The 72,089-nt window shown below is 39.4% G+C and overlaps 2 protein-coding genes across 2 annotated transcripts; both read left to right on the top strand.

The window, feature by feature from the left end:
* Positions 1-32,283: 32,283 nt before the first annotated feature.
* On the top strand, positions 32,284-58,188 carry LOC141601238 (uncharacterized). The gene is made up of 6 exons (XM_074421501.1): positions 32,284-32,674; positions 32,921-33,144; positions 33,518-34,018; positions 57,402-57,660; positions 57,773-57,861; positions 58,108-58,188. Exons 1-6 carry the CDS (start codon positions 32,284-32,286, stop codon positions 58,186-58,188), a joined length of 1,545 nt encoding a protein of 514 aa, XP_074277602.1.
* A 181-nt stretch (positions 58,189-58,369) lies between these two features.
* Positions 58,370-58,990, top strand: LOC141601237 (uncharacterized). The gene has a single exon (XM_074421500.1). It carries the CDS (start codon positions 58,370-58,372, stop codon positions 58,988-58,990), a length of 621 nt encoding a protein of 206 aa, XP_074277601.1.
* The last annotated feature ends 13,099 nt before the right edge of the window (positions 58,991-72,089 follow it).

The following is a 72,089-nucleotide window of genomic DNA, read 5'->3' as shown; positions in this document are numbered from 1 at the left end:
CTTGTTTACAACTTTCTCAAGAATTTGCTTGATCTCTCTATTTGAAACTTCAACATGACCGCTTGTTTGATGATGGTATCCTAAGCCGGTTCTATGTTGAACACCATATTTGGTCAAAAGTGATGCGATCTTCTTCTCGTGAAAATGCGTTCCTCCATCACTTATGATCGCTCTAGGGACTCCGAACCTTGGGAAGATTATTTTCTTGAAGAGCTTGGTGACCGTCTTTGCATCATCGTTTGGGGCGGCAATTGCCTCCACCGACTTTGAGACGTAGTCTACGGCCACAAGGATATATTTGTTCCCATTGGATGTCACAAACGGCCCTTGGTAGTCGATCCCCCAAACGTCGAAGATCTCTACCTCTAGTATGCCCCTTTGTGGCATTTCATTCCTCCAAGAGATATTCCCCGTCCTTTGACAAGCATCACAATGGATGATGAACTCCCTTGAATCTTGGAACATCGTAGGCCAATAGAAGCCCGATTGAAGAATTTTTGCAATTGTCCTCCTTGCTCAATGGTGTCCACCGTAGGGTGATGAGTGGCATCCTTCCAAGATTCCTTGAACTTCCCATTGAGGGATGCACCTCCGGTAGAGCCCATCACTACACTCCTTGTAAAGATTTGGGTCATCCCAAAAGTACCTTTTTACTTCGAATAAGAACCTCTTCCTTTGGTTGTAGTTCAAATTTGGAGGGAGTACTCTTCCAACAATATAGTTGGCATAATCGGCAAACCATGGGGTGATGTGCCTTTCAAGTTGTGTTTGAATGGCCATCAAGATATCATCGGGAAATGAGTCATTGATCGGCGTTTCTCCTTGTTCATCGTGAAACCGGATCCTTGACAAGTGATCCACTACTACATTTTTGGCTCCTTTCTTGTCTCTTATTTCCAAGTCGAATTCTTGAATAAGCAAAATCCATCTCAACAACCTTGGTTTTGCCTCTTCTTTATTAAGAGATGTCGGAGAGCACGGTGATCCGAAAAGACAATCACCTTGGATCCAAGTAAGTAGGAACGGAATTTGTCCAAAGCATAGACAATGGCAAGAAGCTCTTTCTCGGTGGTATCATTGTTCACTTGGGAGGGATCAATAGTCTTGCTTATATAGTAGATAGCATGTAGAGCTCTCCCTACCCGTTGGCCAAGAACCGCTCCAACGGCGTAGTTACTAACATCACACATAATCTTGAATGGTAATTCCCAATTTGGAGGTTGAATGATTGGTGCCGAGATTAGTGCTTCCTTGATTCTATTAAAGGCTTCAACACACTCATCAGTGAAATGGAATTGGGCATCTTTAAGTAAGAGTTGAGTGAGGGGTTTCGCTATTTTTGAGAAATCTTTTATGAAACGGCGATAGAAACCCGCGTGACCGAGAAAACTTCTCACCCCGCTAACATTCACGGGAGGCGGGAGTTTCTCTATCACCTCAACCTTAGCTTTATCGATTTCGATGCCCTTTTCCGAGATTAAATGACCCAAAACAATTCCCTCATTGACCATGAAGTGACATTTTTCCCAATTTAAAACAAGACTAACATCTTCACACTTTTGCAATACAAGAGAGAGATTATGCAAACATGAGTCAAAGTCTTTTCCATAAACGCTAAAATCATCCATAAAAACTTCCATTATGGTCTCTAGGTAGTCGGAGAAGACACTCATCATGCATCTTTTGAAAGTGGCGGGGGCATTACACAAGCCAAAAGGCATCCTCCTATATGCAAAAGTGCCATAAGGGCATGTGAAGGTGGTCTTGTGTTGGTCATCCGGGTGTATAGGGATTTGAAAGAATCCCGAATACTCGTCAAGGTAGCAAAAGAACTTGTTAGAGGCTAACCTCTCAAGCATTTGATCATAACCTCTACTTTGACAATTCCTTGCATGTGGGGGTTTAATCTCCTTTGAGATTGAATTCTAGGTCTATGGTCCTCCTCTAGATAAATTCTATACATACAAAAGTTGGGACTTATCCCCTTAAGGTCATCTAGACTATAACCTATAGCCTTTTCACTTTGTTTCAACACATCAAGCAATTTTCCCAATTGGTTTTCATCAAGTTTGTCATTAACAATCACGGGTTTGGTCTTAGATTCATCAAGGAAAGCATATTTCAAATTTTGGGGAAGGGGTTTTAAAGTTGGAATTTGTACTCACTTTCCTCCTTTGAAGGTTCATTGAGAAATTGCTACATTTCCATTAGACACTCCATTCTCAAAGCATGTTCAACTTGTTCTTCATGCTCATCAATCTCGTCATACTCGAATTCCATGACAAATTCTTCTTGCTCTTCGGCTTGTAAGATGTCTTCTAGGATTGATTGCTCATGTTCTATAGGTTGATATACTTCCACGACGATGTTATGTACTAATTCAGATTGCTCATGAGTAAGTTCTTTGTTAGCTAGAGCGGCCTCAAAAAGATCTACCTTTAACTCCCAATGCATATTTTTGGCCTCACTTGCTTCCAAGGCTTCCAATGCTTGCACGGGGTCTTTGAAGAAAGGTATACTTAAGTGGTCCTCAACAAAACAATCTATAATATCCATCTTGCAAAATATCGAACAATTTGAAAACAATTAGAACAAACCTTGAGGATTTTTACTTCCCCAAGGCAAAGAAAGACACAACTAATAACAATCTAAGAAAATCAAATAAAGTTAACACTGTCTCCGGCAACGGCGCCATTTTTGGTCGGGTTTTTACTCGCTCGGAGCTTTACTTTTCGGTTACTTGTCGTTAGGAGCACCTAGACCAAAACAATATTTATAACTTCACAAACAACTCTACTATTAGTAAAGAGGCAAGTAAAGGTCGGATCCCAAGGGACGGGTATCGATGTAGGATTTTCTATTGCAAGTAGCGGTGTCTAGGGGTGTCACGAATTGGGGTTGAGATAAGGAGATCACTAAACTAACTAACAATAAAAGTAAACAAGCAAGATGATTAAAAAGGGATGTAAACAATTGATAAAAAGCACTAGGGTGTCATGGGGTCATAGGGGATTCATGAGAATTGATCATAAAAACATATTATCAAATTATAAGCAAGCAATTATTGTTGTGATGGATCGAGTTGGTTAATATCTTACAATCCTAAGAAGGTTTGGGTCCCGGAGCCGAATCGATTAGATTGTACAACACCTACAAGTCGACTTAATCCTCCCTACTCAACTATATGCATGGTCTAATGAGACTCGAGTTGGTTTATGTCTTACAAGTCTCATTGAAAAGGTAGGTGATGGGTAAAAAATGCAAGGATTCATAAGCTCTCATTTCATCAAACATAACATGTGCATAAGTTGAGATCACAACAAGCAAGAAAATAAACTATGAAAACATATTAAATTAAGCATGAATCATTCCCCATGTTGGTTTCCCCTAATTATCCATTAACCCTAGTTAAGGAAACTACTAACTCATTATCAAATTTGACATGTTAACAAAGTTGTCAATCACATTAACAAAGCAAAACATGATGAATAAATGAAGATGATTAACAATAATTAAAAAGGGATTAAGAGGATTATACCTACTAATGATTCCAAAATAAAGCAAAGAATAATAGAAGTACTTGATGATTGATTGGAAGGTTGTCAATCTCCCAATAATAACCCAAATAATCTTTAATAACCCAAAATAAAAGATGAACAAAAGAGAGATTAAGAAAATGATATTTGTATTAATATTTGATTAGAAGTTGATTACAAGATTAAGAAGAGATTAGAATGATATAAACTACACTAAAGATTGATAAGAAGAACATGATTATCTATTTAGACTAATGGGGTATTTATAGTAGGGATTAGGTACACAAATTAGGGTTTACTAAGGGCTTAAATGACGATTAAGTCCTTGAGGAATCGCTCCTCTCAGAAAAGATGCGAGTCTCCTTTTTGCTGGTCTTTCATAAATATGCGCATCTTTCATGGAGGGAAGAAAAGGACGTATGGGACTGTAAGGGAATCCGAGCGTCCAAGGTGTCGGGACGGGCGGATTTCCTGGTGGCTGGACGGGCGGATTGGTTGCTGGACGAGCGGATTGTGGAGTGTTTGGATGGGCGTCCCTTCTGCAAAGATGCTCGGATTCCTCACGTCTTGGACGGGCGTCTTCTTTGTTGGACGGGCGGATTATGTCACAACTTCCTTTTCTTCTTTTCTTCTTCCAATAATCCTCCGGGATTTAGTCGGGGATGCAAGGATTTCTTCATCATTGCCCATCTACTATAATATGTACAAAGGCCTTCTAGTCTTGTCTTCTCTTTGATGCTTGGTCATTAGATTCGGTCAATTTAGGTCCATTTTACCATGAAAATGCAAGGTTTGCACTCCTCTCCTACCAAGGGAACAAAACCTCAAAGAATATGCAAAACAAAGAACTAAAGATAGTAAATGACCCAAATATGCACTAAAAAGCATAGGAACGAGGCAAATTCGGGGACTAAATATGCTCAAATAATCGTCACATCAGTGTCATACTAGTGTCTTTCGACCCATGACCCAAAGCCTAGTCAAGGGTTTGCATGTGAGTCACGTATCCAACCCCGTGATGTGATATGGACTTGGTTAACTTGTCTAGGTGACCTTGATTGACTTTGTGGTATGGCAACCCAAAAATACTTTCTATCAATAAGTTTGAAGTGCTTAATTCAAAGATTTTGCTATGTGGAAACGTTTTATTGCCAAGGAAACCTCAAATGTTTAGAAATGTTGAAATGTTGAGAATATTAGTCATTTTGATGGAGGCGTACCACTTCGATGTGCTTTGGTGAGGGATCCATTGAATTGGGTCCCAATACAGTTGTGAATTTAACCGCCCAAAGACAGAGTGACTATCACCCCGAAAAGCTACTGTCTAGAGGTTAATCGGTTGCCTAATAAGCGATTTCTAAAATCAAAGGACATTAGCACGGAAGGGACAAACCCCATCTCTAATTTTGAAATGTGAAAGTCAAGTGAGGTCAAATTTTGAATGCTAGTCATATCCACCCTTTTTTTTACAATGATTTGAGCATTTTATTCCCAAAAGACCTTTTTGTCAAGCCACTTTGTCAAGCTTGGGATGATCCATGACCTTTACTTTTGTGGAGAACACGAGACTTGTCATGTTATATGCTACTAGCATCATGGGGATCATCATTCCACGTCATCTGATCGCTCTTGACGAAAGTATTTGGAAATTGAGGACGAAATTAGTCTAGTTTAACACCATTTGGAGGTGATTTAGTGCCATCCTCTTAGCCTTAGTGATTTGTTGAACTAGTATTTGTGATGGAGTATATGCTCTTAAATTTGTTCCCTTTTAGTTGACTCCGCCACTTGATGAAGAAGTGGCTATTACTTTTGTAGGTGCATCTTGTTATTTGTTATGTGCTTCATGTCAAGATGTGTCCAATTTTCCGCAAGCCCCCACTTGCCTTACATCGGAATGCATACCTCATTGTATTTCATTGTGAGTTGAAGGGACGGATAACGCCCGTTAATTGCCTCTCATAGGATATTATTAGTTTAGCTAGTCCTTTATATTATGGGTCACGGTTTAGTTTAAATGAGCTTACCCGAGGATGAGTAAGGTTTAAGTGTGGGGAGATTTGATATCGTCCTAATTTAGGACGATCTAGCCCCGTCCTATTACGTTATTCCTACTCGATTTTGTGTGCTTAAACATCTAACTAGCTCATTTATTTACTAATTCATAATAATTAGTCGTATTAGCTATATTTGATAATTAGTCGTATTTATATATATTATTATTATTATTTTATTAATATTATGCGCTGGTGAGACGGGAAAGCAAGATGGGAAAGTAAGGAGGAATTGCGAGACGGGATCTTTAGACGGAATATCGGAGGGTGAAAATAAGCCAAGTATGGGAAACAAGCAAGAAACAAGCTACATCGAGCATGTTTGTGACGGTCTTTGCTGAGCTTTTTCGACCACATCCGGCCACCGTAACAACCATCACTGACCACCCTTGACTTCCTCTATCACAACCCAACCACCCATGGCCACCACAACCACCCATAACAGCCACCACGAATCCTTCTTCTACCCCCGTCCGTAAACAATACAAACAACACCCACCTTACACGCCCATCTTCCAACCACCATCACAGCCACCTACAACCACTGTGGCCACCACCCATCACCACTACAGCCAACCACCATCACCACCCAACACTTCCCAACCGCCGAAAGCGACAACAATAACAACCACGACCCACAACTCCCTCCTTAAACCAACTCGCATAAACACCCCCCCTGTTTGTCTATGTCGGCAAACCGGCAGCCTCCTCCCCCACCGGCACAGACATCATCAGCCAACAACTTTTATACAACTGCTCGCTACCGGTCATGGCACCGACAGCCGGCACGCCGACACGCAACACAACATCTTCATCTCGCATGTCACTTTTGCTACTCTATGCCGGTTGCCCTTCTGCCGGTGTAACGGCTCCCACACACACCTCCTTTAATTGTTCCCTTGCTCCAGACGTGTTTGCTACCGGTGACCTCGATGGCGGCCGGTGGGCCGGCACAAGCCCCTTGATGCGTTTTGTCTTTGTTCTAACTGTGGTGCCTTTTCTTTTTGTTGGTGTGTCGATTAGTTGGGTGATTAGGTTTAATATTATTATCATTATTATTATTATTATTATTATTATTATTATTATTATTATTATTATTATTATTATTATTATTATTATTATTATTATTATTATTATTATTATTATTATTATTATTATTATTATTATTATTATTATTATTATTATTATTATTATTATTATTATTATTATTATTATTATTATTATTATTATTATTATTATTATTATTATTATTATTATTATTATTATTATTATTATTATTATTATTATTATTATTATTATTATTATTATTAGACTTATTATTATTATTAGACTTATTATTATTATTAGACTTGTAATTAGAGGGTGCTATATAAGGTTCCTCTCTCATTTTTATTTAATTATCCCTTTAGATACTCCATTAGATTAGATAATTAGTCTCTTTATTATTCCCTCAAATATGTAAGAACCAAAATTAATTTATCTAATCTATCAATTTCTTCTTTAATCAAGTTTTAATCTTTATTTATTAATCTTCAATTCCTCTTTAGTTTATGCAAGTTCTACAATTATCAATAATTTACATTTTAGATTAGTGGGTTGTAATTTGAAGGAGGAAGAGATTCTTTCCTTATTATTTTCAACCAAGTTTTCTCCTTTTATTAAGATTGGTATAATCGTTCTCTTAATTCCTCTTACTCTCAATTATTTACATGTTTATAGGTTGCTTAATTACTTGCTTTTACATCATGTTTGTTCTTGTTAATTACTTGTTAATTTGTTCATCCTTTGCTTCTATTTCCAATAATATGTTTGAGTAGTGTATGTCTAGGGTTAAGGGGAAGCTCTTGTGGGATTAATGGGTTGGATTTGAGTCATATTTATATTCTAACTGTTATGGATAACTTGTCTATAATCTCATGCATGCCAAGTGTTTCTAGAAATGCATAAGTGAGAATTTGAGTCTTCTACTCACCATATTGGCTATCCTTTGAAGCGAGAGCTTGGGATTGGCTAATTGATTACTTGTTTTTATGAGGAACCGATCTAACAAAGGGCGAGAGCTCGCTAGATCCGACCCAAGGGATTTCTTAGACCGAGAGGTCAAGACTCTCCCTAGACAACCACCTATATTCTTAGCTTCTTTTGATAGTGTTTATTGTTGGGTGTTTGCCTCTTGTCTTGAATATCGAGCACGTCTAGGGGAGTGGTTTAAACGAGAGTTTGGCCTCTTCCTTGCTTGGTTTGACTCGTCTAAGACGAGAGTCTAGGCTACTTAGACCGCATTAGATAGGTGGGCTAGGACTAGTTAGGGCGAGAGTTCAACTAGGCTTGACCCAAGGACCGTCTCGTATCGAGAGATAGAGACACACCTATATTTCATCCTCCTTTCTATCTTATATATCGACTTAAACTAGACCCCTCCTACTTGGGTGACCCCGACATCCTAGTCTTCTTTCATATTATGCTTACCTTACTTGTTTATTCGCTTAATCATTTAGTTTATGCTTTTAATCAATTCAATTAGATGTTTAGTTCAAATCTCTCTTATTGACTGACTAAACTAAAATGAAGACATAGACTTATAAACCATTTCTAACACACCATCTCTGTGGATCGACCTCCTTACCCTACTACATTCATTAGTTTGGTATTGAGTTTATAAATATTGTTTGCATATCGAGGAGTACGACGAACTCGGTATCAAAATGGCGTCATTGCCGGGGATGGTGCATAGTTAGATATAAGTCTTAGTCTAAGTTTCGAGACTAGTCACTTTATTGTTTTTTCATTAAAACAAAAACAAAACAAAAAAATTGAATATTTGAAAAAAACAAAAAAAAACATGTTATTTGTTCATTACTTGCATCTTTAGTTGGTTGTTATTAGTCACTTGCATTTAGAGTCTTGCATTTAGAATTTTGCATTCAATAATGTCCCAAAAAATGACCATGGGTGACTAGAATAGACCATATCCTATGCTTTCTTATTCTCCCATTAACATTGGAGTTTTTAAAGGCCATGATTTTGATATTGATCCGGAGTTTTTTATGTCACTTGGTCGGGATGCCTTTCATGGACTTGAGAGTGAGGATGTTCTTGGACATCTTTGGATTTTTGAGTATTTGTGTGGTTTTGTGAGAAAGGAGGGAGTGCCCAATGAAATCATAAAGCTTCTTCTTTTTCCATTTTGCCTTAAGGATGGAGCTAGAAAATGGTTGTACTCGCACCCTCCCAACACCTTCTCTTCTTGGAATGATTTAGTTAAAGCCTTTTTCTACAAATACTTCCCACCTTCTAAAACCTTCAAATTTTGACATGACATTCTTACCTTTTAACAAGGTGAGTTTGAGGGTTTTAGTGAGTCATTGGAGAGGTTTAAAGGGCTTTTGAGTGCTAGTCCCCATCATAGAATCCCCTCTTGGCTAACCACTTCGACTTTCTTTCAAAACTTGCTTCGACATAATATAGATTTGATCATAATGGCTTCCAGAGTAAAATTTGATGATTTGAATGCTAAAGAAGCTTATGATTTGATTGAGATAATGGTTAGAGCCGACGAGGAGTGGGGATTTGATAGAGTGGTACCTAAGAGAGACCCACAAGCTAGAGTCAACTCAGATATTTATTCATTGCCTGATGACTTGACTAAGAAAGTAGACTCTTTGCTTCTTCATAATGAGAATAACATTCAATCTCAACATGCTTCCCTTCTCCCAATGAATATGTGTGGTATGTATGACTTTTCAACATCGTGTGACTCATGTGGTGGAGTAGGACATACTTCTCAAGTTTGCCCTTCATATGTTTATTCCCCACCTCCCATTTATGTGAACATGATGGATGATGATGATATGCTTAATGTTCAATCATACCATGCTTCCCTTTACTCAAATGATTCTATGCATGTTTCTTCATCTAATTATGTATCAGGTGGTGGTTTTGGAGATAGTCTTGACACTTGGTCTTCTTATGCTCCCCAAACCCACTTGAATGATTGTTTGATGAGTGGTGTTGATAACTTGCATGTCTTCGATCCCTTTTGTATACCACCTTACAATTTTGCCTCCCTCCTTTTACCAAGTCAAGTTGCACCTTCTAAAAACCACCCTACACCACATCATGTGAATTCCACACTATCTAGTAATGAGTGTGAAATGGAGGTTATGTTGTTCGCGTGTGATTATGGATTGATTGAACCACATTGCTTGCTTGGAGAGGAAGTTGTGGAGCCATTATATTTAAATGAATTGGAGTGTGTTTCATTTGAGGTTGATCATGCGTTCTTGGGAAGAGAGTACTTTGAGAGAGTTATTCTTGAGTTGGAAAGGGAAAATGATGGTAAGTATTGTGAGGAGGATGAAAGGGTATAAATCCCTTTGGGAAATGAAAAGCTTGAGAGCTGTTGTGAGGAATTTGAGATTGTTGATGAGCCTTATGATGAAAAGTGTATAGGCTTGACTTTTAACAATCTTGATTGGGATGAGTATCTTGTGTTTGAGGAGATTGGAACACCAAACCTACTTCGTGATGATGTTGATGTTGGAAACTTGATAGAATGGGAGGGTGTCTCTTTGAAGATGGAGTTTGTTAGGAGTAAAGATGGACTTGGCTTTGACATTGATGAGGAGGCTAATGAAGAAGATCAAGTGAGGGATTATGAGGTGCATCCACTCGAGGAGCCTCTTCTTGAGAAATTTGAAATATGTTTTTGTGTGGAGGTTGAGTCCTTTATATTATCCACCAATCATTTAGACCTCATTTCTCTTACCCCTTTACTTGAGTTTATGACTATTGAGTATGATTATGATGATCTCCTCAAAGAGGTTGATTTATCCCGTGATGATTGCTTATTGGAGACATTTGAAAATGGGGACGAAATCAACATGATGCATGTCGTTGTGTGCACCAAAAATAATATTTATAATACCTATTAAAACTAACAGAAGTTAGTGGCAACAGGGTCGAACCACAGAGAGGCAGGGGAGATTCTATTGTTTAATATTCTAGTCTTAGGGTAACAATGAGGGGGATTTTTATTTGGAACTAATTCTAAGGCAAATAGATTAAAACTAAATGCAAATAAAAGATGAAAAAGCGGTAAAGATAATGACGTAAACCAATAATAAAAAGGAGCTAGGATGATCGTCTCACTACAGCTTCGATGGCACATAGGTCTAGGTAGGTCTCGAAATACAGTCGTGGGTGATGGGTATGACAAGTCATCTCGGTCCAAGTCAACTAATAGCCCCTCTCGGTCTATGCTATTAGTCCCTAGGTGTCACTAATACTAACTTTCGTTAGTAATCCTAATGCCTAAATCACTTACCTTTCAGTCTAGCAATTTAGCCGTCTTAATTCGTTAATCTAAGTCCTTCCCTATCTTTCGATCTACGGGTTGGTCAAAACTAAGCATCCAACAAGTCTCCACTAGGTCTCATTGATAGATATTGCACTTAACGAATCAAACGAAGCAAATCAGACACGAAGGTAGTCGACCGACCAGCTACCCCAGTCGACCGACCACCCGACTCAGTCGACCGACCAGGTAAGCCAGTCGGTCGACCAAGCCCTAATCCGGGGGTCACCTATTCGTATGCCATCTACGCTAAGTTCGCCTACATCCTAGCAAGGGGTGATTTAGCTAGACATAATAACGATAATAACAACAATGAAATTCGTAAAAACTATAAAGAAAGACATGATCGAATAATTGTAGAAATAATAACGCATAAAATAATCTAGGGTTCAAGGGATCTAAACTAGAAATTTCTAAACTAATAAAACATCAAATAAATTGAAGAATAAGAACAAGGATTACCGAAATTGGAACAAGTGAAGAATAGATCCGTAATAAGAACTTTATTGATAACAAAAGTATGAATTGAATGTGAATGAAAACTAAAGTAACGTAATATGAAAACCTAGATGCCTGATACAGGAGGGTTATGTTACGTTATATAGAAGATGTAACGTAACCTAATTTCCTAAACTTAAACACAATGGGCTTTTACTAATCTTTTAATTTTCGTCAGATTCAAGAGGCAGTCGACCGATAATCGGTAGCAGTCGACCGACCAACAATCGGGCTCTTGCATGCTACTGTTCGCGTTCTGAGAGTTCTGCTACAACACTGTTGGTCGACCGACCACTGGGCACGGTCGGTCGACTGATGTAGCTGATAGTTCGCTTCCAAATTCGTCTTTCAAGCTCCGAAATGCGTGCCAAGTTTTTTTCCTCGAGCATTCTCCTTATGTCCAATCCGATGCTAAGCACTTAGGGACGGATTTGGTCCATTTTCCGCCATATTCTTCATATTCCTACAAAATCACAAGAAAAGGAAGAAATACACGAAACAAGGGAAATAGTAGCATAAACTACTCAATTGAGCTCTGAAATGCGTGTGAAATGAGGTGCAAAACATCATATATAAGACACGCACTAAACTTCCCTAAACCAAACCCTTGCTTGTCCCCAAGCAAGAACTAGACTCGATCTAAGAACCTAATGGAACGATTCCAATCTCAGAGCGAAATGCAAACCGTAACGCCTAAACCAATTTAATGCTACAAATCAACAATCAATTAGTAATGTGAATCATGCAAACAAGTTATGTAGTCGTTAAAAACTGCTGAACCGTCAACTATAGAGACTTAGTATTATGGACTCTCACGGGTCGCTCATATCACACATAAGCACAGGTGAATATATGTAAAAGATAGAAAGAAGTAAATTCTGTAGTGACACTCACCTAACTACGACCTATAAGAACATGCCTGCAGTCTAATATGAAAGTAATCTCTACAACCATACATACGCATTCCAACCAAACAAATGAGCATGACACATGCCGAGGTAAATATGGATATGTGAGGCTATGGGTAAGAAGGGGCTAAGATAAATTTGGATATGAGGAGTTAAAGCCAAGCTAGTAACTACAATCCAAACTACAAGCGAATCCCAACTTCAAACTCAATATAAATGATACAATATGGTGCCAAATTGAAGCACAAAACTCACAACCTCCATAAAATTCAACTCCCCAAAGAATATAAATGATAACATGGGAGTGAAAATCACCAAATCTTAATAATTGAAACACGTGATTTTTTCGAATTTGCAGTAACCTGGTCGACCGACCATAGGGGATGGTCGGTCGACTGAATGTCGGGTCTGATACAATTTTTTTTCGAATTCTGTTTTTTCTTTTTTTTTTCTTTTTCTTTTCTTCTTCTTTTTCTTCTCATCATTTCACCAATCACTCAATTGAGCATATAACCAAATAGCATTAAGCACATTCCCAAGAACACCATTACTAGCTCGGATAAGGCAGGCTAATTTTAGTATGTAGTTCATGGGACAAAAATGCTAATTTGGCTGATGAGGGGCTTATGGGTAAATTAAGAAAAGGGGTCAACAAACCACAAACCAAATGCGTACGGGTATTAAGCAGATTAAGTTCATATTTATGCAAATTAATGTAACATGTCTCATAAGGAGTAACTACTCACAATCCTATATAAACCGGTCACAGATGACACCAGTTATAGGCTCTAATAACTCAGAAAATGATGTAGTTTGCCAAAAATCAAAGTCAAGTCTCAAGTTCAGCAAATATTTAACGAAAACTCGTAGACTATGCATATATGAATCTACTAATAACATGTCAATTAAGCACGACTTAGGCATAAACAAATGCAAACGCAATGTCATCATTGAAATACTACCGTTCCGACTCGACCTACATGCAAAAGTAAACGTGCAATTTTTTGAATTTTTTGAAATTTTTCAATTTTTTTGGTATTTTGGTATATATGGAAAAATTAAAAAACAATGCAAACAGAATAATTAAACGTGAATGCAAAAACAAATGAATGCTGTGCAATGCAAAACCCTTCCCCAAACCAAATCACACAATGTCCCCATTGTGCAAAATCATGTATAGGAAGCGAAAAAGGAAATGGGAATTTGCATTTAAAGAACTACAACTAAAAAAAACATAAGAGAAAAAGATGTCGGGAACTCACAAGATTTAAGCGCAAACAGAAACCTCCCCAAACCAGCTCGAGCTAGGAGATCTTGGTAGCCAGCAGTGCTACCATAAGATACCTGAAAGACAGAAAAGCAAACATCGTTCGGAAATTAAAGAATTTGGGCGGGAAAAATGTGCATGGAATTTAAAGTAGAAGAAAACGAAATGGAAAGAATAGAGAGAAAAACTCCCTAGAATGCCCATTCACGCTTCACGAGACGACCAGGCATGATCGCCAAAACAGGTAACAGCAGCATTAGCGGTCGATCGACCGCTGGTACTGGTCGATCGACTGCTTCACCTGACGCAGACTTTGTTTTCTTCGAAATAATTCAATAGATTGAGTTATCATGGTCTACAAACCTGCAAATGCACAATATATACGCGCCCAAAATTCGCGCAAACCCAATAAAAACAGCCTATAGTCTTAAAATCCTAAACAAACCAAACAAAGCGAAGTCTCGCGCAAACCAAAAACAGTAAAAAGTCATAAATGCGATAAATTGTCTTAAAAACTCAAGCAATAAAATGTTTATCAGCGAAAAATGCGGAAAATCTCCGACCATGGCTTATAGCTACACGAAGTACCCTCCACGGTGGTTATCTTCTCAGCAGTCCAATCCACAACATCGTCCGACGGATCCACATCTGACGTATCTTCCCACTTGTCGTCTGACTCCTTAAGCTCCAAGTCAGAAACTGTAACTTTGTCCGGCTCATCCTCCTCAGGCTCCTCGTCAGTGCCATAACTCAAGCATCCAAGGCCACCTATTTGCACAATAGGCTCAACTGGAGTAACGGGCAGCTCATCCTTCCCCAAACCAGCTCCTGCAATAGATGAAACAGACAAATCGTCCTCCAATTTGCTCCCAATCTGGGGCGGAGGTGTCACGACAGCAGGAATAATGGGTACAGGCAATAAAGTAGGAACATCATAAATGACCACATAAGACGGTTTAGCAGAAATAGCATTGCATGAAACAACCCACATGGGATCCTTCTTCCTAGCGGTTTGAGCAAACACAATGGACTGTTTTCCCACTCTAAAGGTCAAGGTCCCTAAGCCAACATCAATAACTGCACCAGCAGTGTGCAGAAATGGTCTCCCTAAGATAATGGGGATATGGGCATCCTCGGGCATATCCAGGACAATTAAGTCAATAGGGAAAAAGAATTTCCCTATTTAGACAGGAATGTCCTCTAAGACTCCTATTGGCTGGACCGCAGAGCGATCAGCCATCTGAACAGTCATGTTGGTCACGACAAATTTGGTCAGACCTAATTTCTTCGCTGGACTTAAGAGCATGACACTAATACTAGCCCCCAAATCATATAAGGCTTTCTCTATGGGAAAGGTGCCAATAGAACATGGGACAGAGAAACTACCCGGATCAGCTAATTTCTGGGGGGCAGTCTGGGTAAGATAGGAGCTAAACTCCTCAGTAAATGCTACAGACTGGACTGGCTCAAGTGACCGCTTTTTATTTAAAAGTTGCTTCATGAATTTCATGTAAGCGGGCACTTGATTGACCAACTCAAGGAAAGGTACCTGAACATTTAAACTACGAATCACATCTTTAAATCTATCAAAGGATACCTGTTCTTTGGTCGGAATCAGCCTCTCCGGATATGGGACTGGAATGGAACCATCCGCATTTGGAGCTTGCCTCAAGAATCTCGGAGTACTCTCACTCTGGAACAGAAAATCCCTCAAGTTATCGGGCATAGAGGGACGAAACAACTCGGAATCAGCAGCGTGGGTGGTCGGTCAACTACCCTCCTCGGTCGGTCGACCAGGGTCAATCTTACCCGAATTTTCAGACACATCAGAAACCACTTCTGGAACAGTGGGGGTGGTCGGTCGACCGCTTGTGACGGTCGATCGACTGACAGTGCTGCTATACGTCTTCTGTTTCTTCCCCTTTTCAGCGGCCTTTTTCTTTCCTTTAGCATTTTCAACTGTAGGACCCTCAAGTGTAGACCCACTCCTAGTAGTAATAGCATTAAGGGTCTCCTTCTTTTGGTCCGGCTGCGATGGTAGTTGTCCAGGAGCTCGAGTTGCACTCTTGCTAGCTAGTTGAGCAATCTGAGACTCCAACATTTTCATACCAGCTTCTCTAGCTTGAGACTCCTTTAGCAACAGATTTTTCAACTCGGCAAAATCGGAGACATGGGACTGCTGCTGCTGCTGCGGAACATACAGAGGCTTTTGGTACGGTTGCTGCTGCTTATGTGGGGGCACGTAGTTCTGCTGCTGCGGAGGTGGAGTCGGATTTTGGACATTCTGGCTAGACCACCTCAGATTCGGATGAACATTCGGCTCAAAATGAGTGTTCGTCTGCCTATAGTGTTGGAAAGCAGCACACGTCTCATTAGGAGTGGTACAAAAATCAGCTACATGACCATCTCCTCCACATCTCTTGCAGACGAAAGGACCGTCTGACACATCATTCACTTGATAAATCCCTCCTTTTGAAGCTCCTCCCAACTCGTCCTTATCAAATCTCGCCGTAAGAGCCTCTAATGCAGCTACAAAAGGGGATTCAGCAGCTGTCCTTTGATTTCCCCTGGAATTTCCATACTCAGCTTTATGGGTGGCCATATCATCAATGATTTTCCACCCCTTAGTTTCTCCAACATTCTCCTGGAATCTGCCATTAGCTGCCGCATCCAGGATAGCCCTCTGATCGTCATAAAGCCCATTATAAAACTGATTGCATAGGCTCCATTTCTCGAACCCATGGTGTGGAATAGTTCGCACCAGCTTCTTGAAACGGACTCACGCCTCATGAAAATTCTCATTAGGACCCTGTTTAAAGCTCGTGATCTGAGCTCTAATGGCATTAGTCTTTGAGGAAGAGAAATATTTCTTGTAGAATGCTAGGGCCAAAGAATTCAAGTCAGTGATCCCATTAGCAGCTCGATCCAGGTCTCGGTACCACTCCCTAGCAGCATCACGGAGTGAGAATATAAACATCGTCTCCTTTACCTGGTCATGGGTCGCACCTGCTGGTGGGGGTATGGAACAGCAATAATCAATAAACATCTCCATATGCTTAGCTGCATCTTCATTTGCAGCTCCCCCAAATTGGTTTCTCTCAACCAAGTTAATATAAGACGGTTTTGGCTCAAATTTTCTTTCCGTCCCTGGTAATGCGAATCCCTTATAGAGATTCGCAGTTGTTGGCTCGGAGTGACTAGCTATACTAGCTTCTTCAGCCATCCCTAGAAAATCTGGAGAAGTGACGGTCTCTGTGGAAGAAACTGGAGATGGTGGTGGGTTTTCTTCAAACAACTCATTCTCGTAGAAACTTGTCCGAGAACTAGGCTCTTCCTCGGACTGTGCTTCTTGAAATAGCCTTCTGTTAACTCGCAGGGTCCTCTCTAGCTCGAGATCAAGGGGAAATAATTCGCCTTGTTGAGACCTCCGCATAAGATAAAACTACACAAAAACAATGAGAAAAGTTTAAGGAACAAAAGTTCCTTAAACTAAGAAAAAGACTAAAATAATAAAACAATAAAAACTAGCGCTGCCTCCTCGGCAACGGCGCCAAAATTTGATGCCTGTCGTTGTGTGCACCAAAAATAATATTTATAATACCTATTAAAACTAACAGAAGTTAGTGGCAACAGGGTCGAACCACAGAGAGACGGGGGAGTTTCTATTGTTTAATATTCTAGTCTTAGGGTAACAATGAGGGGGATTTTGATTTGGAACTAATTCTAAGGAAAATAGATTAAAACTAAATGCAAATAAAGGATGAAAAAGCGGTAAAGAAAATGACGTAAACCAATAATAAAAAGGAGCTAGGATGATTGTCTCACTACAGCTTCGATGGCACATAAGTCTAGGTAGGTCTCGAAATACAGTCGTGGGTGATGGGTATGACAAGTCCTCTCGGTCCAAGTCAACTAATAGCTCCTCTCGATCTATGCTATTAGTCCCTAGGTATCACTAATACTAACTTTCGTTAGTAATCCTAATGCCTAAATCACTTACCTTTCAGTCTAGCAATTTAGCCGTCTTAATTCGTTAATCTAAGTCCTTCCCTATCTTTCGATCTACGGGTTGGTCAAAACTAAGCATCTAACAAGTCTCCACTAGGTCTCATTGATAGATATTGCACTTAACGAATCAAACGAAGCAAATCAGACACGAAGGTGGTCGACCGACCAGCTACCCCAGTCGACCGACCACCCGACACAGTCGACCGACCAGGTAAGCCAGTCGGTCGACCAAGCCCTAATCCGGGGGTCACCTATTCGTATGCCATTTACGCTAAGTTCGCCTACATCCTAGCAAGGGGTGATTTAGCTAGACATAATAACGATAATAACAACAATGAAATTCGTAAAAACTATAAAGAAAGACATGATCGAATAATTGTAGCAATAATAACGCATAAAATAATCTAGGGTTCAAGGGATCTAAACTAGCCATTTCTAAACTAATAAAACAGCAATTAAATTGAAGAATAAGAACACGGATTACCGAAATTGGAACAAGTGAAGAATAGATCCGTAATAAGAACTTTATTGATAACTAAAGTATGAATTGAATGTGAATGAAAAATAAAGTAACGTAATATGAAACCCTAGATGCCTAATACACGAGGGTTATGTTACGTTATATAGAAGAAGTAACATAACCTAATTTCCTAAACTTAAACACAATGGGCTTTTACTAATCTTTTAATTTCCGTCAGATTCAAGAGGCACTCGACCGACCATCGGTAGCAGTCGACCGACCAACTATCGGGCTCTTGCATGCTACTGTTCACGTTCTGAGAGTTCTGCTACAGCACTGTTGGTCGACCGACCACTGGGCACGGTCGGACGATTGATGTAGCTGATAGTTCGCTTCCAAATTCGTCTTTCAAGCTCCGAAATGCGTGCCAAGTTTTGTTCCTCGAGCATTCTCCTTATGTCCAATCCTATGCTAAGCACTTAGGGACGGATTTGGTCCATTTTCCGCCATATTCTTCATATTCCTACAAAATCACACGAAAAGGAAGAAATACACGAAACAAGGGAAATAGTAGCATAAACTACTCAATTGAGCTCTGAAATGCGTGTGAAATGAGGTGCAAAACATCATATATTAAACACGCTTCACAACACTCTTGGAGGAGATGCGAATGAAGATTTGTGCATGGCTTTAAGAGTCTTGCTCTTGGAACGAAATTATAAGACTTGGGGTGATTATCACGCATTTGATGTGCCTACATTTTCTTACAAATTTCTTATGATTCATCTTGCCTCTTATATATGCTATTTGTCATGCTTGTTGCTTTTCATTGCATATTACCACTTTCTTGAAGATTGTTCTAGTACATTTGACAAGTTAGTGAGATCTTTGACGGGATTTTTAAATGACTCACTTGCTTGTTGTGTTTGATTGTAGGTTTAGCGGTTTCCTTAAAACCGCGCTACTTGGGAGGCAACCCAAGCTTTTATGCATATATTTATTTTTATTTCTTTCGAAATATTTGAAATATCCAAAAAAATGTTATTTGATTTTAATCCCCCTTCTTACACTTGGTCCATTGAGGACAATGTACATTTTAAGTGTGGGAAGGGGATTTATTCCTTAAAATCCAAAAAAATTGAAAATTTTCAAAAATTACAAAAACATGCTTTCATTTATTTGCATTCCCTTATGCAAGCGAATAAGTGTGGGGAGGAAAGTCCCCTAACATGTCTTGTATATATCGTTGTTTTTGTAATAAAATGCATAGGTACATTTGGAATATCGGAGGCATATGCTAAGGAGTTAGAAGACGCTTGGTATAATCGCTCCTATCTGTTCTCCTTTGCCCCTCTCTTTTCTCTTATTTATAATTCAGGAGGTTGGGCTTTGTATGTTGAGGAGGATGTTCCATATTTTGGGACTTGATGGATATGCGCCTATGTGTTGTTAGGATTAGATTGCATTAGTTTACTTAACATATAGCTTAATAGTTGCACTTGCATTATAACATGTATATACTAGTTGCATCCATGGCATATAGTTGCATTTAGATGAAACGTTTTGAAAAAGTGCCTAATTGGGAACTTTGACAAGAGCAATTAGCCATTACAAATACTTTTTCAACTTAATACTTCGCCTACTAGAATGGATGTAAAACACCCTAGATTGTGTCATACTAGTGTCTTTCGACCCATGACCCAAAGCCTAGTCACTGGTTTGCATGTGAGTCACCTATCCAACCCCGTGATGCGATATGGACTTGGTTAACTTGTCTAGGTGACCTTGATTGACTTTGTGGTATGGCAACTCAAAAATACTTTCTATCAATAAGTTTGAAGTGCTCAATTCAAAGATTTTGCAATGTGGAAACGTTTTATTGCCAAGGAAACCTCAAATGTTTTAAAATATTGAAATGTTGGGAATTTTAGTCTTTTTGATGGAGGCGTACCACTTCGATGTGCTTTGGTGAGGGATCCATTGAATTGGGCCCCCACACGGTTGTGAATTCAACCGCCCAAAGACAGATTGACTATCACCCCGAAAAGCTATTGTCTAGAGGTTAACCGGTTGCCTAATAAGCGATTGGCAAAATCAAGGGACATTAGCACGGAAGGGACAAACCCCATCTCTAATTTTGATATGTGAAAGTCAAGCGAGGTCAAATTTTGATTGCTAGTCATATCCACCCTTTTTTTTACAATGATTTGAGCATTTCATTCCCAAAAAACCTTTTTGTCAAGCAACTTTGTCGAGCTTGGGACGATCTATGACCTTTACTTTTGTGGAGAACTCGAGGCTTGTCATGTCATATGCTACTAGCATCATGGGGATCATCATTCCACGCCATCCGATCGCTCTTGACGAAAGTATTTGGAAATTGAGGATGAAATTAGTCTAGTTTAACACATTTGGGGGTGATTTAGTGCCATCCTCTTAGCCTTAGTGATTTGTTGAACTAGTATTTGTGACGGAGTATATGCTCTTAAATTTGTTCCCTTTTAGTTGACTCCGCCACTTGATGAGGAAGTGGCTATTACTTTTGTTGGTGCATCTTGTTATTTGTTATGTGCTTCATGTCAAGATGTGTCCAATTTTCCGCAAGCCCCCACTTGCCTTACATCGGAATGCATACCTCATTTTATTTCAATGTGAGTTGAAGGGACGGATAAGGCCCGTTAATTGCCTCTCATTAGTTTAGCTAGTCCTTTATATTATAGGTCACGGTTTAGTTTAAATGAGCTTACTCGAGGACGAGTAAGATTTAAGTGTGGGGAGATTTGATATCGTCCTAATTTAGGACGATCTAGCCCCGTCCAATTACCTTATTCCTACTCGATTTTGTGTGCTTAAACGTCTAAATAGCTCATTTATTTACTAATTTATAATAATTAGTCGTATTAGCTATATTTGATAATTAGTCGTCTTTATATATAATAATAGTATTATTATTATTTTATTAATATTATGCGCAAGTGAGACGGGAAAGCAAGATGGGAAAGTAAGGCGGAATTGCGAGACGAGATCTTTAGACGGAATATCGGAGGGTGAAAATAAGCCATGTATGGGAAACAAGCATGAAACAAGCTACATCGAGCATGTTTGTGACGGTCTTTGCTGAGCTTTTTCGACCACATCCGGCCACCGTAACAGCCACCACTCACCATCACTGACCACCATTGACTTCCTCCATCACAACCCAACCACCCATGGCCACCACAACCACCCACAACGCCCACCACGAACCCTTCTTCACCCCCGTCCGTAAACAATACAAACAACACCCACCTTATACACCCATCTTCCAACCACCATCACAGCCACCCACAACCACCGTGGCCACCACCCATCACCACTACAGCCAACCACCATCACCACCCAACACTTCCAAACCGGCAACAGCGACAACAGTAGCTACCACGACACACAACTCCCTCTTTAAACCAACTCGCATAAACACCCCCCATGTTTGTCTGTGCCGGCAAACCGGCAACCTCCTCCCCCACCGGAAAATCAAGGGCGTGAGGCCACTCCCGCAAGTGACTCCACACAGCCGAGGGCGCACCTCACGAACCACAGACAAATATCCTTAACCAATTACAATACAAACAATTCCAATTCAATTAAGATATAAACAAATGCCATTAACCAACATCCAACAACTAACAACCAACAACCATCATATAATCATGTAAACAATAACTGAGTAGGAAATCCTACCTGGAAATGCAATCACCACAACCGATACATCAATAGATCAAAAATGCTCCTCTACGAAAACACCTCCTATCAACACATAATACATAATCAGAAACTAATACCAACAATACTCCCAAAACCCCCAAATTACCCAATTAGGGTTTAACCAAAATTAACAAAACAACATAAAAACTGTACTAGGATCTTGCCCACAATACGACGGTCTCAACGATGTAAAGAACTCTGGAATCCGATGACTCAAGCCCTTGAATTCGAAAGCAATGTGAGAGAAGAAAGCTACGTAACTTTTGTTTTCTCTTTGTGAAACTTAGAATAATGAAAAAAGTACAAAGTAACTGGTAAAAATCCTTTATATACCAATCTCGCGTTGCTATCAAAACCAGGCCAAAAACCCGTAAGACCTGACGCACTCGATCGAGTAAGTGAGGTACTTGATCGAGTGGCCCCTACTCGATCGAGTACCCAAAAGACAGAACACTGTCCTGAACGCCAAAACACACTTACTTGACAGAATAAGCCTTACTCGATAGAGTACCCAATAACACATAAAACTGTAGTATTACAATCACTACCTCAGGTAACTGAGATGGAAACACTTTCATTTATCTAAGAATGCCTAGTAAAGGCTCTTAAATAAATGGGGGTTTTACAAAGTGGTATCAGCGACGACGTTCCTCAGGCCTAAAATAAATGAACAAATTGAATTTAGGATGTGTCTAATAAAATGAGCTCGGGTAGAAACTGTAAAGAGCCCCCTTAGGCTTAGGATGAGAAAAAGGGGGTCCCTCACACCAAACTTCTGGCCCTTTCAGTTTTGAACCGGTCACCTTGAGAGAAATAGAACGATTGGGATAATTAGGAATTATTTTCAGTCCTAAGGGTCAATTGTTTGTCTTAAGATAGAAATTTCTAACCTTGTTGCAGAATGCAGATTGAGCTAAGTAATATGTGGCGACATTTGGGGCCTAAGGCCGTGTGATATGGTGTATTTATTGGAATTTTTGTAAACTGGATGATCATATATATTAAGTGGTGAATTAAATTATTGAATGAATTTATATATATAAGCATGAATATGTTGATGGCATGAATTAATAATTTACGTGAATGGATGTAATCTGAAGTAGAAATATTATGTCTAGTGATATGTGGTTTATGTGTGATCCCGAAACCATGATTAGTTGTAGCAATTTAATGACAAAAGTGATAAATTTTCGTTTGATGCACTGATTGTAGTACGGCTAGGTCTTGGGGGAGGACGTTGGAGTTAGCCGTGAATGGGTCACGTGGTTGGCTGGTCTTAGGCCAGTCCAGTCAACCACATGTTGTTTTGTTTGCAAGGATAATATTTAAAAACCTTATACCTAAATTTCTAACCAGAATTTTATGTATTTTATTTTATTTTTATATCAGAATCATGCCTCTAAATAAATCTACATCAACACTTTACCACTATGTCTCAAGAAGAGATCGATCGTCTTATTGCGATGAATGAAGCTTTGACTGCTGCACTAAAGTCAAATGTGTGACACCCCCACATACCAAGGTGCCTTACCAGGGCCATCCTAGTATGAGAGACCGTCACCATCTCGGTTACCCGAGGTTAGAGTATCAAAGTTACCAATCCAAAACACGATTATTAAAGTATAACTGATTAAAGTTTACATGTTTCAAAATCCCAAACCAAAGTAAAAATTACTAATGTCCAACGACTAAAAACTGAATGATAAATCTCTTGACAGCGGAAGCTAGACTCGAGTGATGACTCCCCATGATGGCCCATAGCTAGTAAACATCATCACCTGTCACTATCTGCTCACCATCCCCGAATGGATCACCACAGATTTTATAAAACAACAATGAGGTCAGTTACTGTATAATCAGAATAAGACAAGTACAAAAACGAACTGTAGATCATCATCCACCTCCAACTCCCAATCATATATCGTAAATGACTACATACTAAAGTGTGTAGCCCTGCCAGATTACCCATCGCAACAGATAATCCTCACCGCCAGTGGGGGACCGCACCCAATCCCCACCTAAGCCCCCGCTCATCAACGAGCGATAACCCTGTTCATTAATGTGCACACCCCCTTCTGTGGCGGTTCCACAAAGGGAGAAACTAGGGCGTGAAGCCACTCCCGCAAGTGATTCCACTCAGCCGAGGACGCACCTCGCTAACATCATCATTAACCATCACAACACCAACACCAACTCCAATACACCAACAACGATCAGCAGATAATCAATCGTACCATAATTACCACATAATCTTATAAAAATTAAACAGTAAACCGAGTAGGGAAACCCTACCTTTCCGCAATCCAAGCACACACAAGCAATCGATAGCAATTCTCCATGACATCGTCATCTACACACAATAATCACATACCATCACTATAAACCCTTCCCTCAAATTAACCCAAAACAATAATGAGGGCCAAACCCTAAAAGACAACCTATTAGCTGATTACAAAGAACTAGAGACTTACGAAAGAAATCGAGACAAGAGAGGGAAGCGTAGACTTGCGATCGATCAATTAGCTTTGAGAGTGATTAGGGTGATTAGAGAGAGAGATAAACGTCATTAGGTTTTGGTAAAAATGATTTAGAAACTGTAAAAGCATAATTTATATAATCTCTAATCACCTTAACCAAAGTGCGGAATTTAACCCGTCAGACCGAATACTCGGCCGAGTATCCCTTACTCGGTCGAGTATTACCATACTCGGCGAGTATTCTTGGACAGTAGCCTGACCAGAAACATAGGACGCACTACTCGGCCGAGTAAGCCCTATTCGGCCGAGTATACTAGACTCAGAAAACCGTAGTATTACAGTCTTCCCTCCTTAAAATGAACTTCGTCCCCGAAGATCATACCATACACAAAAGAAAGCATACACACATGCCACTCAGCAACCAACATCACTCAACTCTCATCCTACATTCTTGATGCTCACTCACTTAACAACGCCTATCTAAACCACGCAACTCAGAATATAACATCAACCGTAGAATAACTGACCCAACTCCATAATACTATCGAATATCAATGACATTAGTGTTTCCGACTCTGTCTTACGTCCATAACGGTCACTAGCAAACTTAGTACCAATGTAATCCATCAAACAAGATCAACCACCAAAACAGAATGTTACATTCTACCACCCTTAAAATGAACTTTGTCCTCAAAGTTTACTCATACACATAAACATCATCCTACTACCAGCACTGCCATTACCTGTTATAAAATCAACCGCAACACAAATCCATCCTTTATTCTACACAATCACTCAAACTTCCAAATTATACTACAACATGAACAACCATCAAACCCTCTTTGTCGCATCCTACTCCTCTTAAGATAAATGTTACGTCCTAGTAACGTACTAATTCTAGATCCTTAACTATATCTTCTCATTATCTTCATCACCACCGCCTGTCAACGATAACCGCCTGTAGCCTCAACACCTACCTGCATCTATTCTTATATCCAAGGCTCTCTTACTCTAACCGTTCTCATATCTAAATTCATTCTGCACTCCATATAACCTATACCATAAAATCCTTAGCATAACCACTACCCCAACTCTTAAACATTACCGCAAAGCGACATACATCTATGTATATACACTCATCTCCACGATCATAACTCACGAACCACAATTGCTACACACACCCACATTAGCTTCTCAAGTTCATTTCTTTTATTACCACAAAACTCACCCATAACTTAACATGATACTAAGTCCCAATACTCTGTACTCACTATCCCAATAAAAAGGTTATAAACCACTTGCCGCTTCCAGCTGAGCACACACCCATTCCACAAAACTCTTGCCACAACTATGTCCCAATAACAGAATATCACTATACCATAATAACAACGGAAACATACGCAACTTTCTTCCATATCATACTCTATCCTCACTCCCAAGCCGAAACTGGAAAGAAACATTAATAAACAAAACAACAATCTATATGCCCACCCCGACACTGACAGTTAACAGCAGTAAACAAACAACAATCTATATAATTGATATATAAACTTTCGAAAGTTCGTCTCATCAATAGATAAACAACAATCTATATAACCGTGGCCGGATCGCCACTCGAGGCATAACAACCATATCGATAGTCATCGTAACTATTACAATCCCATAACATTGACTCATTACAACTTCCTTGACCAGAAGACTTTCTTAAAACCGCTCTACTAGATCACGACGCAACATACTACACGAAATCACATATACCAACCTTATGAATATTATCCATACCATGACTCATGAGGTCAGAACCTCACACAAACATTTACATATATCATGAACCCATAATCGAATCTAACTAGCCAATCCTGATTACGTAAGTTACCACCTGATAAGGTTACCTCTCGCCCGTGCTTAACTCGTATGCCCCATTTAACACATTCTCCCATTCGCATAACTACCACTTTCTGACAAATGTAATCATACCATCAGTACCCAACTACAAGCAAACACCTCCTATATCCACATCTTATACTCCCTTATAACCATACATACCAATCAGTCTCCACAAAATCAACCCCTTTAGAACAACTAAGTTCCCTATGTAACATCATCTTCAACCACTAGTGACAACACTATGACACCACTATCCTTCGTGTGTCTACTCTCCTACTATCACCTCTAAATATAACAATTCATTTCCTCTCCTGGTTATCACCCCAAATAACGAACATTAAATCCATCAACAAAATTTACCTCAACAATTATCCAACCTTTATCCTTGATTATATAATCACCTACCTCACCACCATAGTCTCTTACCATACAAACACTCTACCAACTTCCTACTCCTTTAAATCTTCAAACTCAGGTCTGACAAGTCGTCCTGCAATTTATATATATACTCCTCCAACTCACGCCCTCATGGTAGTATCACATAATTCCATGATGCCTGACTTTCATGTCCCCTAATTCTTGTTAACGTTCAATCAACTTACCACCATCCTTCTCTTTCCATTACTTCCAAAAATCAAATTCTATTAGGCTATGGCATTATTTCTCATTCATTTCTTATCAACAATCCTTCTCATAAAACTTTTCACTCATACTCTCCACCGATAGATCCATCCACTCAATGATTTCTCCTTAATTCATTACATCTTCTTCTAATAATCCTAGATAACCAAGCTTCACGTCATCCCGTGACCTCCCAAATGATTATACACTAGGCTCACCTTCTAGTAATAGAAATCTCCATAACGACTACTATCTACAAATCCTTATTGCGGCATCCCTCGATCTAAGCTCTCTAGACACCATTTTCATCTTCTTACCCAACATCGTCATAATCTTCTCTCTCCAGAAATCACTATTGATTCCAAATTACCATAATTTTCACATCCCTCATTTCAACTTTTGTTTCTAACATTCCTCGAATTTACATTACTACTCTATCTTCACTTGACCATACGATCATCACTACACCACTTAAGTCAACGACTAATTCCCTTACCATAGCTAACAAATTGTGCTCCTTATCTGAATAACTCGTCAACTTCACTTATTCTTTCCACTATCCATCACAATCCCGTATACTCATGTCCTCCCTACCCAACACACATTCTTCATAAGCCGACATTCTCCACATCATAGTATCTGGTAACTTACGTATCAAGAACGTCACATACATAAAGAATGTTTTAAGACCCAAAACATATGTGTGCAGATAACCTATGACTTAAAAAAAATGTAAGAACATAGCCACCGACTCAAAATGACTGCCCAAAGAGGTACTCGGTCGAGTACAGGATACTCGGTCGAGTAACTATATTACTCGGTCGAGTTTTCGACTCCAGAAGCTGACCCAAATCATCATAGAAAGATTACTCGGTCGAGTATTGGGAATACTCGGCGAAGTATCCCTTACTCGGTCGAGTATTACCTTACTCGGCCGAGTATCGACACAGTTCTCAGCAACGTCCAGTTTTCGTAAAACAGTCATATCTCACTCGTTACTTGCTCATTCAGGGCGTGTGACCTATCGTTAGTATCGTAAGAGGACAAGATATCACCTCCAATTGGAATTACAATAATATCATTTCTAGAACGCGACTTATGACAGTTTTAAGACAACCCTTCCATAATCGGTTTTCATACAAATCAATTTTCTTAACAAAACTTAAACATGAATAAGGCAACAATAACAACTCAATACTTCTAAAAACAAGTACATAGTTTAACTTTATCATACCCACATGAAAATTAAACACGACACTTATATACTACACATGCTAGAAGTAACGTTCATCTTTTCTTAGCACATTCATGCTCATACTTCCAAACCGAATACTACACATCGCATCTCATCAAAATGAATCTCAACCCAAACATATCACAATTTGGTACCATTCATATTGTTCCCCCACTCACCCATGTCAATCATATTACTCGTCAAAATCACCACATTAGTCGACATACCCATATTAATGCACATAGACGACTACATAATAAAATTTTCACACCACTCCCAAACAAGATACACATACACCACTCCATTCACACATATAGACACACATACACACACAACGATCCCCTTGACATACCCCATTTTGACCGGCTCGAAGTTGTAAGGGCCTCAATGCGACTTTGGGTCGTCTCCCAAGTCTTTGCGGAAGCTCCAAACAACTCTCCCAAGGTTCATTTTATTTAGACTCCCTATGTTCATTGGGTTCATTAGTTTTGGGTTCTATAATCGTCTCTCTGATACCACTTTGTGACACCCCCACATACCAAGGTGCCTTACCAGGATCACCCTAGCTTAAGAAACCGTCACCATCTCGGTTGCCCGAGGTTAGAGTATCAAAGTTACCAATCCAAAACACGATTATTAAAGTATAACTGATTAAAGTTTACATGTTCCAAAATCTAAAACCAAAGTAAAAGTTACTAATGTCCAGTGACTAAAAACTGAATGATAAATCTCTTGACAGCGGAAGCTAGACTCGAGTGATGACTCCCCATGACGGCTCCATAGCTGGTAAACATCATCACCTGTCACAATCTGCTCACCATCCCCGAATGGACCACCACAGATTTTATAAAACAACAACGAGGTCAGTTACTGTATAATCAAAATAAGACAGGTACAAAAGACAAACTGTTGATCATCATCCACCTCCAACTCCCAATCGCATATCGTAACTGACTACACACTAAAGTGTGTAGCCCTGCCAGATTACCCATCGCAACAGATAATCCTCACCGCCAGTGGGGGACTGCAGCCAATCCCCACCTAAGCCCCCGCTCATAAACGAGCGATAACCCTGTTCATTAATGTGCAAATCCCCTTATGTGGCGGGTTCCACAGAGTGCAAAACTAGGGCGTGAAGCCACTCCCGTAAGTGACTCCACTCAGCCGAGGACGCACCTCCCAAACATCATCAACCATCACAACGCCAACACCAACTCCAATACACCAACAACGATCAACAGATAATCAATCGTACCACAATTACCACATAATCTTATAACAATTAAACAGTAAACCGAGTAGGGAAACCCTATGTTTCCGCAATCCAAAAACACACAAGCAATCGATAACAATTCTCCATGACACCGTCACCTACACACAATAATCACATACCATCACTATAAACCCTTCCTCCAAATTAACCCAAAATAATAATTAGGGCCAAACCCTAAAAGACAACATATTAGCTGATTACAAAGAACTAGAGACTTACTAAAGAAATCGAGACAAGAGACGGAAGTGTAGATTTGCGATCGATCAATTAGCCTTGAGAGTGATTAGGGTTATTAGAGAGAGAGAGATGAACGTCGTTAGGTTTTGGTAAAAATGATTTAGAAACTGTAAAAGCATAATTTATATAATCTCTAATCACCTTAACCAAACCGCGGAGTTTAACCCGTCAAACCGAATACTCGGTCGAGTATTGAGAATACTCGGCCGAGTATCCCTTACTCGGCCGAGTATTACCATACTCGGCCGAGTATTCCTGGACAGTAGCCTAACCAGAAACACGTGACGCACTACTCGGTCGAGTAAGCCCTATTCGGCCGAGTATACTAGACTCAGAAACCGTGGTATTACAAAATGGATCAGCTCTGGAATTAGCTAAGGTGAGTTCTTCTATTGCGAGGCACAATCTGACGAAATATGACGGACTAGGTGAACCATCTTTATTGGGAGATTGGCACAGGGAGTTTGATAACCTTTTTTAGCTGCTAAAGTGTCTGGTGGAGCTGCAAGTAGATCAAGCTGCTTATTATCTGAGGGGAAAAGCTGGTTTATGGTGGACTCGTAGAAAAGAGACTGTAAGAGAAGCTGTTGTAAATAATGGAAGTGCTTATGTGAAGTGGTCAGGAATCAATGAGGTGATGAGAGTAGTAATGTAACACCCCTATACACCAAGGTGTCTTACCAAGACCACCCTAGCACATGGAGATGCTACCATCTCAGTTACCCGAGGTATAGTAATCAAAGTAAACTATAAAGAAACGTACTTTATGTAATTAAGTTAAATGTGCGTACAGCGAAACCAAATGAAAAGGTAGAGTACAACTGTCTCAAAACCAAAATCCAACTAAAGCAAAAAGTGTTATGACAAAACAGCGGAAGACTACGACTTTGACACGTGGTGACTCCATCCCCAGCTAGATTCCGCGTGTATCCAAGATATACCTGCTAATCAACTGCTCACCATCCCCGAATGGATCACCACAGTTTTTAAAATATTTAAACGGGGTTAGTTACTGCATAAACAAGATAAGCCACTAACAATAACCAATTACACAATCACATTCCTCCAACTCCGTCTAATCCCCAATCATCTAGATGCACACTAAAGTGTGTAGCCCTGCCAGAATATCCATCACAACACATATTCCACACTACCAGTGGGGACCACAGCCGTACCACCTAAGCCCCGCTCAAAACCATAGAGTGAATAACCTATGTCCATTAATGTGCACATCCCGCTTGTGAAGGGAACCACAAGGGGAGAATCAAGGGCGTGAAGACACTCCTGCAAGTGACAACACTCAGCCGAGGGCGCACCTCGCGAACCAAAGAAAAACAACAACCAATTCCACAATACCAATTAAACATGCCAATTCAAAAGTACGATAACAATAATTATGCCAATCAAACAACCATGCCAACTTATAAAATTTACACAGTCAACTGAGTAGGGAAACCCTACCTGAGATGAAATCACCACCAATCAACCAAAAGCAGCGGATTAAAAACCTTCTTCCATGAAATCACTTCCTATAATCAATAACTCACATAATTATAATCTATTACATAATCAATCCCAAAAACCCCCAATCACCCAATTAAGGTTTTAAACAACATTAAGTATCTTTCATAAAACCAGTTCAAAGATCTTACCCACAAGACGACGATCACAAAGATGTGATGAACTCCGAAATCTGAAAACCTTGGCCCTTGATTTGATAGCAAAGAGTGAAGAGGAAGAACGTCGTTGTTTTTCTTTTGTGAGAAGTTTAAAGAATAAAGGTAAAAAGTAAAAGTAACTGTCAAAATCACTTTATTTTACTCTTCACACATTACTATCAAACCCGGCCGAAAAACCGTAAAACCCGACTTACTCGATCGAGTAACTAACGTACTCGATCGAGTACCCGCTACTCAATCGAGTTGCCCCTACTCGATCGAGTAACTATGAAGTAGAACACTGTCCAGAACGTCACTAACACTTACTCGACAGAGTAAGTCCTACTCGATAGAGTACCCAACAGCTCAAATATCTGAGGTATTACAAGTACTTTTTTCAGAGCATATCAGAAGCAAGATGAGGGCAGAATTTGATTCCTTTAAAATGACTGAGGAGATGAAAGTGGAGACTTATTATAACAGGTTTATGGAGTTGTCAGAATATGTAGCTGATTTGGATTTCAGTGATGAGATGTTGGCACTATGATTTGAGAAGGGACTAACAACCACAATCAAGAAGAGGTTGGCAGCTGGTCAGCCACGTAATATGGATAATGTATATCAGAGAGCTGGGCACGCTGAGAGAAGTGCAGATATGCTTAAAGAGGAGAAGAAAGAGAAGGGTCAGACTACGAATGATAGTGCAAGAAGTGGTAAGAAATATAATGCAAATCAATTCCGATCCTTTTTCTCCAACGACACGGCATCAGGCGGTGGGAACCGTGCCAGTGGCGGACGGTTGGGCAGAGTGGAACAGCCAATGTGACGTGTTTCAGGTGTGGATGGATGAGACACAAAAGGTTTGATTGTAAACCTAATTTGGAGAAGCCGGGAGGAGGATTTGGGAATGGAAATCAAAGTGAAGGCTACCATACTCCTACATCAGGCTATGGGAATAACATAAGATCAGGTGGTTGGAGCAATCAAAGAAATTTCAATAATTATTCTAATTAGAATCGCTTCAACAACAACCAAGGCAATGGAAGTGGGAATTTTCAGAAGATAATGAACAATGGGAATCAGCAGAATTGGTCAGCATCAGCTAGCCAGAGTGGAGCTAAGAGTAGTGGGAAATTATTTATGATGGGAAAGGAAGCTGCTGAGGAGCATGGTCATGTTGTCACGAGTAACTTTGTTGTTAATTCTGAGCCTACCTTTGTTTTATTTGATTCAGGGGCTACCCACTCTTTTATTTCATGTGAGCATGCTAGGACTTTAAAATTAGAAGTATTTGATGAGATAAAAGCCCTAGTTAATATACCTTCGGGGAATTCAATACCTTGTAATCGTGTTTATAAAGTTGTGTCAATTAAAATAGGGGAAGTTGTCTTTCTTACCAACTTAATTGAATTTCTATTGGGAGGTTTTGATGTAATCTTAGTGATGGAATGGCTGGGTAAATATAAAGCCTTTATAGATTATCATCAAAAGAAGGTCACCTTGAGAGGACATGAGGGAGTAAAAGTGTCTTATAAGGGATTTGTGGTTAAACTAAAAATAAAATTTATCTCAACAATCACCTTAAAATCTTGTTTGAGGAAAGGAGGATAGTTGATCTTATGTCATGTGAGGGACACGAGGGGGGAGGTGTCAGGGGCGACATCTGTACCTGTCGTACGAGATTTACAAGATGTATTTCCAGACGAGATTCCGGGGTTACCACCTCAGAGGGATATTGATTTTGGCATTGAATTAAAACCGGGGTCGGGACCTATTTCTAAAGCATCTTATAGGATGGGACTTAAGGAGTTAGAGGAGCTTAAAAAGCAGCTGGAGGAATTATTCGATAAGGGCAATGTGAGACCAAGTGTGTCACCTTGGGGAGCACCTGTGTTATTTGTTAAGAAGAAAGATGGGCGATATGAGGTTGTGTATTGATTACAGGGAGTTAAATAATGTGACCATAAAGAATAGGTACCTTTTACCTCGAATTGATGATTTATTTGACCAGTTGAGTGGGGCTGGAATATTTTCTAAAATTGATTTGAGGTCGGGATACCATCAGTTGAGAATTAAAGATGAAAATATTCCAAAGACTGCATTCAGGACTGGATACGGACACTATTAGTTTGTTGTTATGCCTTTTGTGTTAACTAATGCACCGACAGTCTTCATGGTGTTAATGAACCGCGTGTTTAGACCCTATTTGGATTAGTTTGTAGTTGTCTTTATCGATGATATCCTAGTGCATTCTAAGCATAAGAACGAACATGGAAAGTATTTGAGGATTGTATTGCAGACCCTGAGGGAGAATAACCTTTATGCTAAGCTGAGTAAAGGTGAATTTTGGTTGGAAAAAGTTGCCTTTCTGGGGCATGTGGTGTCTAAGGAGGGAGTGTCAGTGGATCCAAGTAAAATTGCGGCGGTGTCTAAGTGGAAGAGACCGAAGAATGTGGGTGATATTAGAAGCTTTCTGGGGTTGGCTGGCTATTATAGGAGGTTTGTAAAAGACTTCTCTAAAATAGATAAGCCTTTGACTACTTTCATGAAGAAGGAGAACAAGTTCAAGTGGGATGAGAGTTGTGAGACGACATTCCTAACATTGAAGGAGCGCCTGACTACAGCTCCTATTCTAGCCTTACATGAAGGGACTGAGAATTTTGAAATTTATATTGATGCTTCGAAGAATGGATTGGGGTGTGTGCTGATGCAGAATGGAAAGGTGATAGCCTATGCCTCGAGACAGCTGAAACTGTATGAAGCAAACTATCCAACTCATGATCTGGAATTGGGAGCAGTGGTATTTGCATTGAAATTGTGGCGTCATTACCTTTATGGAGCTACTTTTAAGGTATTTTCTGATCATAAGAGTGATGTGAACATTATTTGCGCACATTTAGTCCCCTAATTGAGCCTATTTTGCATACTATTATAACATTCTATGGCCATTTTATCCGTCAAAACCTTCCTATTTGCTTTTCTATCGCATTTCATATGTTTTGTAGAAAAGGAGATAATAAGGCGGAAATTCCCGTCTTTCGTGCATATTTGGAAGCTAATTGATGATATTAGATCGACTAGTATGAAGAGGAGGCAAGAATGATGACCAAAGATGTAGGAATAAAGTGTATATAGAAGGATCAAAGGGTTAAAAGTAAGAATGACGAGAGGGAAGGCATTACAATAAGAAATTGCTCGAAAACCGAACCAAGGGTTGCTCCTTTGGCTCTGAAAGTATGCTAGATGGAACGGCGCCGAAAAAACAAGTGATATAGGCTTTTGAATCACTCCAACAGGAGTCCGGATGAGAAAAGAAAGTCCGTTTTACAATCCGAGCTCAAGTGAAGTAGGATACAGCTCAACCCGCTCGGGTCAAATTCAACCCGCTCGGGTTGAAGCCCAGGACGCCCATATTTCGCTCGGGACGAGCGTATTCCTGGACAAAAAGTCTTCCCTTGCTACGTGAACCACAAGACGCCCGGGCAGCAGCTCCAGAAGACGCCCGTCTTCACCCCAAGACGCCCGGGCACAGACCACTGAATCCGCCCGTCCCGTGCCTAAGACGCACGGATTCCAAGGCAGCACAATTTCGTTTCTTCAAGCTTCAAGAAAAATGCCCATCCTTCCAAAAAGACTAGCGTTTCCCTGCTCTAAACTCAAAAGTGTAATTACTAATTTAGCCTTAGTTAACCTAATGAATCCCTACTATAAATACCCCATTTGTAGTAATCAAAAAGAGATATCTCTTTGCTAGAACAAATCCTTCTTTAGATTAGATTAGGAGTAGATTAGCATAGATTACTCTTTAATCTTTCCACAAATCTCACATTAATCTCTCCTTAATTATTGTTCAATTTTATTATTCAAGTTTATTATTGGGTAATTGAAGATTATTGGGTTTATTGGGAGATTGACAACCTTCCATCAATCATCAAGTTCTTCTATTATTCTTTGCTTTATTATTTGGATCATCTTAAGTTGGTATAATTCCTTTACTTTTTACTCTTTATTGTTCATTTCTTCATTCCATTATCATGTTTATACTTGTTGTGATGGTTGACACCATTAATGACATGTTTCCCATGATAATGAGTGAGTAGTTCCTTAGCAAGGATTAATGGGTAATTAGGGGAGATAAACATGGGAAATAATCATGCTTAATCCAATATGTTTTCATAATTAAATTGCTTGCTTGTTGTGATGTCAACTATATGCACATGTTATGTTTGATGAAATGCTAAGCCTGTGAATCCTTGCATTTTTATCATCTCTTATCTACTCAACTCGACTTGTAAGATATAAACCAACTCAAGTCTTGTTAGACCATGCATAGAAGTTGAATAGGAGGAAAGTAAGTCGACTTGTAGGTGTTGTACAATCTAATCGATTTGGCTCCGGGACCCAACTCTTCCTATGAACCGTAAGACATAAACCAACTTGGTTCCTCCACAACATTAATTGCTTGCAACTTTGTAAACATGTTTGTATGATCAACACCATGAATCCCCTATGACCCCATGATATCCTAGTACTTTTTATCATTTGTTTACACCCCTTATTTATTGTTTGCTTTACTTTATTGTTTGCATTAGTCTAGACACAACTACAAACCCAAACAAATTGTGACACTAGCATAAATTGAGATAGATAGACTTAGAACCCAAAGCACACCGTCCCATGGATCGACCTCGACTTACCGCTAACTAGTTGTTTGTTGAGTATTATAAATGTGTTTGATTGGATGTGACCCGACGACATTCACACCCATCAAAAATGGCGCCGTTGCCGGGGACGGTGTTAACTTGATTTAGATTTTCTTATATTGTTATTAGTTGTGTCTTTATTTGCCCTGAGGAAGTAAAACTCCTCAAGGTTTGTTCTAATAGTTTTCAAGTTGTTCGATATTTTGCAAGATGGACCTTATAGATTGTTTTGTAGAGGACCACTTAAGTATACCTTTCTTTAAAGATCCCATGCAAGCATTGGAAGCCTTGGAAGCAAGTGAGGCTAAAAATATGTATTGGGAATTGGAGGTGGATCTTTTTGAGGCCGCTCTAGCTAACAAAGAACTTACTCATGCACAATCCGAACTAGTGCATAACATCCTTGTGGAAGCATGTGAACCCATAGAAGATGAGCAATCCATCCTAGAAGATATTTTACAAGCTCAAGAGCAAGAGGAACCCATCATGCAATTTGAATGTGATGAGGTTGATGAGAATGAAGAACAAGTTGAATATGTTATGAGAATGGAATGTCTAATGGAGATGGAGCAAATTCTCAATGAAACCCCAAAGGAGGAAAGTGAGGTACAAACTCCTACTTTAAAACCCCTTCCCCCAAATTTGAAATATGCTTACCTTGATGAATCAAAGACCAAACCCGTAATTGTTAATGATAGACTTGATGAGAACCAATTGGGAAAATTGCTTGATGTGTTGAAACAACATGAGAAGGCTATAGGTTATAGTCTAGATGACCTTAAGGGGATAAGTCCCAACTTTTGCATGCATAGAATTCATCTAGAGGAAGACCATAGACCTACCATTCAACCTCAAGGAAGATTGAACCCCCACATGCAAGAAGTTGTCAAAGGAGAAGTTATGAAATTACTTGATGCGGGAATCATATATCCCATATCGGACTCTTTATGGGTTAGCCCCGTTCAAGTGGTACCTAAGAAAGGGGGTACCACGGTAGTGACAAATGAAAATAATGAACTAATACCCACAAGGATGATCATCGGTTGGCGTATGTGTATTGACTATCGAAAATTAAACTCCGCAACGAGAAAGGATCATTTCCACCTACCATTCATTGACCAAATGCTTGAGAGGTTAGCCTCCAACAAATTCTTTTGTCACCTTGACGGGTATTCGGGATTCTTCCAAATCCCTATACACCCGGATGACCAACATAAGACCACCTTCACATGCCCTTATGGTACTTTTGCATATAGGAGGATGCCTTTTGGTTTATGTAATGCCCCCGCCACTTTCCAAAGATCCATGATGAGTGTCTTCTCCGATTATCTAGAGACCATAATGGAAGTTTTTATGGATGATTTTAGTGTTTATGGAAAGGACTTTGACTCATGTTTGCATAATCTTTCTCTTGTGTTGCAAAAATGTGAAGATGTTAGTCTTGTTTTAAATTGGGAAAAGTGTCACTTCATGGTCAATGAAGGAATTGTTTTGGGTCATTTAATTTAGGAAAAGGGCATTGAGGTCGATAAAGCTAAAGTTAAGGTGATAGAGAAACTCCCACCTCCCGTGAATGTTAGAGGGGTGAGAAGTTTTCTTGGTCACGCAGGTTTTTATCGCCGTTTCATAAAGGATTTTTCAAAAATAGCGAAACCCCTCACTCAACTATTGCTTAAAGATGCCCAATTCCTTTTCACTGATGAGTGTGTTGAAGCCTTTAATAGAATCAAGGAAGCACTAATCTCGGCACCGATCATTCAACCTCCAAATTGGGAACTACCATTCGAGATTATGTGCGATGCTAGTAACTACGCCGTTGGAGCAGTTCTTGGCAAATGGGTAGGAAGAGCTCTTCATGCCATCTATTATATAATCAAGATTCTTGATCCCTCCCTAGTGAACTATGGTACCACCGAGAAAGAGCTTCTTGCCATTGTCTATGCTTTGGACAAATTCCGTTCCTACTTGCTTGGATCCAAAGTGATTGTCTTTTCGGATCACCGTGCTCTCCGACATCTCTTGATAAAGAAGGAGGCAAAACCAAGGTTGTTGAGATGGATTTTACTTCTTCAAGAATTTGACTTGGAAATAAGAGACAAGAAAGGGGCCGAAAATGTAGTGGCGGATCATTTGTCAAGGATCCGGTTTCATGATGAAAATGGAGAAACCCCGATCAATGACTCATTTCCCGACGATATTTTGATGGCCATTCAAACACAACTTGAAAGGCACATCACCCCATGGTTTGCCGATTATGCTAACTATATTGTTGGAAAAGTACTCCCTCCAAATTTGAACCACAACCAAAGGAAGAGATTCCTATTCGAAGTTAAGAGGTACTTTTGGGATGACCCAAACCTCTACAAGGAGTGTAGTGATGGTGTCTACCGGAGATGCATCCCTCAATGGGAAGTCCAAGGAATCTTGGAAGGGTGTCACTCATCACCCTACGGTGGGCACCATGGAGCAAGGAGAACCATTGCAAAAATTCTTCAATCGGGCTTCTATTGGCCTAGAATGTTTCAAGACACAAGGGAATTCATCATGCATTGCGATGCTTGTCAAAGAACGGGGAATATCTCTTGGAAGAACGAAATGCCGCAAAGGGGCACTCTAGAGGTGGAGATCTTCGATGTTTGGGGGATCGACTACCAAGGTCCCTTTGTGACATCCAATGGGAATAAATACATCCTTATGGCTGTAGACTACGTCTCAAAGTGGGTGGAAGCAATTGCCACTCCAAATGATGATGCAAAAACGGTCACCAAGCTCTTCAAGAAGATAATCTTCCCAAGATTTGGAGTTCCTAGAGCAATCATAAGTGATGGAGGAACGCATTTTCATGAAAAAAAACTTGCATCTCTTTTGACCAAATATGGTGTCCAACATAGATCCGGCTTGGGATATCATCCTCAAACAAGCGGCCAAGTTGAAGTTTCAAATAGAGAGATCAAACAAATCCTTGAGAAAGTTGTGAACAAGACCCGAAAAGATTGGAGCACAAAGCTTGATGATGCTCTTTGGGCTTATAGGACGGCCTATAAGACTCCCATAGGAGCCTCCCCTTACAAGCTTGTCTATGGAAAAGCATGTCATTTACCAATCGAATTGGAGTACAAAGCTTTTTGGGCAATCCGAGCACTTAATCTTGATCTCAAATTGAGTGGTCAAAAGAGGATGATTCAAATTCAAGAGTTGGAGGAATTCCGACTACAATCCTACGAGAATGCAAAGATTTACAAAGAAAGAACGAAATTACTCCATGACAAGAGAATTAGACAAAAGGCCTTGCACAAAGGGGACAAAGTCCTTCTATTCAATTCCCGCTACCGACTTTTTCTGGGAAAGTTGAACTCTAGATGGATGGGTCCCTATGTGATAACCGAAGTTGGAAAATATGGAGATTTTGAACTCAGGGCGGAAGATGGAAGATGGTCAAAGGTTGAAGCCATACTATGAAGGAGCGTTTATTGGAGAGGTCGAGGTCACCTACCTCGGGCCTTCTCATCCTTGAAAGAACCAACAAAGGGAGAGTTTGGTGGAGTCCTCCCTAAACCACCACTTGTAAATATATTAACCCTTTAACTTGCATTTATAATTTAATTGCATTTCTTTAATAATGAACATAAATTCTTTTCATGAGAGTAAGTGAGGGAGGGTCACTAACGAATTTTGAATGAAGGAAGGAACCAATTTTCAAGTGTGGGGAAGCGTCTATGAGTGGAAAGTAAGTCAAAGGAAGAATTCACAGCTTGAACACGTGCGTGTTCCCTGGAATCCGGCCGTCTTGCTGGAATCCGGGCGTCCTGGGAACAATCCGTCCGTCCTGCTAAGCTGAGAATTTGAAGATTTTGGGACTGAAGAAGAATCCGAGCGGCTTAGAAGGGAAGACGCTCGTCCTGAAGAATCCGGCCGGCTTTGCAGAAAGACGCCCGTCTTTCTACCTGTGCATTTCAAGAAATATCCCTGAAAAGGAATCCGCTCGTCTTCAGCAGAAGACGCCCGTCCCGCAATTGAAGAATCCGAGCGTCTTAGGCTCGGGACGCCCGTCTTTGTGGCGTCATATTTTTGGAAAGTTGGCTGTGACAGAATCCGGGCGTCTTACCCAGAATCCGCCCGTCCCGAGGAGCTTGAATCCGAGCGTCTTCTGCTCGAATCCGCCCGTCTTCCCGCGGTGATTTGACCCGTCTTTTCTTAATTAAATTACACCCCACCACACATTTTATGACACATCACCCTTCCTTCCACTTGCATTATAAAAACCCACCTCCTTATGACTCCAAAGCATATCCCAATCACTCTTAAACCCCACAAAATCAAAAACCCCCAAATTTCAAGGGTTTCAAAGGCAACACTCAATCAACAAGGAGCATCTTTATTCCTTCACAAATCAAAAGAATCCAGCTCAATAATCAAGGAATGGCACCAAGGAGATCCTCTTTTAGGAATGGGAGAAGATCAAGGATGAGGGGAAGTTCTTCTACCTCCCATGTCAACACATTAAGAAGGGAGCATGAAGAAATAGTGGATCTTACAAGACTCGATGACTTCTCAAATGTTGAGTTTATCAATGATGTGCAAAGACTAGTCTTCCACCGGCTTCTAAGTAAGAACATACTCCCTACTAAATTTTTATGTCATGATACCTTGAGAAAACTTGGGATTTATCACCAAGTGGAAGCTCTCTTTGAAGTATTTGGTCTCTCTACCCTTTTCCACATGTATGAGCAAACTTATCGATCTCTTGTGCTTGAGTTTTTGAGCTTTTTGAAGATTACAACCTTGAACAAAACAATATGCATAGAGTTTAGGTTGGAAAATGTCCCAAGAATGATGACCCTTGTAGAATTCGCAAATGTGCTTGGACTCGATGTTTCGCCTACCCGAACATCGAAGCCAAAGAAATACAGTGTTGAACCTTTATGGAGGGCCATGACCGGCCGGGACTTTATACACAACAAGGAATGTCTTGCTTTTCATATCCAAAATCCGATCTTAAGAGTCACTTACCGGTTTCTCTCGGGCACCCTCTTTGCTCGCCGAGATCCGGCGATCGTGAACCAATTAGACCTTGTGTTTATGGAATCCTACCTCAATATTCAAGGAAGAAGTGCATACCACTTCAATGCACCGCTAGTGTTACTCGAGAAATGGGCAAAGTTTAGGAATGGTGATGATGACGGAATGAAACACATTGTGAATGGAGGACTCATTACTAGGCTTGCGAAGCATTTCAATCCGAGATTCAATGAGAATAATGAGTATGCTCCACTTTCGGGAAACACGAGGATAAATGAGGATCTTCTTCTCATTCATCATCATTTGATAACCCTTGTGGGGGTTGATAAGCGGATCAAGTGGTTAACGAAAGGAAGTGATCCGATATATCTACCGATGACCGGCCTACCATGAATTTCCCCGAGAAGAGGACCTTTGTCTCCAATCCCATCTTACCTCATCCCTCCAAACCCAACCCAACCAAGACAAGCACCACCACCTCCAAATCCCCAACAACAACAATAAGAGCAACAATCTCAAGATGAGAAGATCAAAGTGCCTCCCTACCCATTTCCTTATCAACCGTACAACCATCCCAACCCCTTCATCCTTCCCCGTGACAATTTATCACGGGAATTCTACAAGATTTGCACTTCCGCCAATACGAAACCAACATGGACATTTACTATGCACTCTATCCTCAATACCACGATATGGTTCAAAAGGGAAAGATTAGTGAGGAGGGAGCATTTCCCTCATGGGCTCAAATGGACTTACTCTTCCCTAATTCAGAGAGGGCAAACGAAGGGGCAAACGGGAGACAAGAGGAGGGGAGCAACAATTCTTGCGGAGGGGACACGGTGGAGCTTGAAAGTGAAGAGGACGAGTTCATGGACCCGAGTATGAGTGATGCATCAAAGGAGATATGGGATAGCGATCTAGAAGGAGATTATGCCGATCTCTAGAGGATTACTTCATAGCTAGGTGGAGCGGGCATGAGGCACCCACCTAAGTTTAAGTGAAGTTTCCTCATCTCCTCTCTTTAATTTTCAAGTTTCATGAAAAGAAGTTTGTGTTTTGTTAACTTGTATTTTATTAACCTTGATCATTGTTGGAGTAGTCCTAGCACCATTGAGGACTAACACCTCGGCCCCATTGAGGTGTTCTCATTTTATTGTTCCCACCTTTTGAAAATCCAAAATGACAAAATTAGTTTCATGCATTGCATCGTGTGAGCATGAACTACACCCAACCTTAGGACATTAGCAATAAGGTCTAACTCGGTTTGTGGAAGTACATGCATACACAACGGGAGGTAATCTAAATTATCCTCTCCGTCATAAACAAAAACCCATGCATCATGTACTGTAGATTAGTGTAGCTTGCATTTAGTATAGAAATCATGCATCATGTTTGCATAATTTCCCATCATTTTGGCCATTGAGGACAATGCCCATATTAGTGTGGGGATGGAGAATTCTAACTTAACTTTTATTCAAAAATCCAAAAAATTGAAAAATTTCGAAAAATCATAAAAATTTGAAAATTGAAAAACCAAAAACAAGTTCATTTCCTTTGTAGTATAGTCGTGTATATATTATTGTATATATTGTGTTTGTTCTATCCTCGTTCGCATTGATTGACTACGCCACATCCGAGACATGAGGATATTGAAGACCGCATGGTATGATCTTTCCAATCTCCTTTTTCCTCTTTATGTTAATGACTATGTGGCTTTATTTTGATTGATGCGGTATAACAATGTGAACTTAGGACTTGCATTTAGTTTATATGTCATATTAGTTGGTAGAATCACTTGCATTAGGATGTATATAAAAGTTGCATCATGGCATATAGTTGCATTTAGATGAAATATTTTGAAAAGTGCCTAATTGGGAACTTTGACAAGAGCAACTAAGCCATTACAAATACTTTTTCAACTTAAGACTTCGCCTACTAGAATGGATGTAAAACACCCTAGATTGTGTCATACTAGTGTCTTTCGACCCATGACCCAAAGCCTAGTCAAGGGTTTGCATGTAAGTCACCTATCCAACCTCGTGATGCGATGTGGACTTGGTTAACTTGTCTAGGTGACCTTGATTGACCTTGTGGTATGGCAACCCAAAAATACTTTCTATCAATAAGTTTGAAGTGCTCATTTCAAAGATTTTGTTATGTGGAAACGTTTTATTGCCAAGGAAACCTCAAATGTTATGAAATGTTGAAATATTGAGAATTTTAGTTGTTTTGATGGAGGCGTACCACTTCGATGTGCTTTGGAGAAGGATCCATTGAATTGGGCCCCCACACGGTTGTGAATTCAACCGCCCAAAGACAGAGTGACTATCACCCCGAAAAGCAATTGTCTAGAGGTTAACCGGTTGCCTAATAAGCGATTGGCGAAAGCAAGGACATTAGCACGGAAGGGACAAACCCCATCTCTAATTTTTGAAATGTGAAAGTTGAATGAAGTCAATTTTTGAATGCTAGTCATATCCACCCTTGTTTACAACGATTTGAGCATTTCATTCCCAAAAAGCCATTTTGTCAAGCCACTTTGTCGAGCTTAGGACGATCTATGACCTTTAATTTTGTATAGAACTCGAGACTTGTTATGTCATATGCTACTAGCATCATGGGGATCATCATTCCACGCCATCCGATCGCTCTTTACGAAAGTATTTGGAAATTGAAGACGAAAGTAGTCTAGTTTAACACCATTTGGAGGTGATTTAGTGCCATCCTCTTAGCCTTAGTGATTTGTTGAACTAGTATTTGTGACGGAATATATGCTCTTAAATTTGTTCTCTTTTAGTTGACTCCGCCACTTGATGAGGAAGTGGCTATTCCTTTTGTAGATGCATCCATTATTTGATTTTGTGTGCTTAATGTTTGGATGTGTCGCCATTTTGGCAAAACCCACCTTGCCTTGCAAGAAGGCATCCTACCTCATGATTGTCTTGTTATGAGTTGAAGGGGCGGAGTGAGACCCGCTAATTGTCTCATATCGGCTATGTTATTAGGTTAGTTTAAATAATGGTCCTAGTCTTTGTCACCTCTTTACTCGGGACGAGCAAAGGTTCGGTTTGGGGATATTTGATGTGACCATAATTAGAGCATATTTAGTCCCCGTATTAGCCTTGTTCCCATGCTTTTTAGTGCATATTTGGGTCATTTATTGTCTTTAGTTCTTTGTTTTGCATATTCTTTGAGGTTTTGTGTCCTTGGTAGGAAAGGAGTGCAAACCTTGCATTTTCATGGCAAAATGAGGCTAATTCCGTCGATATTGGAATTTATCGAGAACCCGACAAACACCCGATGATGATAGGACACATGTATTCATTAGTTGTCATTGTCATTATTTGGGTTCGTTTTACGATCTAGAATGAGCGTTGTCGACGAAGTATTTTATTAATTTAAATGATATTTAAATTAATGTTTGTTTTATTAAAGTGAATTCATTTTATTGTTTTAATTTGAATTTATTTTCTTAAGTTTATTTTATTGAAAATAAAATAGATATTTGATTTGAAAAAATCATTCTGAAGTTACTTGATTTAAAAAATCAATTTAAATCAATTTATAAATCGTATTTGAAGAACTCGTTTTTACGATGGTTTTGTATGCGATTTTGAGCTCGTTTTCAACTCGATTTGAGCACGGTTTTCGAAGCAAACGCAAGCCAACTCTTAACCCATAACCCAGCCCATCACTCACCCTCATAACCAGGCCCTAACCCCTTCCACAAACCCGTCCTAAACACTCCCCAAACAGCCCGCACAACCAACCCTTTCCCTTACCCGTGTTCAGCATTGCCAAGCCCCAAACCCGCTCCAAACGCTACTTAAACCCGTGCCCATTAACCCTAAACTATACCTTAGTGTCCTACCCATATTACCCTAGCTTAACCACCAAGAAACACCCCTCCAAAACCCTACACGAGCTCACGAAAGCTGCTGGACAGCAGCAGCGAAACAGGGAGCCCGACTGCTTGTTGCTCTCTTTTACCCTACTTTAACTCCCTATAAATACCTCCGCTCTGCCATACTTTCATTCCTCTAAGTTCTCCATACATACTCCCGTCACTCACCAGCATTAATCTCCAAAAACAAACCCTAATTGCCTCTCAAAACCCTCGACAAAACCGAGACATCCAAACTGAGAAGCAGTTTGTGTCTCTCTCGAAATACCATTCGTTTCCCTTTCAAATCTCCATTAAAATTCAAGTTTCTTGTTCCTAATTAACCATATAATATCCATCTACATCTTAGACAAAGATTCACGAGCCAAATTGACCTTGAGAGTACACGAATCCCCTCGAAAAACAGAGTGTCATACACTCTGTTTTCGCGGCTTTTCCTGTCTGTCCAGTTTTGTTTGTGCTCGTTTTTCGTGCCCAACAACTCAGAACGAGCGTGGTTTGTTTGAAGATCTTTGTTCTCCTTTCTTTATAGTTTTCAAAACATCTTTTAAATCTAATTTGCACCGAGAAACGAGTGAGAAATTGCAGTTTGAAAGTTGCTGTCCAGATTTACAAAAAACGTGTTTGTTGCTTTGTTTCTTCGTCGACGACGGCCTCTCGAGATAAAATCTACGATCGATTACGACCCAAGACGGTGTCAACGATACATGTAGGTTGAGGGTGCATCAAATCTTCCTCTTCTCCCTTTTATTTCGTTCTTTTTATGTTTGTTTTTTATTGTTCGTTTTTACATTGTTTATCGTTTTGCATCGTTTGATATCGTTAACTTTGAAACTAGTTTAGTCTGAGTATGAGTTAAAGTACCACCATGAACATCCGCGTTGACTTGAGTTGGGAAAGAAATCCGCCAGATCGGTCGGTCGTATCCCCCTTCTCATTTACATATCCTCGTGTTCAAGGTAGGGCATTAATAAAACGAATTTTAACTTTGTTTCTCGCTTTTGACCCCTCGCTTGTTTCACTCAATTCGGCCAGCCCTAGGACCCTTTGCATGTTAGTTCGACCTCTGATTGTTAACATATGACTATTTTAGACGGCATTAGTTCGTTTTAATAACCTAATTAGACATGTTAGGTGGCATCGACATAGCCTTAAAAATCGATTAACAATTCTATAACCTAATTGAATGCATCTCTCTTTTCACTTGATTTCTCGCTAGCATAGGATTGCGTGATTAGCACCTTCCTATTAACCCTCGATGAGTAAGCGTTAATCTTGTAACTTTGTGACCTAATTGGACCCTTTATTAGGCCGTGTAGAATGCATTCGCGCGATATCTTCTCAATCGATCAACGTCGTTTCTAACTTGTTTTTCTAGCCCGTTTTCTAACTCGTTTCGCAATTATTTGATCTAACTAATGAACCTAACCAAGGAACTAGGGTGGCCATGGCTTGGCCTTGAGGGTGGCTGTATCTTTTGTCTTTCTTGCTTCGTTTTTTTATACCATTTGTTCTTCGTTGTTTCGTAGCTTGTAATTTATGGTTTGTTCATCGAGTTGTAATTTTCAAGTTTGTTTTACTTTTATCGAGTCAAAACTTCTTCAAAAACCTTAGTCTCATTTGGTTAGATGGTTGTGTTCCAATTCGTGTAAGAGCGTAGTAAATCGCATGTTGTTTAAAGCGACATGGCCCGATTTATGCTAATGCATGCTTTGGTGTGTGACCTAATGTCTAATTCGATGAGATTAAGCGAAAGTACGCATTACGAGGAGTGACCCAAGGCCGTGAGTAATGTAAACCATGGGCCACCCCTTGTGCACGTTTTCCTAGGCCGGATTGGCCGTATAGGCTGTTGTATATGGTGTCGTATATAGCAATTGTATTTAGATCGAGTTGTATCTTAATTTTTTGTTGTGTCGGCATGAAATGCCTGGGTTGTAATAGGGTAGATCCCAACGGCTCCCCCATTCCCCTTAAGCCTTGTTTGCTCTGTTTTGTATGTTGTTAGATCAATCAACCCACATGCTAAATTACAACTTTGACAAAGTTAGTTTAGTTTCATCTAAATCGACATAGTAACCTCACATGTTAGGGTTTTAAAACGATGTTTGCATATCATATATCGCAGTAGCTACAAAGTTGATTGAAATCCGATACTTGACTTAGTAGAGGCCGTTATTGACGGGCGGGGTTAGGTGTCCTTATGGGCTTCCTAACACGTACCCTCACCCCTTACTCAAGATCTATGGTTTGTGGATCCGTCTAAATACCATTGGATTACGAGAGTCATTCAAATCGAGTGATATAGGGTACAAGTCTTTATCTTTAATCACTCGTAGTCGATTGGCTTTATGCTTTTCGATGAAAGGTGTAAAGTTGACTTGAACAGTTCCATGTTCCCATAAAACTTGGTGGCGACTCTAATTTGTCTTAATTCGATTCGAAAGAACCTCGAGTCGATTGTGCCCCTGTGGATCCCGCGGACGCAGATCCCGCGGGCGTTATCCACAGTTTGGCGACTCCGCTGGGGAAAAGAGGACTAGTTACACTTTGTTTCTAGGGTCTTTTCCTCCGAGGTGAAACTTGAAAAGAAAGTATTGGAAAGTAAAACATTACTCGTAGTGCTACGATTCATGCATAAACCCTTAAGGACTTTCTCGGGCCGTCCCAGCGCTTCTTTGTGACGCGTGGGGGGCGACGTCCCACTATGCCAGGTGCTTGCACATTGCTTGCTTCCGCTCCGCCTCGTCGTGGTTCTTGAGGGTGGGGATGCTCTTCTAGGTACTCTACCTAAAGGCCCTTGCTCTATTAGACCCAAAAGGACGGAGGGCATAGACCTTCTTGTAGAAGACTTGCCGAGACTTAGAAATGTCTAGGAACATACATCCTTATAACATGAGAATGACAATGTGCAAGGTGAAATTCCCGAGTCTTTTCAAATTTTCCATGTCAATTTCAAAACCGAACTTTTGAACAACTTACTTTCAAAATAACGTGGTTTTAAAAACGCGGAATGCTGCCCAAGTAGGACTAGATTTTTCGGCCCAAAATGAGCTTTTATAGCCGGCATGCTACCCATTTTAAATCTCATTTTCAAATCGATTTTTTCGTTTTTTTTCAAATTCAATCCAAAATGTTTCTCGAACCTTAACCAAGCATGAAATGCGTCAAGTCGTGTCCGGGTCTTGGCCGTGTTTGGCTAGGCGTGTTTTGTCCTAAGTATCTAGAACACGACCATGTTGGGTCACCCAAGCTCACCTCTTGGGATTCGAGTCATGTGGGTCGACCAATTGGTCCAGGATAGTACACAAAAACGTCCAAGCTAGGCCATTTTAGGGCGTTTCACTTAAACCTATGGGCTATGTTAGTCCAATCACGGGTTTAGTCACACCGAGTCTAGTTTAGAATCGAGCTATGACAGCTTGAGTCATGTCGTTTTGTTGAGTCTAAAATGAATCGAGGTCTAAATCCAACCGTGAGTCGAACCTTTTGGTTAGTCAGTCTTAAGTCGAGTCTTTGCTTGAGTCAAGTTGGTGTCGTGTCCTTAAGTGTGCAGGGGCTCTTGCATTTGAATATTGACTCAGTTCGGGGTTTTCTTGTAGAAAGGCCGCCAAAAACCCGACTTCAAGCAATGGAAGACGCTGTTAACAAACTCACTGAGGCCGTGAACCTCATGAGGGCCAGAATGGATGTGATCGAATCCAAGCTGGGTGAAGATTCCTCCACCCCACCTCTGACTGATCTGGAGAAATGGTTCAAATTCATTGAAGACCGTCTGAAACTCTCCCAGGGGAAGAACATCCACTACGAAAATGCTACGGCCTATACCCCAGTTCAAGATAAGTTGCCCACAAACATGGTACTCACTGATATCCCAAAGTTTAAGGGCACAGAAGATCCAGTCCACCATGTTAAGGCCTATAAGGGGTACTTAGCATCAAGGGAGTACTGCTGACATGCTCTCTGAAATTTTCGCTCAATCTCTGGATGAAAACCCGAAGGCGTGGTTCTATAATCTGGACCTTAAGAACTTCCCTACCTTTGAAGATATCACGGTGGAGTTTTGTAAGCACTATGCTGAGAATGTCGAGATTCGGACCAATATAAGAACGCTAGAGGTTATGACACAAAAAGAAAAAGAAGGCTTTACTGAATTCCTTGCAAGATGGCGCGCTGAAAGCGTGAAATTAGCCAAGAAGCCTGATGAAGTTGAAATGGTAGATAAGTTCGTAAAGAATCTACGACCTGTTTACCGTAATGCTCTGAAATACCAGAATTTTGGTTCTTTCAAAGAATTGATAAGAATCGGGATAAAGGTAGAAGATGATGTCATAAGGGCAGAGGCTGAAAAGCCGAAAGGGTACCAAGGGGCCTCGTCGTCTAAGGCCAAGGCCCCAGCAACGACCCATATTGATGAAGCCATCAATCTCTTAGAAGGGCAATCGAAGAAGTCGCAGCGCCAAACACCTAGGGCATTCACCGAAATCGGATGCACTTATGCATACGCTCTCCAAAGGCTCATAGCCTAAGGAAAGCTGAAGCCTATTGGTCCAACTCCGGACCCTCCCGCTGATCAACAAGGTAAATGGTATAAACCAAATGCCTACTGTGCCTTTCATCAAGGGAAAGACCATGATACTGAAAGGTGCTATCAACGGAAGCACGAAATTCAAGACATGATTGAGAATGGAACACTCTCGATCCCAACTGTTAAACCCAATAACATCACCAATCCATTTGGCGACCACGCCAACTTTGTTTCTGTCGAAGACAATGTCGATTATTCCCATCTCGCCCATGTCACTTGAAAGGGGTGTTTATCGGGAAAATATTTGTGGATTGCTTTGAATTCTTGCCAAACCCGAAGAATGAAATTCAAGTCGGGGGTCTTGCTCTAGAATGTACTCCTCTCGTTAACGAAGTTAATAAAAGACAATTCGGTTCACCAACCTTCATCATCGGCGTAGATCCTCAGAGGGCTACCTCGGGATGGAGGCAGACCATCAAAGGGATCAAGGACCAGAGCCGAGCATCTAAGCTGACAGCTGAACAAGGGAAAGCTCATGACCAAATTTGAAATTATGAGTCGGGATCTGTTTTCTTATTTTAGTCGAGTCGAGTCTAGGACTTTCTTTTCCTGAAGTTGAGTCGTTTGTTCCGCGATGACCTAGGGTGTGTCCTAGGAATCGTTCCTTCGAGTCTGTTAAGCATTTGTCTTTCTAATAAAAAGTTCCAGTTTCGTTTCCAAATTTGTCTTGTTTCCAATCCTCAATCATTCTGAAAGCATGATAAAATGCACAACACACTCAAAGGCATCCCTGGGGTAGAAATATGTCCCGTTTCAAAATGGAAGATACACTAGGATCCCGTTTTTGATTCCTTTACCTATTCCATGTCTGGTGGTAGAAAACCTCCATCTGAACCAATGTTTATGACAAGCTTTTAGATGATTCTATGATGAACCTGGACTAGCTCCTTGTTTCCCCTATCGATGACGGAAGGCGAGCCTTTTCCCCACAAAATAATCCCCTCTCGAAGAGAGAATAAACCAACCCGTTCTAACAAGGGATTGTTCATTCTGACCCAAATTAGTTGGCGAAGCCATGTTTTCAAGGTGTATCCATTTGTGACTAGGAGAATGAGTAGAAGACTTTTTTTTCAAAAAGAATGAAAAAATGAGAAAGAGAGAAAAATTGGAAAAATTGGAAAAATGAAAAAAAATGAAAAAAAATGAAAAAATGAAAAAAGAAAAGTGATGAAAGAAAAAGGAAAAAAAGAAAAAAGATGTTGAAGTCATTGCAGAACGCTTTTGGTTGAATGTCGAAGTTACGGAAGCCAGAAGTCAAGTCAAGTACCCATAGTTGAAGTTCAATGGGCGAAGCCCAAAAGCTTAAGTAGTAACCTCTTTACCCTCTAAGTCCTTCCTGAGACAGTTACAAAGGGATAGTCGGGAATTTTGAGAATTATTCCGCTTGTGTTGTTACATCCAGCCTTTAGGGTCCAGACATGGAAATTTGAACCCACATCATTTTTCAACCCATTTGCACTCGTTGTTCATCAAACCCGAGACACCCATTCCAACCACATCAGCAGCCATAACCCTTGGCGTTAGCACCACAAAACAAACCTTCAGAATGATGGTTAACCATTCCAACTTGGTATTACCAAGCTCTACATCCCAAAAGATCCAAGCCTTTTACACCTAACTCCAAACACGGGATTTAACGGTACTTTACAGGCTAGAATGGGATATGACATGATACTTTAGGTGAAACCTTCGAGTGTGTACACACAATCAAAATGCCATGTTTATGCACCATGATCGAACTACGTCGGATTTGATTTCGCTCCACGCGAATACGTAGGCAGTCCTTCTGAACAAGGGATTCAATCCACTCATCAACCAAGTTGTCATCTTGTCGGTTTCTTACGGGTCTTAACCAAGTCCAAATGAATCCACCTTTGTTTGAGTCGGTCTTAGCACTCGATGTAGGCTAGGATGAGGATATAGGTACGGATGAATAGTATCGAGTCTCAGAATGAGCTTTATCTAATGGTTTAGGCAAAGATGCTGAGTCACATAGATGTGGGTTTGTGTTGGGAACAGAAAATATGAAAAACCTGCTGAAAAGAAAGAAGGCGTGGAAGAAAAATAGTAAAAGCCCGCTGAAAAGAAAGAAGGCGGTGGCAAGAAATGATGAAACTCGCTGAAAAGAAAGGAGGTGAGGAGAAGAGTGACAGAATGTTCCCAACAAAAGTCATGTGTGATGTCTAAGTGTTCTCATAAAATCAGTCTGTGTTTAGTGTCTGGGCGAAGCCAACGTTGTTGCTCCGTGATTTTAATCCAACTTATCAATGCCAAGTGATCTTGATTCCCATGTACCCTTGGGAGCACGCCCATGCCATACGATATCTCTGTCTCAAGTCCGATGGCCTTGTGATTCCCATGTGCCATCTTTTGGCGCCAGAATGGCCAGATTACATTTCTACCCCCAGCGAGTCAATAATTGAATTAAAACCCGTGCACACTTAGGACTTTATTTTCCTTTCTGTTTTACGGTAGCGGGCTACGCCCACGTGGTTTACGAGTCATACAGAGTGTCTGAGTCGTATTTCATGCTCACCCATCAAGGCTCAAATTCAAAAAACAATTTCAAAATTTCAAAATTCCAAAAAAAAACTTAATTTCAAAATTTCAAAATTCCAAAAAAAACTTTTTGCGAATTATGGATAGATGATCCAAGTAGTGGAATCTTTGTGGGTCGATGATCCAATCCTTCGAAATTTAAAAATTCAAAATTCAATTTTTGAAGGGCCGATGGCCCAATATTCTAAATGATGACAAATTCAAAATTCGTGTCGATGACCCAATTATTCAAAGTTTTCAAAATTCAATTTTCGGGTCGATGACCCAATCTTTCAAACGATCCAATTTTAAGATCGATGATCCAAATGTGCTTATGTGATGATTACTTACTCGTCCGTTTTTTGTGTTTCAGGTATACCAGGATATGCTTCAACTGGGGGCTCTAAAGTCTTCGACTTTAGAGCCATCACAAACTAGGAGCTCTGAAGCCGTTGGCTTCAGAGACCATTATCAAGATGTAAAGGATGGCATCCGCCAAGAATTCAATTCAATACAAGAGTATGAAATGGAAGAATTCCTTAGCTGAAAGCAAATGATGAAAGCGGCGGCAACCTCCTCGGAAAGTCCCGTCCCATTTGGGCACCTGCCAGCAGATGATAAGCTTTGGGCAAGTGTCAACAGATGATGAACTTCGGACAAATGTCAGCAGATGATAAACTTTGGGCAAGTGTCAGCAGTTGCCGAACTACGACGCGGGTTTGATTCCGTCAGAAACGGATACGTAGGCGCCTAAGGATAAGGCTCAATCAATCATATATGCAACTTTATGGGTCGACGACCAACGACGATAATTTGACACAACAGAAGCATGAATTAATCCCCGATGAAGTTTCAGGTATGATCTCTTCTCATGGCTGGCGAGCTTACATACGCAAGTCTAATGGACTATAAACGACCCGCGGAATCCTCAGGTCGAGAGGGACCTGGGGTATACTTTGACTTTTGCCTTGTCCAAGCCTCAGTCAAAGTGGGGGCTCTGTAGATACCCGTATCCGTCGATATTGGAATTTATAGAGAACCCGACAAACACCCGATGATGATAGGACACATGTATTCATTAGTTGTCATTGTCATTATTTGGGTTCGTTTTATGATGTAGAATGAGCGTTGTCGACGAAGTAATTTATTAATTTAAATGATATTTAAATTAATGTTTGTTTTATTAAAGTGAATTCATTTTATTGTTTTAATTTGAATTTATTTTCTTAAGTTTATTTTATTGAAAATAAAATAGATATTTGATTTGAAAAAATCATTCTTAAGTTACTTGATTTGAAAAATCAATTTAAATCAATTTATAAATCGTATTTGAAGAACTCGTTTTTTACGATGGTTTTGTATGCGATTTTGAGCTCGTTTTCAACTCGATTTGAGCATGGTTTTCGAAGCAAAATCAAGCCAACTCTTGACCCATAACCCAGCCCATCACTCACCCTCATAACCAGGCCCTAACTCCTTCCACAAACCCATCCTAAATACTCCCCAAACAGCCCGCACAACCAACCCTTTCCCTTACCCATGTTCAGCATTGCCAAGCTCCAAACGCGCTCCAAACGCCACTTAAACCCGTCCCCATTAACCCTAAACCATACCCTAGTATCCTACCCATATTACCCTAGCTTAAACACCAAGAAACACCCCTCCAAAACCATACACGAGCTCAGGAAAGCTGCTGGACAGCAGCAGCGAAACAGGGATCCCGACTGCTTGTTGCTCTCTTTTACCCTACTTTAACTCCCTATAAATACCTCCGCTCTGCCATACTTTCATTCCTCTAAGATCTCCATACATACTACCGTCACTCACCAGCATTAATCTCCAAAAACAAACCCTAATTGCCTCTCAAAACCCTCGACAAAACCGAGACATCCAAACTGAGAAGCAGTTTGTGTCTCTCTCGAAATACCATTCGTTTCCCTTTCAAATCTCCATTAAAATTCGAGTTTCTTGTTCCTAATTAACCATATAACATCCATATACATCTTAGACAAAGATTCACGAGCCAAATTGACCTTGAGAGTACACGAATCCCCTCGAAAAACAGAGTGTCATACACTTTGTTTTCGCGGCTTTTCCTGTCTGTCCAGTTCTGTTTGTGCTCGTTTTTCGTGCCCAATAACTCAGAACGAGCGTGGTTTGTTTTAAGATCTTTGTTCTCATCTCTTTCTAGTTTTCAAAACATCTTTTAAATCTAATTTTCACCGAGAAACGAGTGACAAATTGCAGTTTGAAAGTTGTTGTCTAGATTTACAAAAAACGTGTTTGTTGCTTTGTTTCTTCGTCGACGACGGCCTCTCGAGATAAAATCTACGATCGATTACGACCCAAGACGGTGTCAAAGATACATGTAGGTTGAGGGTGCATCAAATCTTCCTCTTCTCCCTTTTATTTCGTTCTTTTTATGTTTGTTTTTTATTGTTCGTTTTTACATTGTTTATCGTTTTGCATCGTTTGATATCGTTAACTGTGAAACTAGTTTAGTCTGAGTATGAGTTAAAGTACCACCATGAACACCCGCGTTGACTTGAGTTGGGAAAGAAATCCGCCAGATCGGTCGGTCGTATCCCCCTTCTCATTTACATATCCTCGTGTTCAAGGTAGGGCATTAATAAAACGAATTTTAACTTTGTTTCTCGCTTTTGACCCCTCGCTTGTTTCGCTCAATTCGGCCTGCCCTAGGACCCTTTGCATGTTAGTTCGACCTCTGATTGTTAACATATGACTCATTTAGACGGCATTAGATCATTTTAATAACCTAATTAGACATGTTAGGTGGCATCGACATAGCCTTAAAAATCGATTAACAATTCTATAACCTAATTGAATGCATCTCTCTTTTCACTTGATTTCTCGCTAGCATAGGAGTGCGTGATTAGCACCTTCCTATTAACACTCGATGAGTAAGCGTTAATCTTGTAACTTTGTGACCTAATTGGACCCTTTATTAGGCCGTGTAGAATGCATTAGCGCGTTATCTTCTCAATCGATCAACGTCGTTTATTACTTGTTTTTCTAGCCCGTTTTCTAACTCGTTTCGCAATTATTTGATCTAACTAATGAACCTAACCTAGGAACTAGGGTGGCCGTGGCTTGGCCGTGAGGGTGGCCGTATCTTTTGTCTTTCTTGCTTCGTTTTTTTATAACATTTGTTCTTTGTTGTTTCGTAGCTTGTAATTTATGGTTTGTTCATCGAGTTGTAATTTTCTAGTTTGTTTTACTTTTATCGAGTCAAAACTTCTTCAAAAGCCTTAGTCTCATTTGGTTAGATGGTTGTGTTCCAATTCGTGTAAAAGCGTAGTAAATCGCATGTTGTTTAAAGCGACATGACCCGATTTATGTTAATGCATGCTTTGGTGTGTGACCTAATGTCTAATTCGATGAGATTAAGCGAAAGCACGCATTACGAGGAGTGACCCAAGGCCTTGAGTTATGTAAACCATGGGCCACCCCTTGTGCACGTTTTCCTAGGTCGGATTGGCCGTATAGGGTGTTGTGTGTGGTGTCGTATATAGCAATTGTATTTAGATCGAGTTGTATCTTAATTTCTTGTTGTGTCGGCATGAAATGCCTGGGTTGTAATAGGGTAGATCCCAACGGCTCCCCCATTCCCCTTAAGCCTTGTTTGCTCTGTTTTGTATGTTGTTAGATCAATCAACCCACATGCTAAATTACAACTTTGACAAAGTTAGTTTAGTTGCATCTAAATCGACATAGAAACCTCACATGTTAGGGTTTTAAAACGATGTTTACATATCATATATCGCAGTAGCTACGACCTTGTTTGAAATCCGATACTTGACTTAGTAGAGGCCGTTATTGACGGGCGGGGTTAGGTGTCCTTATAGGCTTCCTAACACGTACCCTCACCCCTTACTCAAGATCTATGGTTTGTGGATCCGTCTAAATACCATTGGATTACGAGAGTCATTCAAATCGAGTGATATAGGGTACAAGTCTTTATCTTTAATCACTCGTAGTCGATTGGCTTTATGCTTTTCGATGAAAGGTGTAAAGTTGACTTGAACGGTTCCAAGTTCCCATAAAACTTGGTGGCGACTCTAATTTGTTTTAATTCGATTCGAAAGAACCTCGAGTCAATTGTGCCCCTGTGGATCCCGTGGACTCAGATCCCGCGGGCGTTGTCCACAGCATGAGTTGAGATCAAAACAAGCAAGCAAATAAACCATGAAAGCATATTAATTTAAGCATGAATCATTCCCCATGTTGGTTTCCCCTAATTACCCATTAACCCTAGCTAGGTGACTCCTCACTCATTATCATGTTGATCATGCTAGCAAGGTTGTCAATCATACCAACAAAGTAAAACATGATGAATAAATGAAAGTAATTAACAATAATTAAAAAGGGATTATGAGGATTATACCTACTAATGATTCCAATAATAAAGCAAAGAATAAAAGAAGTACTTGATGCTTGATTGAGAGGTTGTCAATCTCCCAATAATAACCCAAATAATCTTCAATTACCAAAAAAAAAGGATGAACAAAAGAGAGATTAAGGAAATAAAACTTGTATTAAAACTTGATTAACTGTTGATTACAAAACTAAAGAGAGATTTGATTGATATTAACTACTCTAAGAATTGATAAGAAGAACATGCTCTTCCAATTAGACTAATGGGGTATTTATAGTGGAAATTAGGTGGATGCATTAGGGTTAACTAAGGGCTTAAATGACGATTAAGTCCCTACTTAGGGAAACGCCGGTATTTTCTGAAGGATGGGCATCTTTCTTGAAGCTTGAAGAAACGAATTTGCGCTGTCTTGGAATCCGTGCGTCTTAGGCTCGGGACGGCCAGATTCGTGAGTCTCTGCCCGGGCGTCTTTGGGAGAAGACGTACGTCTTCTGGGTGCTGCTGCCCGGGCATCTTTGATGGAAGACGCACGGATTGTGGCTGCTGGGGACGGGCGTCTTCAAGACAATCCGCACGGATTGCTGCTGAGACTTGTTTCTTCTTCTTTTCTTCCCTTTTCTTCATAAAATCCTTGGGGATTTCCTTGGGGATGCAAGGATCTTTTCTCATCATTGCCCATCTACTATAATATGTACAAAGGCCTTCTAATCTTGTCTCTCATTGATGCTTGGTCATTGAATTTAATCAATTTAGCCTCATTTTGCCATGACAATGCAAGGTTTGCACTCCTTTCCTACCAAGGACACAAAACCTCAAAGAATATGCAAAACAAAGAACTAAAGACAATAAATGACCCAAATATGCACTAAAAAGCATGGGAACAAGGCTAATTCGGGGACTAAATATGCTCTAATTATGGTCACATCAAAGAGCTTAAAGTACATTTAGACTCAGACTGAGCTAAACATGAGACAAAGGAGGTGGATAAAGTTACTTGAAGATTATGTTATAGAGATATTTTATCTGTAAGGGAAGGCTAATGTGATGGTAGATGCACGAAGTAGAAAATCTGTTCATGCTTTGTGCACTGTTATGTCAAGAGTGAGATTGCATGAAGAGGTGGAGAAAATGGACAGTTCTATGATTAAGAAGAGAGATACAATTGGAGATTTGACCATTGAGCCGGAGTTGTATGCTGAGATCAGGGAGAAGCAAGAGGGGGACTCACGCGTGACACGGTATAAGACAGTCGTGGGTGACGCCGTGGAGGGAGAAGCGAGCGCGGTTTTCCATGGCTAGTGATTGTAGTCTGAGGTTTGACGAGAGATGGTGTGTGCCTGATGATGAAGAATTAAAAATAAAGATTTTAACTGAAGCTCATTCTACTCCATATTCTGTTCATCCAGGAGGAGATAAGCTATATAATGATTTGAAGAAGATTTTATGGTGGCCTAAAATGAAAAAAGAGGTTGCTGAGTTCGTAGCAATATGCGTGGTTTGTTAAAGAGTAAAGGGAGAGCATACGTGACCAAAAGTTAAAGTTCAATTGTTAGATGTACCTGAGTAGAAGTAGGAGAGCATTTTGATGGACTTCATTATGGGGTTGCGTAGAACTCAAAAGGGGAATAATATGATGTGGGTTATAATAGATCGATTGACTAAGTAAGCTCACTTTATTCCTATGAAAGATACTTGGAGTAAAGCTTAGTTGGCTAAAGCTTACGTTAATTATGTGGTGAAGCTTCATGGTGTGCCTAAAGATATTATTTCTGATCGTGATTCGGGTTTATATCTAAGTTTTGGCAGTAGTTGCAATCTTTGATGGGGGACTCAGTTAAAAATGAGTACAGCATTTCATCCAGCTACTGACGTCAGACGGAGAGATAATTCAAACATTAGAGGATATGCTAAAAGCTTGTGTGATGGAGTTTGGTGGATCATGAGAGGAGCAGTTGGATTTGATAGAGTTTTCTTATTATAAAAGTCACCATGCTAGTATTGACATGGCACCTTTTGAGGCTTTGTATGGAAGGAAATGCAGGAGTCCAGTTTGTTGGGATGACAGAGCATATGCGGTTGTGTTAGGACCTCAGATGATACAAGAAATGGAGGATCAAGTGCACATTATTCGACAGAAGATGCGTGCGGCGCAGGATAGGCAGAAAAGCTATGCAGATTTGAAGAGAAGTGAGATAGAACTTGTTGTGGGAGATAAGGTGTTGTTGAAAGTGTCTCCTATGAAGGGAGTGATGAGATTTGGGAAGAGAGGGAAGTTGGGTCAGAAGTATATAGGGCCATATCATATCTTAGACAGAGGTAGAGAGGTAGCATACCGTTTAACACTACCTCCAGCTTTGGGTAGGGTCCATAATGTGTTCCATGTTTCGCAATTGAGGAAGCATGTGAGTGATTCTACTCATGTACTAGAGCCTGAGCATGTTGACATTGATGAACAATTGTCTTATGTTGAGGAGCCTAAAGAAATCTTGGATAGAAAAGTGAGGAAGACTCGTAATGGTGAGACAACATTGGTGAAAGTTTTATGGTCTAATCATAAGGTAGAAGAAGCTACATGGGAAGCTGAAGCTGCAATGCGGGATAAGTATCCTAGTCCTTTTGTTTAAGTAAGTTGGTTACGGGGACATAACCCTTTGTTTTAGGTGGATAGGATGTAACATCTCGTATTTTGTGACATTTTAATGATAAATTGATAATAAAAGTATCTCTTAAAGAATTTAAATTGGCTGCAATACCCTGTATTTAAGGCAAGATTAATGGTTAGTCATACGGTGGAAATATATTAAAAGGTATTTTAAAAGGTATTTAATAATTGTATTAATTGTATAATTATGTTGTGAGACGAAAATAAAATAATAAAATAATAGTGAGTCGGGATTGTGGTATTGGGCGTGTGGCTCGTGTAGGGCTCACGTGTGGCTCGTATGGTACAATAAGTGACGGTAATACAAATAATACTATACTAATAATAACTAGTTTTATGACTCGTGAAATTCACGGATTCGGTTTAAGGATCGTTCATGCATTTTCCCCTTTAGTTTTTTGATGATTTTTTCACTTTTCATTCGTGGTCTATCTCTATAATTATTTTAGCCGTTCATATTTTAGGTATGTTTTACTAAGCTAGAAAATGAGTCATTTCTATGAATCGATAACAAAAATAAAGTTGACACATGAGACCCTCCACTATATCTCATACTAATATACTCATATTTTATAAAAGTAAAAGATTGGGCATCTAAAGAGGATGATGAATTTGAATTTATGGCAAATTAATGAAAAAATTAAAAGTTAGAAAAGATGGAAAGACACACAATGCATTTGTGTTGGGTTCTAACTATTGCAATATTATGATAAGAAAATTGAAAGGATGGGGTGTGGTTTATTCAATAGGAGATAACCTATTGTGAAAGTGTAAGAGTTAAGCACTAACTTTTCATTAATTTGTTGTCGTAATTTTTTTTTCTACTTTTTGTAGTAGCTTGATATTCAGTTATTTACGATTTTACGTCATTCTTTAGTATTGTTTTTTTCTTTGTAACCTATTGTTTTGTTATTCTCATTCTCATTACTTTTGTAACCAAATGATATCATTTTTGTCCAACGTCAAATTTGATATTTTGGTTAGTCAACTTTATTAAAATGATGATACTTCGTATTAATTAAAAAAATAATAAGTAGTATTAAACATAGTTTATGTACCTCTTTTTTTAGTTTGGAAATAATGATGATATTTAAGACTTAAAATATTCTTCACTCATTTTCTCTTAACTATTGTAACGTTTAATCAAATAAAAATAATTTAAATAAGGTGGGTAAATAGATAAAACATTCATTCTCACATTGAAAATTAAAAGTAAAAAAGATATTCTACTCATTAGTATTATGTTGTTTTGGGATAAAATGTAAGTAATTATACTAAGAGAATTAATATAAACAGATTATCGCAAATCGATATATACAATGTACTTTGGCCATCTTATCATCAAAGCAACAATAAGACAACAAAATCAAATGTATCCTATCTCATCTCATTAGTATTCAAATCATAAGAAAAATATAGATTTACACATCTAACCAACTTAATTAAATATATAGAGAGTACTATATTTACGCCAACTTGCCCTAGTCATATTTTTAATTTGTTGTTAATATCAATCTTAATAAATTTATTACACATTAACAATTATGAATATATTAAAAACACCCGCAAAACAATCTATCACTATTGAAAAGAGATTAAAAAAACTAAAGTTACATTTTAGTTAAGTTTTATTACTACGAAAACGCGGGTTACTGACGGGCAAAATCCGTCAATAATAGCCTTTTTCCGTCAGCTGATGATTTCCTTCACCAAAGTTTGACCACCATTCGCTGATGATTATATTCCATCGTCGACGATCTCAAGTGTCTTTATATACATTCGACAATGTCTAAAAAAAACTATATAATACAAATGGTTGTTGAATTCTCCACTTTTCTTCTACTTCTCTCTTATCTCTTCATTTCTTGTCCATTTGATTCCTACACACCACAAAGTAAAGATCTGAGAATTGTTGAAAAATAAATCAAATCAAATAATTAGGTGAAAATAAATAAACTTTTTCACTAATTTGTTTTTGCTAGGAATGTGCTAGAATTTTTATCAATTTATTTTCTTCTATAGGTAAAATGTTTTCATAACGATAGAATATAAAAAGATTGGCACTAAATTATGATTATTAAGTGGAATAATGCATGATAAATTAAAGTGTTTAAATAAGATGAGTAATTAGTCTATTGATTACTACTTTACCTTTTCATTTTCTATTTTTACTTTTTGTTTTTAAATTAAAAATTAAAAATTGATCTAACATGTAAATGTAGCTCGTCACGTGTCATTCTACTAACTACTCAATCTAGGCTTTTTATGTTACTTTTCATTAATTTGTTTTTGCTAGGAATATGCTAGAATATTATCAATTTATTTTCTTTTATAGATGAAATTTTTTCATAGCGGTAGAATATAAAAAGATTAGCACTAAATAATAATTATTAAGTGTCATAATGCATGGTAAATTAAAGTGTTTGAATAAAATGAATAATTAGTCTATTGATTACTACCTTGCCTTTTCATTTTCTATTTTTACTTTTTTTTTAAAATGAAAAAATGAAAAATTGATCTAATATGTAAATGTTGCCCGCCACGTGTCATTCTACTAACTACTAAATTTAGGTTTTTTATGTAATTATATATATAGATATCTTGAAATTATTAACTTATAGTTAATGCGTATTTTTTTATTGTAGTTTTGTTTTTTGAGTTAATTAAGTTTAAAGCTAATGGAATATGGATGGATTTTTAAGGAAACTAAGTGAATTAAATTAATGTAATATAATAAATTGATAAACCATGTCATATTCGTTTGCCAAGTCACATTGTTATTGTGTGCTTGGCTTCTTTTCATCCCATGTGACATTGTTTACGTGGCATTTTTAGGCTAGCCTTTTAATAATATTTTATAGATATGTAATAGTAGTAATATGCAATAATAATAAAAAATATAATTGAAAATAGGAAGTTTCCTTCTACTTTCCTTTCTTCTACTATATAAGCATGGTAGACCTACCACATAGACCACATACAAATCATAAACACAATAGTTCACTAAAAAGAAAGGGAGAAGAGATCTAAAGGGAGAAAGTAAAGGAATTTCATATCGTATAATCGCCTCAAGGTAAGACCGTTTCATAATATAATCTATCTCATATTCTTTAATTTAATTGTCTTATGAACCATCGTATGGCCTGCCGTTGTTTTAGCCTTAACCGTGGGACCTGCCGTGACCCTAGTGGACTACCCTTGACTGGCGTTTGACCACCGTGGGGTTGATTTATGGGATGTTTTCTTGGTTTTTGCCGGGTTGGGCGTGAATGGGAAGGACGGGTTTTTTTACCCTTGTTTGTACTCGTGTTGACCTAGGACTTGTAGGGTGGCCTACTGGTGTTTGGGCGATCGTAGTGGTGGCGGTAGGGTGGCTAAAGGCGACGCCGTGTGCGGTGGTTGCCGGAGCTTTTAGAATTGTTGATGGTCATGTCGTGTCTTGTGATAAACCGTGTTTTGGGTTGTTGTGTCTTGACCATGACATGACCTAGGACAGACGGCAGCTGGTGGGACCACCGTGTGTCAAGGGAGACCACGATGGTGGCCACTAGTGGTGCATGGTGGCGGTTTTATGGGTGTTGTGTATTGTTGGTGGTGTTGTTGGTGTCATGTGACGAGGGTGATTAGGGCGTGCATTGGTGAGTCGTGGGTTGTGGCTAGGATGGTGGTTTGGGTGCGATTAGGTGCTTGGTGGTAGAGGATATCGGCGGTTGTGTTGGGTGGTGATAGTGGTGGCCGTGGGGTGTTGTTTACACGGGTTTTTTGGGGTAGATTGGACACGGGTTCAACCGTGTTGGCTTGGGTGTTTGTGGGATATTGGATACGAGTTTGGGTGACGGATTAGTTGAATTATTTTGGGTTTGGTTTAGAGATGGGTTTTGCATTATTAGTAATTATGAAAAAATATAATTTAAGAATTGGAATTATAATTAATGCGGGAATATATAATTAGCGTAGTTAAATTATAATTAGTTAAATTATTATTATTATTATTTTGGTAAAATGTGAGCTTTCATTAATAATAATAGAAATAAGTCATTACAATGCATTTCATCAAACTATTTCTTGGCAAATCAATACCGGCACAAAACTCGGGGACACAAATTCCTAACCAGAGGAGCCAACTTTTATCAGCATGCCCTACCACTGATGGAAGAAGCTGCTGAATTCTTGATCTAACAAGCCTCTGGACATCAGCAAATAACAGCTCTGGCCTAGCTACTCTCCCTTCCACTCTACAACGATTCCTTTCCATCCAAATATAGTACCAGCATGCCATCTTAGTCATATAACAAACTTTAATCTGCAATGTTGAACAAGCAAGAGTAACTCCATCCAGCCCAACCTGCAACCAATTCTCCAGACCAGTCAAAATTATGCTACTGTACTCACACAAACGAAACAGGTGTATATGAGTCTCCACATCCCTTTCACAAATAACACACTGCCTAGACTCAGCCACTCCTATAGCAAACAGTTTCTCCCTTGTATTCAAAGCTTCATGATGAATGAGTCATCCAATAAATGAGTGTTTAGGCACACACCAGGTATCCCACACTTCCTGATACCAGTGTATAGGTGGGTACAGTCCCTGCAACCAATGGTAACCTGATCTAATAGAATAACCTCTAGGATCAGCAACCCAACAGTTATTCAGATAACCAGCTTGCATAATGTCTCTAACCTTACATATGTTCCTCCAATTCCAATTGGAATCAAGAGGAGGTTGATAATTACACCAATCAGTACCTTTCATATAGACATGATCCACCCATTGTACATATAACCTATCTGCTTTAGTATATATCCAGTGCACCAATTTACCAACCACTGCAGTATTCCACACCCCAGCTTCAATCACACCTAGACCACCACTTTTCTTGCTGCAGCATAGCTTTTTCCATGAGACTAGAGGAGCTTTATTGTATTCAACCCCTCCATCCCACAAGTAATTTCTACACACTGCTTCAATCTTTTTGATGACCAGTTTAGGAATAAGAAAAATTGATGCCCAATAATTATGTAGGGTATTAAACACAGAGTTAATGAGTGTTAATCTCCCTGCATAACTCAGCTTTCTGGCACCAATCCCCCTAATCTTACTCATAATTTTATCAACCAAGACATTGCAATCTTGAGTAGTGAGTCTACCTGCTTGAATTGGTATCCTTAAATACTTCACTGGTAAAGTTTCTGCTCTAAAACCAGACACCTGAATAATATCATCCCTTATCTCCTCAGACACGCCATTAAACACCACTTCAGATTTTGCAGCATTAACTCTAAGGCATGAGGTAGCAGAGAAGGTAGCAAAAGCACGCAATAATAACATAATAGATCTCACATCACCCTTACAGGACATCAATAAGTCGTCTGCAAACAATAAGTGGTTCAGTTTAAGAGCACCACACAATGGATGGAACCTAAAGAACCATTTCTGAGTTGCAAAGTCCAGCACTCTAGTTAAGTACTCCATGCAAATTGTAAATAAAAGAGGAGAAACAGGATCACCTTGTCTTAGCCCACGCTTACCCTTAAAATACCCAAACTGGGCCCCATTCAGATTCAAAGAGAAGGAAGTGGACATCACACAATTCATTAGGAGCATCCTAAACTTCTTAGGAAAACACAGAGCATCAAGCATCTGATCAAGGAACTTCCATTCAATAGTGTCATAAGCTTTTTGTAATTTAAGCTTGAACATACACCTAGGGGACATATTCTCCCTATTATAGAGCCTTACCAAATCTTGACAGATCAAGATATTCTCCAATATGCTCCTACCTTCTATAAAAGCTCCCTGATTCCTGCTAATCACCTCAGGTAACACTTTATCCATTTTTTTACACAAAAGTTTGGATATTGTCTTGTAGAGCACATTCCAGCATGAGATAGGCCTGAAATGTGTTACACTAGATAGCCTAATTAGTTAAATTATTTAAATGATTTGATTAATTAGTAATTATAATTATTGTTTATATTCGGTGACGGATTTACGGAGGATTAGTTTTAGTTGATTTTATTGGATTGCTTGCTTTATTGGATTACTGAAAAGGTAGGATATCAATTCTACTTGACTATTTTATTTATTCTATTTGGATTATATGAGCTTGTGCATAATTGGTTAACTGGTTGAGTTGGATTATTATTTTTATGATTGGTTAGTGGTTGTTATTATCATGGTTACATTCATTGGCATGATACGAGCGTTGGTCATTTGAGTTATCGACAGACATCATGGTAAAGAGCCTTCAGGTGATTTATTATAAACTTACTGGCAGACATCATGGTAAGAGCTTTCAGATGATGTATTATAAACTTACTAGCAGACGTTGTGGTAAAAGCCTTCGGGTGACGTATTTGGATTTATTCCGGCAGACACCGTTTATATACCTTTGTGGTGGTGTACTCAACTTGAGGTTGAGGTTGAGGATGATGAGCTCAATTTTGTTAGCATTGCGTTGCATACATTACATTGTCTTATTATCTTTATTATTGTCTTGAGATTTTTTATTCCTATGCAACCGTTTGTTGACAGTGTATTCATTAAACAACTGTGATGAACCAATTATTGGAGAGCAGATTAATTGGCAGGTAATAGAGCTGGCTTAAAAGAGAGCAGGGCGGGCGTGAGGCTAGACGGTCACTTAGAAGTTAGATCGCCTGGAATCAGTGGTGGAGCTAGGTGGGGCTAGCAGGAGCGCTCGTGTAACACCCTCATATACCAAGGTGCCTTATTAAGAACCACCCTAGCACATGAAGATGTTACCTTCTCGGTTGCCCGAGGTAAGTATATCAAAAGTAATCATTCAAGGACATTTATTAAGGTATAAACTTTAGCGAATACATCGTGTCTAGGAAAGCCAAAACAAAAGTGTATAAATCTCAAGACATCAAAACCAAAATATCTAAACTCGTAACAGCGGAATCTAGACTCAAAGTGATGACATCCCATCCTCGTCCCCGTAGCTAAAGGTAACCATCATCTGTCACAATCTGCTCACCATCCCCGAATGGATCACCACGGTTTTACAAAACAACAACAGGGTCAGTTCACTGAGTAATCAAGATAAGCAATACACAAGAAACAACCATGACAACAACTATACAACCATTCTCCAATTCCAATCATGTCTCATATCTGACTACACACTTAAGTGTGAAGTCCTGCCAGATTACCCGTCACAACAGGTTATCCATACCGCGAGTGGGGGACCGCAGCCTTGCCCACCTAATCCCCGCTCATCGCAACGAGCAACAACCCATGTCCATTAATGTGCACATCCCCCTTGGTGACGGGAATTATAGGGGGTGAATCAAGGGCGTGAAGCCATTCCGGAAAATTACTCCACTCAGCACCTGTAACACTCCAACTATCCGGCCAAGATAATTGGAGCGTTACCATCTCGGTTTCCCGAGACAGTGGTTCAAAACTTCAATAAAAGAACATTTTATAAATAAATATAATGTTTAGTGAATTATATAAACGTAAACAAATGAATAAAAGTACAACTCATGACAACTATACTCTATAGCCAACTATACTCATCTCGTGACTCATCAAGCTCGTCCCGTCTCCTACGTGCTATCCAAACAACCTGTACCTAACCTGCTGATACGAAATTTGTGCGGAAGCGGTTTAATTGAATAACGAACAATAATGAAAATAAGATATTTACTTCGAAATCTGTCTAGAAATCGAAACAATGGGATATTTGCGCGATTTAGACCTATAGATCGAACAATGGTGATTGAATTGCAAGACCTATTGCTATCAATCGGGTTAGAGTTTGAAACACGTCAAACAAAAACAATTTCGGAATGAAAACGCGTTGTTTCTATATATACAGAACTTGCAAACACGAAAAAGCTTCTGCTTCAATTTTTATTAATTCTCAATCGATAAATAAAACAATACAACTGACTCCTTATTTATACTAATAGATCGACTTACTAAACAAGCCAAACCTACCTAAAACACTAGCTAAATTTCACCTAAACACATGCCTAAACCGACTCTAATTGTCTTTCCTAAAGCTAATACAATTACCTTACTTATTCTAACTGGAATTAGGAAATAAATAAGCTAGTAATAATCTAACTAGGAAATAAACTAGTCCTAATGGTTTATGGAAACCCTTTATTTTGTATCATACTCCCTTTCTTCAAAAGAATCGTCCCGATTCTTAGAACCATGGAATCCACCGGTATCGAATACAATCCTAGCAAATTCAGATGCAAAATTGACGATGAAGAACAAAAACTTATGTGTGCAAATCATTAATTTCGTGTTCAGCTCATCATCTTCAATCTCCATTGATTTGGAACCATAATAATCATTTATAATAATCATCAATAATCCTCTTGTGCCGTCTCAACTCGTGCCTTCCACCCCTCCACCCTTTTTGCACGAGAATAATTTCCACGTTCATCTCATCCTTATAATCATCAAAAATAGGAGGCAATGTCGGATCAAATTTAACATTCTCTTCATAGTTGCTTTGACTTGAGAACACTCCCGACATGTCTTCTTCTTTTTGCCACTTTTTTTTCAGTTTTTTTTTTCAGCGGATGAACAGTACCACGCGTGAACAGTAACTTTTTTTTTTTGTAATTCTCATGCCTTGAATAACAAGTTACTAGAAACTTGTTCTTGAGATGCAAAACGGATTAACCCTCAGACTACCTGCTTGAGTTTAACCCTTGAACTTCAATCGCAATCAGAAATCCAACTAACAACTTGGTTTTGACACGCCTAGGACCGTCTATATTTAGGGAAATCAAGAGACGAAGCTCTGATACCACTTATTATACGAAATTTGCGCGGAAGCGGCTTCAAAGAATAACGAACAATAATGAGAATAGGATATTTGCTTCGAAATATGTCTATCGAAACAATGGGATATTTGCGCGATCTAGACCTATAGATCGAACAATGTGATTGAATCGCAAGACCTATTGCTATCAATCGGGTTAGAGTTTGAAACGCGTGAAACAATAACAATTTCGGAACGAAAACGCGTCGTTTCTATGTTTACAGAACTTGCAAACACGAAAAAGCTTCTGCTTCAATTTTTATTAATTCTCACTCGATAAATACAACAATACAGCAAACTAATAGATCGACTTGCTAAATAAGCCAAACCTACCTAAAACACAAGCTAAATTTCACTTAAACACATTCCTTAACCGACTCTAATTGTCTTTCCAAAGCTAATACAATTACCTTACTTATTCTAACTGGAATTAGGAAATAAATAAACTAGTAATAATCTAACTAGGAAATAAACTAGTCCTAATGGTTTATGAAAACCGTTTATTTTCTATCACCTGCTCCCCATATGACTAAAGAATCTCATATGGATCGACACGGGCCACCCCAGAGATAGGTGACAATTACATAGACACACAAACGTCAGTTTGTAATGAATAAAGTGTGACATAACTTAATGTGTGTGAGTATACAACAAGACTGTAATATGAATGACGTGCTATCAAATAACCACTACCATGGTACCGGGACACGCCTAGACATACCGACAACCACACTGGTACCGGGACACGCCCAGACATACCAACAACTACAAACAGGTACCGGGACACGCCCAGACATACCGGGTCCGGAAGCCAACCGGATCCCGTGCCAGACGTCATGTCTCAACCGCACGAGTCCCTTCGAAAGTCAAGCCATTAATTTGCACATCCCTCTTGAAGTGGGAAGCTCCAAGAGGCGATCCGAGCGTGAGACGGTCTCCCAACCGCCTCACGTCTTCATAATAACAAGTAAGCCACCAAGTCCTCCGACATACAAGACAATACAATAAATGCAAGATACCGTATAACATGCCAATTACCAACTCATTCAATGCAAATAAATGACACATGGCTCATTTAACAATTAGAAAATTTATTAAACTGAGTAGGATAAACCTACCTTTTAGCAAATCCCGCTAAAAAAAATAAAGCACCCGGATACAAATATGCTCCTCCATAAGGTCGGCACCTAATTACGATAATTAAATATAACTAGTTTTTGTACCTGTGCAAAAAGCACGGGTCGCTTTAAATATTAAGGTGAAATTCGGTATTTTAATTAATGGTTGGTAAATTATTATACTTCATGCTTCATATTTTACTACACGTCATTTTAGATGCTCCTTTTTACGAGAAACATCTTTATAAGCTCACCGGAGTGCAACGTAAAATAGCTTCATTTTTTGTTAATCAATAAATACACACTTTTCTCAAATTGATACATTTTTTTGAGAAAAATCAAATATAACTTGATTACTGAAAACTAAACCGTGCATATTTGTTTGGGTAGGATGAGAAAAATTGAGTAGCCTTATTACTATCATAATTTGAGTGAAGTATATTTAACGTGCAACCTGACAACACTATCAATTCACGGCGCACTGAAAACTAAGATAGTTATACATTTTAATAATTTGATCATTTAATACACCATTAAAACTCACAGGAAATTAAAATTGCAGTATCAAAATCTTTTTTAGATTTAACCATCATGAAAATATGTTTTACAATAATGATAGTTATCTACTTGTCTAGAAATTTTGATAATCAACCATCTCAACTTCTTGTTAATATAAACAGTTCACTTACACATTAATCATGTAAATACCTCACCTACTCCATAATCAAACATTTGAAGAACCAATAAAATACTTGAAATATTCTAATTTTTCACTAATTTATGGCATTCTTGATCTATCTAGGGAATGACTTTTTCATTCAATGTAAACGCTTGTTGAATATTAGAATAAAACTGCAATGCCTTCTCCCTCTCTATTTACTTTTGTAATCGATCAATTACTAAATGCATACATAGAAAAGAATTAGCGGTAAAAGTAATAGGAAAAAAAAGGAAGAATTCTTACCTTCTATATAGAATATAATTATTATGCAATACTTAATCTTACATTTGTTAATTAAAATTAAAATATATTTATAAAACAGTATTACCCAAGACATATTAAGAGTCACTAATTTAACATAATTCATTAATTACTAACTAAATACCATGAATTATGTGACCACAATTGTAATACTACGGTTTTATGAGTCTTTGGGTACTCTATCGAGTAGGCCTTACTCTGTCGAGTAAGGGTGAGTTGCATTTTTAAAATAGTTTCTGACCTGTTGGGTACTCGATCGAGTAACGTTGATACTCGATCGAGTAAGGGGGCACTCGATCGAGTACCTCAGCTACTCGATCGAGTAGCCGGTTTACGGGGGATGATTTCTCGGGTTTTGTTAATAATGCGATTAAGTATATAATTACTTCTGTCACCTTTCTTTAAACACTTTTACAACCTAATTACTTTCAAAAGAGAAATCAAACTACGTTCTTCGCATCAATCGCATTGTTGGCAAATCTCGGAGCGTGGAAGGTCGGATTTTACCTTTCTTTATACCGTTGTGATCCTTGCGTCGAGGGTAAGATCTACGTACCGTTTTTATAGTATTTAGTCAAAGTTTGTTAAACCCTAATATTGGGATTTGGGGGTTTTGTTGTATTTTGTGATTGGTAGTGATTATATGTTTGTATGTTAGGAGGAGGATTCGTAGAAGAAGCCTTTTGATATCAGCTGTGAGACCTACTGATTGTGTTGCTTTCCAGGTAGGGTTTCCCTACTCAGTATTAGTCCCATAATGTGTTGGTGATGATTTGTGATTGTTGATTATTGTTATACGAGTATTGTGACGGTTGTTGGTTTGATTGCTGTTTAATGGTTGTGATTGTTTGTCTCTGGTTCTCGAGATGCGTTCTCGGCTGAGTGGTGTCACTTGCGGGAGTGGCTTCACGCCCTAGTTTCGCGCTCCATGGAACCCGCCACGGGAGGGGATGTGCACATTAATGGGACAGGGTTATCGCTCGGTATGATGAGCGGGGCTTAGGTGGGAACGGCTGCGGTCCCCCAGCGTGGGCTGGTCGGTGGACAGTCGATGACGGAGATTGATTAGAGTGGGTGTGATTGTGTGTGTGACCGTTTGAGCTGGTTGTTTACTATGTTGTTGGTTATATAAATTGTGTGATTAATCGACCCCGTTTAATGTTTTAAAAGCGTGGTGATCCATTCGGGGTGGTGAGCGATTATTTAGCGGGTATGATATGACGCGTATGGGATAGCCGGGATGAGTCATCACGTGGCAGTTAGAAGTCTTCCGTTGTGTCAGACGATGTTTTATAGCTTTGATAGTTTTAGCGATGAGACCGTCGAGAGTCTTGTATTTCTTTTTATCAGTTTTGGAGTTGGTATGTAATCACTTTAAACATTATTTACTTTTAAGTATGTTTCGTTATTGTCTTATGATTATCATTGCCTCGGAAAACCGAGATGGTAGCACTTCCATGCCTTAAGTGGTCCTGGTAAGGCACTTGGAGTATGGAGGTGTTACAAAATGGTATCAGAACGACGATCCTGAAACCTGTAACCAATGAATCCAATGAATATAAGGAGTCAAATAAAATGAACCCGGGGTAGAAGTTGTAAGAGCTAATGCAAAGACTTGGGAGACGTCCTAAAGTCGCGAACTCACCCTACAATTTTGAACCGGTCACCATGGGATATGAGTCGGGGTTGCTATGTGTTTATTTTGTGAAATGTGTACCAATATAGTGATGTGTGGCATGAATAAGTGTGATTTTGTATGTTGTTGGTTGAAAGGATGTTGGATGATAGTTGGTTTACCATGTTGATTGGAATAGTTGGAAAGGTATGTGAGAATGACGAATGATGTGGTGGAAAATGAAAGTAGTTCATATGTGATCATATGTGATGAATATTGATGTTGCAGGATGAATGGTTTATAATGTGTATATACTAGTAACTTGTGATTAGGGGATTTGATATGATTTTACACAATTCGGTTTGCGTAAAGTTAGATAATAAGTTCATATAATTGTCTACTGTGGTATCATATGCACTTGTAAATGAAGAATGTGGTTGAAATAGATGAACTGATTGGAAAAGATGGAGTGTCAATTGCATGAGAATTTGATTTTGTGAATATGAATATGTTTAGATAACGAAGTGGAG

This window comes from Silene latifolia, chromosome 9 (assembly GCF_048544455.1).
Source record: "Silene latifolia isolate original U9 population chromosome 9, ASM4854445v1, whole genome shotgun sequence".
Lineage (NCBI taxonomy): Eukaryota > Viridiplantae > Streptophyta > Magnoliopsida > Caryophyllales > Caryophyllaceae > Silene > Silene latifolia.
The sequence above is the reverse complement of the archived record's forward strand: the minus strand, read 5'-3'. Positions and strand labels throughout refer to the sequence as shown.

Coding starts and splice junctions, on each gene's coding strand:
- LOC141601238 (XM_074421501.1), top strand. CDS start 32,284: ATGAACAATGGGAATCAGCAGAATTGGTCAGCATCAGCTAGCCAGAGT. Junction 33,145..33,517: donor AGAAAGATGGGCGATATGAG/GTTGTGTATTGA, acceptor ATTGTATTGCAG/ACCCTGAGGGAGAATAACCT. Junction 34,019..57,401: donor ATCTGGAATTGGGAGCAGTG/GTATTTGCATTG, acceptor CTGTAAGGGAAG/GCTAATGTGATGGTAGATGC.
- LOC141601237 (XM_074421500.1), top strand. CDS start 58,370: ATGGCACCTTTTGAGGCTTTGTATGGAAGGAAATGCAGGAGTCCAGTT.